Source organism: Physcomitrium patens, chromosome 7, assembly GCF_059467195.1.
Source record: "Physcomitrium patens ecotype Gransden chromosome 7, ASM5946719v1, whole genome shotgun sequence".
NCBI lineage: Eukaryota > Viridiplantae > Streptophyta > Bryopsida > Funariales > Funariaceae > Physcomitrium > Physcomitrium patens.
Genome location: NC_143416.1, coordinates 4,430,877 through 4,502,965, shown reverse-complemented (window position 1 = coordinate 4,502,965; position 72,089 = coordinate 4,430,877). Strand labels below are relative to the sequence as shown.

The window sequence follows — 72,089 nt, the reverse complement described above, 5'->3', positions numbered from 1 at the left end:
TAACAAACAATCGTGATGAAAAAAACAATGTTTTACACAAAGTTCTATTAATTTTTTATTTTTATTAGATGTAATTTTTATAACTTTATGTTTTTCTGAATTTCTGGTTTTCAATTTATCGACATTTAACTATATTTTATTCTGAATCAAATTTTCTTTTTCTCTTTCTTTTTCTTTTTTGGTTTAGAATTTAAATACAATGATTTGGTTTAAATTTTCAATTTTTTTTGATGCATGGAACGTAAATATTTATGTATCTTATGGTAGTACTAACAATTTTGATGAATGAATATAGTTTTATTTTAGTTGATGTCAGTTGCCTTTTTAAAAAACTTTTCTGCACATATAAATATAGAATTACTAACTCGTTGCTTAACCCAGTATTTTTTGATGTCATAGAAACTGCAAAACTTCCTGAAAACTTAAATCATGATTTATTTTATAATAAAAAATGTATCACAATTATTGTTAAATTTTGCATATTTTATACTTATTAAGTGATTAGAAACTGTATAGGTAAAAAAATTGACATTATTTTTAATAAAAAAATTACATAAGATAGGTGAGTTAAAATCAATATAGATAAAGCTTAATTTAAAGTTATTTTTGGTTAATACTTTCTACAAATTTATATCTAATTACAATAAAATGCTTGAAAGGTGAACTTATGGTATTTAGTATGGAATTAGTTCATACCAGGAATTATTTTTAATACTAGAATATACATGTGTTGATATAATTGTTGAAATAACTTAAAAATTACCATATTAAATATGATAAATTTTAAAGATGTATATATATATATATATATATATATATATATATATTGATAATAATAAATTAAGAAAACTTTACACAATATTAATTGCAATATAGTGGGAACCAAGCTGTAGTTATTTATTAAAAATAATGAATATTATAGTAATTATAACATAATACAAGTAAAATTTACTTAAAATTTGAAATATCAAATTAAGTTTCATTTTTGAATTATATGTTTTTATCAAGTTCAGTTTTAAGCTACAGTTCAAATTATTTTTACTTTTATTTTTGTTGGATTGTGAGTGCACAAGCGCTCCAGTTAATTCAATTCTTGTCTTATAATAACACATTCATATTCTTGTAAAAATACTTGATGTGCTCTTATTGCAACATCAACACACAATTATCATGTTCGCAGAAAACTTTAAGACCAAGTTGTATATACATGTAGACGTAGAAAGAGGTGGGGCTTGTGTCTTTTTAGCCTCTTATTTGTTTGTCAGAGGAGGTTCTCGAGTCAGTGAACATACACTGACGACCATTCAAATTCAATAATTGATTGCTCTGGAAGAAACCCGAACATACAAATATTCTACTGTACCTGATCATGTTGGATGTCCGAAAAGTTCTAATGAGGTGGTGGCAAACATTCCTGATTGGATATAAAGTAAATAAGAGACCATATGGTGCATGTCTCACCCTCAATTTCTTCAGATCTCAGAGAAACCTATAACTCAGGCTGGTCCAAACCAAATTAGCAGGACACCCCAAGTTGCACTAAATAAAGGTCAGAAAGGTGCCTTCTGAACTGAGCTTTATCTGCATGCAGTTGAAGATTTGTGCTCTGTATCTGGACAAGATATACACTCAAACGTAGAGCTGGTTCCTAGCTAAATAAATCACGTGTAGAGACTGATGTTCCTGAACCTAGAGCCGTATCTCAGAATATATGTTGTGCAGATTCCAACAGAAAACAGCCGTAGTGATTCTCATGTTGACGTCGTGGCCACTTGTCTGGACCGCTGTAGTACTGCAGTAGCAGTAGGCAAGGCGTGGAAATTGAGGACAATAGTAATCCACTTCTAGGATACACCATACCTGGTCAAAGGCTCAGCTCAGTTCTCAAGCTGACTAAGCAAAGTGTGTGCCGACTGCCAAACATGGAGTACAGGCTGACTCGTGGTAGCCACAGTGCAAATACCAGTACCGCGTATCCAGAAACAGACTGTGCACATGAATGTGCAGAAACAGAAAAAAAAAAAAAAAAAAAAAAAAAAATACTTGGCTTGGTCGAGTCACCTATTGAAATGACAATGAATTCGGATTACCTACAGCTTGGTTCCCACGGCAAAAGTGGCAAAAGAATCTTGGGAGAAAAAAGAAACGCGTCAAGTAAACACACTGATCTCGACAACGGAGAGTAGCAACACGAATGTAACAAAGTTAAGACACGAGAAGAGATGGAAGAAAATTGGTTAGGCTAGAAATTCAGGACATTGTGTACAAGTTTTCCCTGTTAAGGGTACATGAGATTTCTCAAAAATGAATATGAAAATCCGTAGCGTATGGTGCGTGTGAGCCTGGACATGAAAGGTATCACGAGGACATGGACCCCTTGCGTGTCTTCTCAAGAGACTCCCTGCCATGATGTCTGTAACCACACCAAGATGGTGTTAACAAATTACAACCACGGGCCTGCAACGACAGGATGGACACAATATGCCCCTATCTATATTCATTCTCAAAATGGATCACTACGTCCTTATCAATATTCATTCTCTAACACATATTTTAGCTCTATCGATTTCATCATCCTTTCCGGTCCACAAAATGTCTACGCTAATGAAGGACCTGTACACGAAAGTGTTGGTAGATGGGGCGGATCTTAACACTTGCATGGTTTAACGTCTGCGGCTAAAACACTCTCCATGTCCGCTAGGCCAGATCCGTCAATCACAATAAAACCAGCACTAACAGGTTGTCACTCGCTCCATAGAGATGATTTAAAACTCGGACGACATAAAAGAAGTAGAATCGTCTGCAGCAGGTGGCAATGATCAATCCATCACAGAAGCAATTGATCCGGAGTCAATTTCCTTCTTTTCTCGGCCGGCTCCTCGCTTTCTAGATGATACCCAAAAGCGTCGGAAGACGGCAAGATGTTTGCAGAAATGAATTTTCGCAAGGAATTCGAGGACCCAGTGCTGCCCGTTTGTAAGTCCAAACTTGACTCTGCAGCGGCGCTGGTGGTGGACCCAACAATGTCCTTCAACAAATCCTCGACCTGCAACGCTGTCGCGTCACGGTTGGATTTCGTGAGCGTCAGGATGGCAGTGTCCGGACGCCGCTTGATAGCCTCCACGAAGGGGAGATCATGGCCAAACCTACAAGCTGGAAGGGAGCCAAAGACAGCCACCTGGGGAGAAGCCAGCAACCCCATCAAGGATTCCTTGAACTGATCGCTCTGCAGCTCCATCCGTCCCACTTCATCCACCACATGCAGCTTAATTGCCTTGCTAGGAGTCAGCAATGGCAGCACAGTCCGCTCAAATGCCTCCAATGCGAAATAGTATTTGCCCACCTTCGGACCGCATCCCCGACGTAATCTCGACAGAGGCGCCCTCTCGCCGGTGAAAGTCTCCACGTCCAGACCTATCTTCTCTCCCGTCTTGGGATTTCGCGCTTCGAGCGTGTAAAACCCTGCGACTACATCCTTGGGCAGCTTCTTCACTGCGTTGAGGACAAGCGACGTCTTCCCCACCCCAGGTTGTCCCGTAACGAACACATTAATGGCGGACGACGATGGCACTGGCTCGACCCCCGACACATCGACTTCACCCTGCACTCCCTGTAATACTGCCTCGGCACCCACCATGATCACAGATAAACATCCAGCATCCAACCACAGACTCAAACCCACTGTCACTCAAACCCTGAAAAAAAGCCCACACTCCCTTTCAAAAATTCTCTCTCTCACTCTCTCTCTCTCTCCCTCTCTCTCTCACACACACACACCACCTCTGTTCAAATCCTCCACCAAACCAAGATAGAACTCCCCCAGCAACCTTCCAATCATCCAAACCCAGGCTCAATTTCGAAGCAAACACGGCTACGATTATCACCACCGACTAGCTACCTCAACATCCAACCACTGAACCCTACATCGCATTCCGCTCGCATCAACGAAAGACACCCACAAATCCAAATTGCGCGAAACTTGAAAAAAGGGGAAGGTTAAAGGTGACCGAGAGGTTAGAAAAGACGAAGACAAATAGAGCGCGTTCGTGGACATGGCCCCGAAGGCGTCGTTGGTGTGGATCCGAAGCCCCGATTCTGCCGACGACGACGAGTCGTTGAGGAGCTGACCAGAAATGGTGACGGAGTCGTCCGTTCCTTGCCAGTGGGGCAAATTCCTCGTGGAATCCAATCTTCGTTCGTCCTTCGCCATTCTTCGTCACTGGGCCCAACCCGGTGACCGCCCCCGTCGGTCGTGGGTCACGGATCCTCAGGGGCCACGGCTTCTGGTGACCAGTCCATTAGCTCATGGGAACGACATCACTTGCCTTGGGAACCCTCAGGAACAAACTTGTGCATGCGATGTCGGTCGTATGAATACAAGTAAGCGTGGAAGTAATTTTGGGAACCGTATAATAAATCAATTTGATTTTGTATTGTGACAATTGACTATTTATAACGTAAGGGTGAATTTCATGTGAAGGAGTAGCAATGGAAAGATTTCCTAGGGATGTGAACTTCCTCACTAGTTGGTCAATATATATTTTTTAAATTTCATTTTGTATTTTGGCATAGAATGTTAGGGATGTGAATTTACTCACTAGTTGGTCAATATATGTTTTTTTAATTTCATTTTTTTATTTTGGCAAATAGAATTTTAACTAGGACTTATGAAACATATATTTGTATTTGATGGCTCAAGCTTTCACTAGTTTATAATAAAAAAATTGGAATAAAAAAAGATAAAAATGATAATATTTTGGTACTTGATAGTATAATTCAATTCATGGTACTAATGAGAATTTCTAATTGAGTTGATATGTCATTTTGAGTGAAAATAAAATGCAAAAATTTAATTGAACTAGTTACTAGTATTATTTTCAAATGCTATGTAATTGAAAGCACATTGTTTTGCCTCATCTTGTGGATAAGCTTCATGGTTGTGAGTAGTAGAGCATGATGCCATACTTATAAGCAGCAGACTACTTTTGCAATAAAAATCAAAATATGTGATCTTTCACCTCTTTATTATGTATATATATTCACAAATACACATGTATATACTTTTGAAATGTGTCTTTTCATATAGGTGGTACCTTTTCTGTATTTAAAAAATTGCATTGAATTAAAAAGAATTATGATTCTTTATATTTCGAAATTGTGAATATGATTTTTTTCAACAAATGTTTTTATTGTTAATGAAGCAATTTTCAGTTGGGAACATCTATTTTATTTTTTATACTTTTTTGAGTGGTATCAAGTGTCAAAAAATTAATTAAAAAACCATCATAGTGTATTTTTTTTTTAAAAGAGTAAAATTTCAACAGAGCAAATGTAATTTACAAGAAAAAAAACTTCTGAGCTTGCCATTAAAAAATTAAAAAATCAACCCAATAAATAACAAAACAAAACAAAAAACATCCTTGTAGAACATTCAAATTAAAAATAAAGAGAACATCATCCTGCATGGTTTCTGTTTATAATCAACAAAACTGTGTAATTTGAAGAATGACCAATTTTGCAGTTTTATTTTGAAAAATACCACATTTTGTTCAGATTGAACTATGGCATTCAGCATGAGGACGCTGTAACTCTACCATTGTTGTTTACAGTTGATCAAAGATTGCTCAACTGTTAAGAATTGTATTACCCAAAAAATTTACATCCCCAAATTCAATTTTGTTAGAATGTCATTTGTGATGGTAAACTGGGATAGGTTTAAGTTTGTGGTAAAATAAAGTTACATTTAATTTTCAGATCCTCCTATGTTAAGTCTAATACCATAAATATGTGTGTGTACAAATATATATATATATATATATATATACATACATATTTAAATCAAACAAAAGTAAGAATGATTAATAATTTAATAAAGTATAGAATTCATATCATCAAGAAATTATTTATAAAATATTTTAATTGTGTTTCCATCACAAAATAAACTTTTTAGTTTGAATAAATTTTAATTTTAGATGTTGTGCAAACATCGAAATCCATATTTTTTTAGATTCTGATTTGTTAAAAATAAAAAATGATTTTATCATTATTTCAAAATACTAAAAAATAAAATTTCATTGAAATAATTACTTTTTTGAAGTTATTTTAAAGACTATAAAAAATATATAAATATTTTTATTTTAATTCTTATGCTTTTATTATAATAAATTAAGATTGATAAAATATAAACATGTCAGTGCAAATAGAAATGATTTAGAGTAAATAATTTAAAATTGCAAGAGCACGGAGATGAAAGAGCAACTTTGAAGCTCTGGCTATGGCAGCAACTTGTTTGCAAATAGGTCTAGCTCTGTTGATGTACTACATTTAACAATGCTCTTGTCACTTTCTCCTTTAGTAATTGTAGCCGATAAAGAGACTCTAGCTTTTAGGACTACGACTTGACTAAATTCTTGTCTCTACGAATACCTAATGCTATGGCCATATTTTTTGTAAATTTGAGGTTCAAATAGTAATAAGCCAGGACACATTTCTTTCAACAAGAGAGCAGTGCCCTAATGCAAGACAGCCCCTCATAGATCTTGAAAACGTGAAAGCACTATTTTTTAATCGTTATAGAATCAAATTTAGTAGCACTAGCCAGATGCCTGCATAACATGCTCTCCTAAACCTTGTCATTGGAAACAATGCAACCTAATTGATATATGATGCTGATTTACTTCAAGTTATTTTTTCTACCAAAGAAGTGCTTATCATTAATGCTATCCATGATCAAGTTGTATAACTTACAATCCTTAGCTATGTCCTTAATAAAAGTCCATGCCACATTGTTTTAAAAGAGTGGATGTTCACTACTCTACATAAATTAATCCAAACATGTACCCTTGTTGGAGGCAATTTTTTTGAAGTCTCAATTACCTCTACAAAGATTGTAAAATATGCTTTTAGCTCATTCTTTAAATTCAAAGACATAAAGATATTATTCACTTCATGAAATCTATACTTCTCAGCAACCAAAACATGTACTTACAAATATCTAACTTATTCTATTTGGATATAATATTTATAGTACTTCCAATATAAGATTTGCTTAAGAATTATTATCTCCCAACTAAATGAAGTGTTTTTTGTAGAAGAAGCATCATCTTAAACATATAAGATTGTTGGTCTGAGAATTAAGATCCTAATACAAGACATCATGAAGGTTTTAGAAAGAATTAGCCTTCTAAATTCTACTCCGAACTTACTACTAGTCCATTAGATTTTGGATTTTGGACACTCTAATAAATGCATAAAATGCAAGGAATTTAGACACACCTCCAGCAATTATAAACAATTCTTGCACTAATATCAATCCTTGTCAAAAGGCTCAAGATTAAGACCTCAATTATATCACAGATAAGCAATTCATGGCCATAACAAGCAACCTTAACATTTCCAATATATAAAAAGATTTAAAGACTCATGAAAGAACCTCTTTTATAAACCACCATTAAGTAGGACCACATCCATCTCATCCCAATAAATTGTCTCCATTCATGGAGATGACCACCACTAACTGGACAATCCCGTGATACACCAATCAATATTACTACCATATCCAAATCCATTGTATCAACATCATTACTTAGATTGAAATTAGTGATCAAATAAAATATAGTATTTTTACTACTTAGCACAGCTATATCCTTGATATTGTACATGATATTTGGTGCCATACCATTGGAGATACTATTACATCTATAAGAAGACAATATATTATCAACTACCAAAAAAATGGTAACAAAAGCATATATTAGGATATTACAATAGTTAAGTCTTCATTCTTACTCTATTACCTACTTTTTCAATACAAGATAATTCAAAAAAAGCCACAATTGCCATTAAGTAATAAACACTTATCTTTAAAATGTTAGGTGGTCAACTACAACTATGACCTCCTAGGTTCAACCAATATGGACCACAATAAGTAAGACTACTAAATTACATCATTACTAGAGGTATTTATTTATGCCATCTTTTTTATATTATTTATTTATATTCAAGTATATCATTGCTAGGTATTTTTCCTATTGCTCATTACATTGGAAGCACAATCAATAGATTATTACTACTAAATTTTAATAGAGTTGAATATAATAGGTTGACAATTGGTTGATTATTACAAGTTCTTAATACAAAAGGCCAATCCAATTGGTTGGCCAAATAAGCATTGATTCTATTCTTAAATAAAATAATATAGGCTTTTTTTAAAGTTATTGTAAACACATATAATAATAAAAACTATTTTTGTAGATGGAACAATGTAATATAGAAACATAAATGGCAGCAAGTAGACAATAAGATTAGCTACTACATTTGCATGATTTTTGTCTTTATTGTTCTTATAGACATTAAACTCCAAAAGCCAAATAGACTCCTCTAATTCTCATTCAACTCATTTCTTTACAAAATTTTCTCCTTCAATATTAAGGAAGATATTTGTTTCTTTCTTACATCAACATCATATGTAATACAAGCATTTTTAGAAACTAGCTAATTCACCTATAATTTCTTGTTTCCTAAGCTTATATAAAAAAATCACAATCAATTATGTAACTTATTGATTATCAACTTGGCTGCAAAGACAATATCATGAGGAAGAGCATAATGTTCTTACCATTCCACGATCTGTTATCTCAAAATGAATATACAACATCTAGTTATAGCTTCCATGAATGTAATATCACTTGGCTAAGGTATTTAGGGAGTTTGTAAGTAAACCAAAATCTAAAACTTCTTCAAGAAAGCCAATCTTTTAGAAATCATCTTGTTATAAGAATACTACTATGCTATAGACAATTGTCTATATTATACCAATTAGTTACAATTTAAATGTAAGACTAATTTTTTGAATAATGATACATATATAGTAGGAAAAGATCATTTCACAAAAAACACAACTATTTCTATTTTTTGATGCCTAGCTCTACATAAAATATTATACAAAGATATTATAGAAGCAAAAGTATATTTTATAATTTTAGATATCAATAGCTTATATATAGATATTTTTTATGTATATTAATCAAATTCCATATATTAACAAGCTCCAATGTGAAACATACTATTTCACCACTTCTTCAACCCAATTCTATAGATTGTTAAAAATTTCAACATGACTAAATTTGCCAAGGACATGAGTATTAGATTTAATATCAAAAACATAGATCAAAGAAGACATCATAGACAAATCTCTCTCTTAGGCTTGGTGTCTCCAATTTCTTTTTTTTAAGACACATACAAATAACTTGGTTAGAAATAATTCATATGGTACCATAAAAATTCTATACTATATAGGTCTAGGATAGATTGCTTTTACACAAGCAAAAACCTCAACTACCTTAGAGATATATATGGAATTTAGTTGCGAGTCTCTTAACTTTTTGACTACTTAGCTAATTATTTTGTGACTTGCTTTGAGACACTCTGATACAAAAGCAAAAACCTATTTTATCCATGCATGGCAAGATAATATAAATAATATGGATCAAGGAACTATTGGAAGATACAGAGCCACAATCTTGGAATAAATTTGTTAAGTGAGTGCTCTATCTCTTGTGACTTTAAGCAAAAATACCACTTTTATTAAAAAAAATTCAAAAAAATTAATGAGGCAAAAATGTAATTATAAACCAATTAATTTAATTTATATATAAAAAAGCATTTGAATAATATACAATCCCATCTCAATGTGGCAAGGATAACCAAATTTAAATCACCAAGAAAGCCACAATTGTAGAATAGACCTAAATAGGAGATACATGCTGCAAAGAGGTTTTGAAATTCTATAAAAAAATCACAAAAATATGGCCATTAAAAAGCTCTTAAATAGAGGTTATTATTTGACAATTAAAGAAGGGATTTTAATATATGTAAAGAACTCTTACGAAGTACTATATACAAATGATGCAACAATTAAAAGCAACAAAGAAGAATAAATCCACTATTATATGATAATACAATTATATAGTGAAAAATAAAAATATGGATATTATTATAGAAGAACCTAGCAATAAGCTAAAGTAGAAAAATAAGGATAAATAATAGAAAGGTAATAAAAGATTTAATCTTAATGCTACTTTTTTATAAAAGAAAACTTCTATTTACTTTATAGAGGCATAAATAAGCCAAATCAAAGTAAATAAGACAAGAAATTAATATAGAAATATTAAGGAGAGACTTAAAAATAGAATTAAGAGAAACTTACTTCAAATTATCAAAAATTGATACCCAGAGAGGATCAATTGTCAATCTAAATCGAAATCAGACCACGAGGCTTAAGATTACATCCATATAAAGACTTCAAGATTCTTTGGTAGATTAAAGAGTAAGATTTTAGAGAAAACTTGAAGAGAGATTTTTAAGCATTGGTTTCATGTCATTTGAATCAATATTAAGATTTTGAGAGAATTTCAAAGTTAATAATATTTTTGGTAGGATTAGGATTTGAAAAATAAAAATATGTTTACAAATTTGAAGGTTTCTTGAGTTTTGTGGTATGTATATAAGTAAAATTTGAGCAATATGTTGAATACTAGTTACAAATATGTATGCAAATTTTGAGATCAATCAAATTATTAGATTGATTAACTTTCTCTTAAATATATCTATATCAATTGGATTATCTTGCATTTCTCTCAATTGATAAGTGTAATTGATTTCATCTTTCTTGTGTTTGTTTTTAATTAAGATATTAAGAAATATGAAAATTTTGAATTGATATCAATGGTTTGATTATTAATTGTTGAAGTTCTATTTTACTATTGGATTTGATTTAGAGTTTATCTATAGTTTGGTTAAGGCTTAGGAATTGATCTAGGATTTGACTAGGATTTGATTTAGAGTTTGGTTTAAGTTTTGGTCTATGATTTGCTTAGGATTTAGTTAAAGGTTTGATTTAGGATTTGATCTAGGATTTGATTAGGAATAGGATTTGCTTAAGATTTGGTTTAAAACTTATCTAGAATTTATCTAAGGTTTAAGGTTTCATTAGGGTTTGACCTAAGATTTGATTAAGGTTCAATTATGGTTTCAATTAGAATTTAATATAAGATATGGTTAAGATTTAATTAGGATTTTAATTAAAATTATATTAAGATAATTATTTTAAATATTTCTATAAGATTCTTTGTATTTCTTTTATGACTTCTATTAAATTTATTTTGATAGATTAAAGTTTGATTGAATTATTAGGAATTACTTGAATTTTATTTAAGGCTCTATTAGACTTGGAAGAATTGTTGTTACATTGTTATTATCTTCCATAGTTAAGTGCTCGATGCATTTTCAAATAAGAATATATGTAATACAACATTGTTGCTTGAGCAATATACAATTAAGCATCACAATTACTTAAAATATCATACTTATTTCTTCTATCACCATAGAAGAAGTTCAACAAGAAACATGAGATTTATTAAAAAATAAGGCAATATGCAAAGATAAAGTTTTCATAAAATTCTATACAAAATGTGAACTATTAAAAAAAAAAAAAAAAAAAAAAAAAAAAAAAAATCTCACTTGGTGCTTTAATTTTGCATTCTACAAGGAATCACTTTATGATATCTTGAACCAAAGACTCCTCAGCCTAATTCCAAAAAGTAGCTCAACTAGCAACATTTTTAACTATTTACTAATAATTATCATATCATCTATTTATAATTTAGGTGCATAAATATTGGCTAACAGACTTCAATTCATACTATTAGGGTGTGTCTGCTATTGTATTGTATGTGTTCTTCTTTAAGAATGCATTAGACACCTAGTTGTTGAAGGTAAGTAGAAATGCAATAACAATTCTATTAAGTCTAATAGAGTCTTAAATAAACTTGAAGTAAACTTTAATAACTTCAATCAAACCTTAATCAATAAAAATTAAATTTAAAAGAAGTTACAAAAGAAACACAAAGAAGTCATATTTTAATTTCAAAGAAGTATAATAAAGAAATCAAAAAATATATATAAAAATAAAATCTGAAAGAAATAATAATAATCTTAAAAAAAATATAAAAAAATAATCAAAAATATTTAAAAATACTAAAAATAGAAACTCTAAATAAATTTTAAATAAATCATAATCATTTCTAATTTAATCTTAATCTAAATCTTAATAAATCTTCATCAAATCCAAGATCAAATCCTAATTAAAATCTTAATTAAAATCTTAATTAAAATCCTAATGAATCTTAGTTAATTCCTAGATCAAATCCTAATAAAATCCTAATGAAATCCTAAATCATAGACAAATCTTAAATCCTAAACTATAATCCTAAACCAAATCCTAACAAAATCTGAAATCCTAAACAACTTTGAAAAAATCCCAAGTAAATTTCAATCAATTATTATAGCTATTTGAAACCTCAATAAAAAATTTATTCAAACATAGATTTTGACTAAAATTTTACCTAGACTTCAATCAAGAAGTAATTAATAAGAATTCAAAATTTGAAAAGAATTGGACTTATTAATTGTAAAAAAAGTTCTCAAAACCTCTTAGTTGTTGGCCGCCTTCGTTCTCCATTTCGAATGCTAATCTTTCAATATCAATTTTTCCTTATTAAATCATTCAATTGCTTAAAAATTAGATTATGTGGAGATATTCAACTCTTAAATAAGCTCTCTAAATTTTGCTTCAATCCAACTAGCAAATATTGCTAGATATTAGAATCAACTACTAATCCTAAATCTCAAATTTTTATGACTATAACCTATAAAAATCCTCATACGCTTCAATATAACTACTTCATTGATTTCAAATTTTGTACATTCATTAACATTAAGCACAAAAATGACTTGCCTAAATTTCATTTAATTTATTATCATATTTCCATTTCATAAATTTTTATAAATTTTCATATTTTTATCTCTTAAATTTGCATAAATATACATATGCCACAAAACTCAAGAAATCCTCAAATTTATAAGCATATTTTTTATTTCTTAAAATCTAAATCTATTGAAAATATTAGTAATTTTGATTTTTTTTAAACTCTCAATATTAATACAAATGGTATAAAAACAATGCCCAAAAATCTCTCTTTAAGTTTGCTCTCAAATTCCACTCTTCAATTTACAAAAGAACCTCGGAATAGCCATAGGTATATGATTTTGTAGCTCAGGGTCTAATTTCAATTGAAGTTGATAATGAGTCCTTTTTATGTATCAAGTTTTAGTAATTTGATGTAAGTTTTATTTTAATTTATTACTAATTCTCTCTTAAACATGCTTATATCAATTATTTATTTTATTTATTTTGATTTGGCTCATTTATGCCTCTACAAAATAAATAGAAGTTCTTTCTATGAAAAGTAATATTATGACTAAATTATTTACTATCTTTCTATAATTTATCATTATTTTTCTAGTACATCTTTCTATTGGGTTCTTTTATAATAATATCAATTTTTTTATTTTTCATCAAAAAGTTGTATTACCACATAACATCGTCCAACACAAAAAGATTTGTAAAAGACAAATACATCCTACATAATATGTTCTTAGCTCAAGAGTCAATCTATTTGGCTAAAGAAAAATAACTCAAACCTAAATATTCTACTATTTTACTTAAAAAAAAAATATAATAAAGTCAATTAGATCTTCTTGAAAGAAACCATGAAGAAATTAAAAATCTTTTATGAATAGATTAAATTGAATGTTGCTTTCTACAAAAATGATTATTTGGTAATCCTTGTCAATGGCTGTAAGTGCAAAAAGTTTATTCTTTAAAGATTAGTGAAACAATGATTCCTAGTGGCTCCTTACATATATCTATTTACCTTAGATGTATTTTTTTATATAATAAATAATTTTAAATTTAGAATTGAAGGCTTGTAACTTTCAAACAACTTAAGTCTTTGAAATCAATATTTTGTGGATAGTATTCACTTCTATCTCATTGACACATTAAAAAATTTGCAATACTCCTTCAAAGTCCTAGAATCCTTCTATATTACATCAAGCTTATCAATCAAATAGTCCAAATTCAAAGCAATTTGGATCAATAACATATGACAATAATGATAGTAGAAAAAAAAAAAGATCTTATTTTGCTAATATATGGAACACCTACCAAGTACTTAGGTTTTTTTTTTAAAAACAAGATTTGTGGTCCATCAAAAACGTGATATTTATATAACAAATCTACAACAAACTCATCTTTTTGACAAGCTAATGCCTCTCTCTATCCACATATGTATTAGTTATAAATTAGGTGATTTTGAGCAATATGTTAGTTCTTGATCACATTTATTACTTTCAATTTTATAAAGATAGATACTAAATCAAGATGAAAGATGGCTCTTCTTAGCACCCCTCTTAAAATTCCAAGACTTGGACCTTTAGAAGGTGGTATGAAAAGCCTAGGTATCAAAGACATGAAACTCAAAGAAAGAAATCGTCAATATACTCTTGTATCATTGAAAAGAACTATAAAATCACTCAAAGATGATATAATATTGAACTAAAATAGCTATTGCCAAAAACCAGAAGATTAGAAAGTCTTGAAACAAGACCAAGGACTAAAAAAGTATTAACAAGAGTGAAAAAGGCTTCACTCTTGCTTCTATATATAGTCTGAATTAGGAGCTATGAGGCAATGTCTTGTAAGAATTCCAATATGTGTTGACTTTGTAAGACACATATCTTAACTTACAAGGTAAGTTTTTTATATAAATGCTATAAAGTTAGCTTATTCCACAAGCTACTAACATGTGATTAACTTATTGACTAAGTTTTTAACCTATCAATTAACTACAAACACATATAAAGTCAAAACAACATCTACAAAGCTTTTCTAGAAGATATTATAGACTTAATCTACTTTTATTTACTTTTATCTATTTTTATTTAATTATATAATTATTTACTAATATATATATATATATATATATATATATATATATATATGACATTATTCCCTTTCTAGAAAATATTTCCACAAGGAGCAGTTATCATGTATTGATGAAATCCAAGATGTTGTCAATTATATTTATTACATATTTCGATCTTTTTTTTTTCCAAAGATAGTTGATAGGTCCTCTCAGCCATTGATAATATTCCATACTAAGACAGAAAGACTACCCTATTATTTGATCATTATTAAGGACTTCATAACTTCTTTCAAATAAAATATTTAGAAGACCATTAAGAGTTGTTCCTACTTCTAATAAAATCATCAAACATTAGGAGTCTCTTTCAAGGTTATGATATCAAACATGTTATATCTCACCATCTATTTGAGGAAGTATATGTCATTTTTAAGGATCTTCATCTCGATTATGTCATCTTGAAGGTTGTAACAATTGCAATGTCTTATCTCATGAATCAATAAATGAAAGTTCTTGAGTTGAATTTATTGATTGTTGGTTCTCTACCTCCTTAGCATCACAAATACACAAAAGCTACAAAGAAGGATAGAAGATAGAATACTATTTTTTTATTTTTTATTTTTTATTTTTTTTTAATTTCTTTTATAGCAAAGATTTGTTATTCTTCAACTTCATTTTGATGGATGTGGTCGATGAAAAGCTTTAAATTTCTTTCTTGCATTTGCAATATTCTTTGTTGGCTCTCATATGCATTCACTAATATCATATCTATGCTAATAAATAAGATATTCCAACTTATTTTGGCATCGCCTTAAATTTAAGACTTCTTTCAGTTTAAATTCTTGATTATTATGTACTTCTATAAGAGGAGGTGGTATTTGTCCTCTTCCTAAGATATTCACTATCTTATATGAATCAAAAAGAGATATGTGAAATATAAGGTGGATCTTCATAGACTCTGATAGATATAATCAATAAGCAATAGGATTGATTTATTTACTAATATGAAAAGATCCAAGCCTACAATAGTCCAATTTGTCATAAGAATGAATAGTCTTGATATTGTGATAAAGTAACCATATCTTATCACCTTGAATTGTAGTTGTTTCTTGTAATAGTCATCTGCATTAATTTTTTGTCATTCTTGAACTCCTTTTAACTGCACTTTTTTATTACATGTAGCTCTAACAAACGATTTGTCAAATCTTTTGTCATAGGATTATTAACTTTTAAAAATTCAAAAGTATGAAGTTGTGGATAATAACTATAATTGGAAAAAAGGTATTTGTTGAGTAGAAGAATGTACCAAATTATCATATGCAAAATTTGCCAATGGTAAAAGAGTTGCCTAATCATGTTGATGATAGTTAATGGTATACTTTAAATAATATTTCAAAACTTGATTCACTTGTTCCATTTATCGATTAGTTTGAGGATGAAAAGCCAAAAAGAGCCTTATATATATCTTTAAAATCTTGAAAAGGATTCTCCAAAATTTTGATATAAATTAAATTCTCCTATTCAATATAATAACTTTTGACAATCCGTAATAGCGATAGATGTTATTAAGAAAAAACTTAGTTATTTCTTCACGTATGATAAATTTTGTACATGGTACAAAATGTGCCATCTTTATAAAATAATCTACTACCATAAATATAGAATCATATAAACTTATGACTAAAAGTTCTATGATAAAATCCATAGAATTAGAAGATCATGATTGTTTTAGAATAGGTAATGGTTGAAGAAGTCTATAAGATTGATGGAGAAGAATTTTAGATTTTGAATAAATATCATATGATTGTATAAATTCTTTAATTACCTTTTACATTTGAAGCCATCAAAAATTTCTTAATATTAGCTCTAAAATCTTTTTATATCCAAAATATCTAGTTGTCAAAAAATCATTATAAGTTTGAAGAATACTTAATTAAACTCCTTTCAAGAACATGAATCTCAAAAAAAGAAAATCTTCAATACACTCTTGTATCATTAAATGGAACTAGAAAGTCACTAAAAGATGATATAATATTAAACTAAAATGGCTATTGCCAAAAATAAGAAGACTAAAAAGACTTGAAACAAGACTAAGGACTATAAAGGTATTGACAAGAAAGAAGAAGGCTTCACTCTTGCCTATATATATATTCTCTAACTAAGAGTTACATGGCAATATTTTATAGGATCTCTAATATGTGTTGACTTTGCAGCTACATGTTTTAACTTGCAAGGTAAGTTATCTATATACGTGCCATATATTTAATTTTTTCTACAAGCTATTATACAGAGTTAATTTGTTCTACAAGCTACCAATATGTGGTTAACTTGTTGCCTAAGTTTCTAACTTATAAACTCATCTAAAGTCAAAACCACATCTATGAAGCTTTTATGAAATTAATCTATATTTACCTACTACCTAATCATATAAGTAAATATTGGAATAAATGTATATGTCCGTGACAGCCTCATTTTTTGGAATGTTGTCATATCATGTGGTATTTGGCTTGAGAATGCATTGGGCACTGGTCTATGGAAGATAAAAGGAAAATTATAACAACAAGTCTTAAGAACTTTAATAGATTTTTAAACAAATTAAAATTAAAGATTATCAAATATAATCAAACTTCAATTAAATTCAATCAAAATTTCAAAAGAATTATGTAAGAAATACAAAGTATTTCTAAAGATCTTTTAAAAAATCATAAAGCAATAATATAGAAATTTAAAAATATACTAAAATAGAAAATTTAATAAAATATTAAAATAGAAATCTAAATTAAACTCTAGTCAAATCCTAACAAATCCTAATCAAATTCTATTAAAATCCTAAAAAAACCTTAATCAAATCCTAGTCAAACTCTAAACAAATCCTAATCAAACCTTAAACAAATCCTAACCAAATTCTAAATAAATCCTAATCAAATCCTAACCAAATCTTAATCAAATCCTAAACAAACTTTAATCAAATCCTAGTCAAATCCTAACCAAATCTTAAATAATTCCAAGTAATACTTATAGTAGATTTAAACCTCAATACCTAATGAATAAACCATTTATTTTAATTCAAAATTTGAATACCTTTTAAAAATTAAGTTGAGAACAAGCATAAATTTTTTGAAGAAGATCAAACTCACTAAAAAGTAGATCAACCCTAATATTTGCTTGGATGTTGGCCGGCCTCCTTTTCCAATCTAAATGTTAAATTTTTAGTGCTAATATCTCCTTATTGAACCATTCAATTGATTTAAATTTTTCACATATGTAGAAAAATGAGTCTACTACCTACACATATAATTTTCATTCCAATCCAACTAATAGATTGTAAGAAAACTTAGAAATCCTCACTCAACCTAAAATTCTACTTTTCAAAACTCCAACCCTCTTTAATTTCAATAATCCTCGATCTAGTCTTTTGATTAAGCTCAAACTCACAACATATATTGAACACATATAAATCCACAAACTTTTAAAATTTCACCTATGGATCTATTGCCAAACTTACAAAATCCTCCAAAAAGCAACTCCTTTTTTATTTCATAAATCCAGAGTAATCCAAAACAAACCCTAACTTTGCAAAGCTCTTACAAAGTCAATACAAATTCAAATCACTCTAAAATAATATTCAAAAAAACTTTATTAAATCAACTCCTAGTTCTTACTCTCCGATCTCCAAAAGAATCCTAGAATTATTGTTGAAGCTTGGTTTTGTGCTTAACAATCTGATTTCGTCCCTGGTTCATAATCGACCTTCTCTGGCTATCAATATCTAATTTTTCTAGATAATATTTGCTAGAATTTACTCTTAACTTCTTCCTAAAGTTATCTATATTATTTATTTTTCCAATCTACTTTTTTTTGTCTTATTTATGGCCTTACAAAGTAAATAGAAGTCACTTTTCTAAAAAGGTAGCATTACTACTAAAAGTTTTACTATCTTCTTATTTTTTATCAATATTTCTTTATTTTATCATTTAACTTGGCTCTTCTATAATAAGATCCATATTATCATCTTTTACCATATAGTTATATTACGATACGACATCTATTTCCTTTGAACTTGTACATCCTTTGGTATGCGCCAAATAATGCAACTTTATTTGATTCATACTATATTTTCAATATCTTCATCGAATTTATCTTCTTTATTTTTGCTATTCAAATCAAAATTAACTTGTTGTCTTGAAAGATTTATATCTTCGGCAAAGTCTTTTATATTTATTTATATTTGCCTTTGTTTGAATATATTTACTTGCTTCCCTACAATTAGTATTTTTAATCTTATTCCATTTAGCTTTTTTAATAAACAAGTCGTATTATCATAAATAGTTGTTACAAGAAATGGTCCAAATCATTGTTTAAAATACCTTTTCAAAGTACTATATTGATTCTTCAAGCCACTATCTAACAAAGCTAAGACTTTATTATTTTTTGCTCCTAAATAAACTTCTATTGTAAAACAAGGTGAGGAATTTCAAAAGAGACAAAGATCTTTATTAGGAATTATACAAATTTCAACTGCATGGTTCCTATTGTAGTTGGAAAAACTTATTTTTTGACACATCATCTTTTTTGGCAACCATGCTTTTCGTTTTGTGGTTGTGTTATTTCTTTAGATAATGTTGAGCAGTATATTTAACTTCTCTACAATATAAGCATAAGTCCTCTTGATGTTTTCGAGTCTTTTCTTACTTTGTGAGGAATTTTAAAAGTATTATATCAATTTGCATTTATTTTGGCTTCAATAAATAAGTTTCTAAAAACTTGGAAGCTATCATTTTTTTTTTATTTATTCCTCTTTAGCCAATTTTTTATTCTTGACATCTTTCAAATAATCAATTATCACATGCAATAGCTTTAATGATAAATTTTTCCAAAGATTTTGCCTTTGATATTGATAATAATAAATCTTTGATATTATTCTTTAATTCATATCAAAATTGGTTGATAAAGGCTTTGTCATTCCAATCCACATCACAAGTGAGGTTTTGGAATTCAACAGTATATATGGTAGTTGATTGTGATCCTTGCCATAAAGATAAGAACTTAGTATCTACTATTCTTTTTCAATCGCTTTCTTTGAATATAGCAGTAAATTTTTTTAGGAAAGAATTCAAATCATAAAGGAGTTGCAAATCATTTTCTATTAAAATTAAAAACTAAGAGAGAATTCTTTTTAATAAAAGTGCACCTATGAATCTGACTTGAGTAAATTCATGAAAATATTAGAAGGAATGTAACTTTAGATAGAGCTTGACTTGTTGTAAAAATCCTCAATTTTTTAATTTTGTTCTATCAAACTTTTAAAGCATATTAATCCTTGTTCCCGACATACTTGCAGAAGCAAAATTCATCAAATTTGGTTGTGAGGTCAATCTACTTACTTCTTTCAACTATACAACTTCTTGTCACAAACTTTGAACTTTTTCTATAGACGTAGGTATAATACCTCTATGATTCATGTTTGAAATACATAAGATTTCTATTCTTATAGTATTGAGAAATTCATGAAAATGTGCAACAATTATAAATTTATTCTCACTTCTGTTAAGAATACCATCTACAATCTTTCCTTCCATAGATAATTCAAACAAATTCAAAAAGTTAAATTAAATAAGAATAATTTATAATCTCTAATATTAAATAAAAAAAAATTTTAAAAAAAGATAATCCACTCTCTTTAAGAAAAACATCAGTATTAGAAAATAAGATTATTTATTTAAAGATAAATAGTCCGTAACCTTCAAAATACAACAATAGAAATAGAATAATTCACTCACTTCTAAAATAAGATAGAAATAGTAAGTTAGCATTCTTATCAAATTGTCAAAGATATAAATCTCAAAGAAAAAAAATCCTCAATATACTCTTGTGTTACTAAAAAGAACTAAAAAGTAATTCAAAGATGATATAATATTGAACTAGAATGACTATTGCCAAAAACAAGAAGACTAGAAAGTCTTGAAACAAGATTAAGAACTAGAAAGATATTGACAAGAATGAATAGGGCTTCATTCTTGCCTCTATATATACTCTTAACTTGGAGCTACGTAGCAATGTCTTATAGAACCTCCAAAATGTGTTGACTTTGTAAGATACATATCTTAACTTACAAGACAAATTTTTTATATTTGTACTATATAGTTAATTTGTTCCGTAAGCTACTAATACATGGTTAACTTATTGACTAATTTTTTAATCTATAAATTAACTATAAATACATATAAAAGCAAAGCATTGTTTTTAAAGCTGTTAGGAAGCTTCTCTAAAAAGTATTATGGAATTAACTTACTTTTATCTACTTTTATCTACTTTTATCTACTTCTATTTAATCATATAAGTATTTACTAGAATACATATATATATCAGTGATACTAGGTAGCAATAGGAGAGATCCTTACTCAATTATTGGTTGCATTTATAACCAAACAACAAAGATAATATTTGTATTTGAATCTAAAATACATATACATAAATATTACACCTTTGGTACAAAAGACAACTTTAAGTACTATAATTGATCAAGAAAAGACATTGTATGTATTTACAACTTATGAGACAAAAAAAATCAAAGATTTTATAGTATGAGAGATATATTCTTGTGAATTGATGTAGCTAAAACAAGGTACGTTTTATGAAAAGATTTAGTACATGAAGTCTTGCTTGAGAATGCACTGAGTATCTGATTGTAGAAGATAAAAAGAAAATTACAACAAAAAGATTTTAACAACTCTAATAGAATCCTAAATAAATTCTACTTAAACCTTAATAATGCTAATGAAGCTTTAATCAAATCCAAAAGAAATATTAAAGAAATTACAAAAGAAACATAAAAAATCTTTAAAAAATATTAAAAGAATCTTAAATAAATCTTAAATAAATCTTAATCAAATCCTATTTTATTCTTAATTAAAATCCTAATCGATCTTAATTAAATCTTAAATCAAATCTTAGACAAATTCTAAATTCTAAATCAAATCTTAGATAAATTATAAATTATAAACCAAATTCTAAATAAATTCTAAATTTTAAATCAAACCTTAACTAAATCCTAAATCAAATCCTAACTAAAATCTAATCAATTCAAACTAATCCTAAAATAGACTAAAATCCTAATATCTATTAATTAAACCATTGATCTTCCTTAAAAATTTATATATCTTTCAACTTCTTACTTAAAAATAAATATAATTTTTTTTTAAATAATCACACTTAACAAATCAAAGAAAAATACTAAAATCCGCTCAAGTATTGGCCAGCCTTCTACTCCAATCTAAATTTTGAACTTCCAGTGCCAATATCTTCCATTTGAACTATTATATTTTTTTCCAAAATTTACTTAAACTATTGGAAATTAAGTCTAATTTCAATACAAAAAAAAATCATTTCAATCCAATTAACAAATTGCTAAAGATCTTAAAAATACTTACTAATCTTTAAAGTCTAATTTTTGAGATCTCAACCCACAAAAACTTTTATACACTTTGATCTAATTGTTCAATTGACCTTAAATTTATAACATATATCAAGCACAATTATATCCACCAATCTATAAAATTATACATGTAGATCTGCTACGCAACATCAAAAATTACCCAAAATATCAACTTTATTTTATTTCACAAAAATCCAAGTCATCTAAAATAATCTTAATTTTGTAAAGCTCTTACAAAGTCATTACAAATCTAAATCATTCAAATCTAATTCTTATAAAAACCTCATCAAGTTTGCTCTCAAATTCTTTTTTTTGATCTATCAAAGAACTCCAAAGTAGTTGTAGGTGTCTAGTTTTGTTCCTTATGATATAATTTTGGCCTAGGTTGACAATTGATCTTCTATGGTTATCAATTCTTGGCTTCTTAAAATAAAATTTTCTCAAATCTACTTTTAATTCCTTCCTACACATGCCTATATCATTTTATTTTCTAATCTACTTATTTTTGTATTATTTATGGCTCTACAAACTAAGTAGAAGCTTATTTTGTAAAAAAAACAGTAATAGTATTTTTTAGTTTTACTATCTTTCGACCATTATCTTTATTTTAAGATAATTTGCTATAATATTTTAAAATAATATTTTCTATAATATAATATTTTCTTCTCTCTTTCATTCATTAGTCATATTACATCATGACAATACCATTCTATAACTATATCACAAAACAAAACTAACTTATTATTTTATAAGAACAAAGATATAATCTTGGCTTCAAGTGCACTATGTAATGAGGCTTTTCTCACAATCAATACAAATATTATTTTGCACAACTATGATATCTATGGATACCATACAAATTCATAACCATAATTTGACTTCTAATAACCAAAGGCCTTTTTATAAAAGCTTGAAGAATGGACATCTACTATCCAAAATATTCTTTACTTTATTTAGAATAAATATTAGAAGTAATTGATCATGAATTTTTTACCTTTTTTATGTAATCACTACATTAGAAAAATATATATTATTTAAATAAAGATAGATTTGAACACTCTTCTTTTAACATAGAAGTTGGTCCTACATAATAATATATGCTAATCAAATCTTCAACAAGACCAACAAACTAACTCCTCCTTATTGAATGCTAGTAGTTCCTATTATGTATTCAAGTATATACTATAAAACATACTCCAATAGGCTATCTTATGATACATCAAGTACCAAAAATATAAACAAAATCTTTGTAATAGTCAATTTTCTATAGAAGCATAATTATATTTGATATGGCAAACTACACTTTAAGTTGAGATAGAAACATGGTTTTAACTAAAAAAGTTGAAATACTATTGTTTTTTTAAAAAATAAGGAGTAATAAAGACCACATTCTTATTAATACAGACTCAAGTGATATTTTGCTCTAGAAATAATCACTCTTATTAGAGATTGCTTTTGCACCTTAGATTCTTACTAAGCATGCTTACCAACTGCCTCTAAAGTACAAGGATTTTTCCAAGGTCATTTAACATAAGTTAGGAGCATCCACTAGCTTCTTTTTAATCTACCTCCAATATTATCATATTGTAATAGGACTAATAGGTGAAAGAATGAAAAAATATTATATTATAAAAGATCTTATTTCAAAATATAATATAAAATTATCATTAAAATATAAATAATAGTTATAAGGTATTAAAATTAAAATTGTAAATACTACCTTTTTGCAAAGTAGACTTTTACTTATTTTGTAAGGCCATAAATAAAGTAAAATAAGATAGATTAAAAAATTAAAGGATAAAAGCATGTAAATAAGAAACTTAGGAATTGATTTTAGCAAAAATTACCTAAAAAAAAAAAAAAAAAAAAAAATGATATCTAAAAAGAATTGATTGCCAACCAGGATTAAAATTAAACCTCAAGACACAAAACCATGCATCAACGGCAACTCCATGATTCTTTTGCAAATTAAAGAGTGGGATTTGAAAAAAGACTTTATAAAAATTCTTTAAAAATAGATAGTAGACTTATTTTCTTATATATAAGTAAATTTTGAAAGGTATTTAATTGTAGAATTAAGAGATTTTAGCTCAAATAGATTGGCATCAAGAATAGAGAAGGAGGCTAGCCAATACCTAGGCAAATTTTAGGATTTATCTATTTAGTAAGTTTGATCTTCTTAAAAATACTTGTATTTATTGCCAATGAAGTTGTTAAGAGGTGTGCAAAATTTAACTTGAAAACAATAGTTAGATTATTAGTTATAGAGGTTCCAATCTACCATAGGATTTAAAGTTTGTTTAAGATTTATAGTGTTGTGTGGTAATATGACTATATTGTGAAAAATAAAAATAAAAATATTATTATTGAAGAGCCTAGCAATAAGTTGTAGTAGAAAAATAAGAATAAATGATAGAAAGGTAATAAAAGATTTAGTCTTAATACTGCTTTTTTATAGAAAAAATATCTATTTACTTTGTAGAGACATAAATAAGCCAAATCAAAGTAAATGAAGTAAGAAATTGATATAGATATATTTAAGAAAAAGTTAACAATAGGATAAAATGAAACTTACTTCAAATTACTAAAAATTGATACTTAGAGAGGACCAATTGTCAACCTAAGTCGAAATCAGATCCTAAGACTTAAAACTGCATCCATATGATGACTTTGGGATTCTTTGGTAGATCAAAGAGTAAGATTTTAGAAAAAACTTAAAGAGAGATTTTTAAGCATTGGTTTCATGTCATTTAAATCAATATTGAGATTTTGAGAGATTTTCAAAGTTAGTGATATTCTTGGTAGGATTAGGATTTGAAAAATAAAAATATGTTTACAAATTTGAAGATTTCTTGAGTTTTGTGGTGTATATATAAGTGAAATTTGAGCAATATGTTGAATACTAGTTGAAAATGTGTATGCAAATTTTGAGATTAATCAAATAATTAGAATGAAGTATATAAGGATTTTTGTAGATTGAAGTCTCAAAAATTGGAATTTGAGGATTAATGAGTGTTTCTAAGCTTTTCAAGAATTTGTCAATTAGATTGAAGTGATTTTTTTTTATAGATATTAGACGTGATTTCCAACATTTAGGTGAAATTTTAGAGGAATTCAATAATTAAAAAATGACATATTGATGCTAGAAGTTCAGTATTTAAGTTGGGATAGGAGGTCACCAATTACCTAATTGGATTAGCTTGCATTTCTCTCAATTGATAAGTGCGATTGATTTCATCTTTCTTGTGTTTGTTTTTAACTAAGATATTAAGAAGTGTACAAATTTTGAATTGATATCAATGGTTTGATTATTAATTATTGAAGTTCTATTTTGCTTTTAGATTTAATTTAGAGTTTATCCATAGTTTGGTTAAGGCTTAGGATTTGATCTAGGATTTGATTAGGATTAGGATTTTTTTGGGATTTGATTTAGAACTTGACTAGAAATTGATTGGAATTTATCTATGAGTTTTTTAGGATTTAGGGTTTTATTAGGATTTCATTAAGATTTGATCTAGGCTTTGGTTAAGGTTCAAATAATGTTTCAATTAGGATTTGATCTAAGGATTGATTAATATTTAATTAGTATTTCTATTTTTAGTATTTATTTAGAAAATTTTAATATTTCTTTAAGATTATTATTATTTCTTTAAAGGTTTGTTTTTATATTGCTTTAAGATTTCTTGTTATTTTTCTTTGAGATTAGTTTAGGACTTCTTTATGTTTATTTTATAACTTCTTTTAAATTTATTTTGAATTAGTCAAATTTTGATTAGGATTATTAAGATTTATTTAAAGTTTATTTAAAACTATATTAAACTTAGTAGGATTTTTGTTGCATTTCTACTTACCTTCTACAACTAAGTGCTCAGTGCATTCTCAAGTAAGAACACACGTAATATGACAATAATTGGTTTAGGATTTAAGATTTTGTTAGGATTTGTCTAGGATTTGATTAAGATTTGTTTAGGATTTATCTAAGATTTGTCTAGGATTTGATTAGAATTCAACTAAAATTTATTTAGGATTTTTTTATATTTATTTTTTGATTTATTTAAAAATTAAATTAGATTTGATCAAAATTTGATTATTTATAGCTAATTCAATAGCCAATAGCCAATGCATTTTTTTCTTTATTTTATATATATATATTAAGAATAAAATTACTATAGTTTATTTAAATAAATATCTTATCATTATTTCTAACATAGCAACATTTATTAAGCTTCAAATGCAATTAATATATGATTTTATTTGAGTTTTTAGGAATTATTATTGCAATTTTCTTTTATCTTCTACAACTAAGTGTCCAATGCATTCTCAAGCAAGACTTCATATAATATGATAACATTACATAATTTCCACTTACTACCTCAACCTTGCTCCTTCTACCACCAATACATCTATATTCTCTACACATATTACAAAGAATCAAACAAGAGATAAACAAACAAGTTGTCTATATACTTGCAAAAAAGATCATTGTGTAAACAATGTAAGACTTACAAAACAAGGTGTTCACTATCACTGTATTAAATCAAGACAATACTAAATATGCCACAACAACTCTCATAAACAACATCCATAATAAAACAACTTCTTCACCTTCATACAACTTGCATTGAGAAACCTACCATAGTCTCCAACTTATTAACTTTTCAATCTTACCTAAGCCTATAACTTATCCAAATTTTCAATCCACTTGAATCTAAAATCAACTTAGTCTGCAACTTGTTCCTTAAAAGTAGTTGGCAAACTCATTTCACACGTCAATAACCAAGAAGTAGTTTCTTGTAAGTTTGATTTAGATTGATACTAAGAGGCGAAAACCTTGGCAATGGAATTTTTGATATTAATCCACCTTTCCTAACTAGGTATTTTCTAGGGCTAATATCCTAGAAGTTACTAGGATTGATATCTCAATAACTTTGTCTTTTTTATTCTATGTAACTTTACACTTCCTTATGCCAAAGCAAAAATCAAAAATAAATAATTTAAAACATTTAAACTCCTATATTACTTTAAAAATAAATAATTTAATAATAAGATAAAAAAAATGAAGAAAAACTTGAATATATGTTAAGAAATACCAATCTTAATAATAAGAGCTAATTTTTTTACTAAAATTTTAAAGACATTCAAAGATATAAAGATAATTAGGTTAAAGTAAAAAACTTTTCTTAGTTTTCCAATTAATTTTTTTGCTTTTATATAATAAGTTTGAGGTTAATTCTAAATTTTTTTAAAAATTTAACAGAAAGTATCAAAGGTCAATTCTATTATTATTTTTTTATTAATTTCGAATTTCTAAAGCTCTATGATTTAATATAAATGTATATATATATATATATATATATATATATATATATATTGCAACCATGTAATGTCTTCTTTTTAATCTTTGATTTTAAAAATCATGACATCATTATCTACTTTCTTTGTTATTCCATTATATGAGTGTATTATTCTACAATGGCATGTTAAAGAGTTAAGAGGCTGTGGATAACGTCACATATGTTATTGTAGAATAATACACTCAGAACATGTTAAACATGTTATTGTAGAATAGTACACCCATAGGTTTAATCTTAAGTGTTAACATATTATTGTAGAATAATATTGCCCCTGGTTCTCAAGAACGTTCTCCACAGCCTCTTAAATCTCCACATGTGCCCAGTGTTCAGCCAGGGTTTCACTTACGCAAAACGATGACGTCAGACTGGGAGGCTCGAAATCAACGCTGACGTTCCCGCTGGTTTGTGGGCACAATAGAGATTACCTGAATACGAACGGTCAGGATCAGCGGATGGCAAAGTGAAGCACGATCGGTCGACCGGGGAACGGCGACCGTAGCGACTGTTGGTTATTGTCGCAGGAGTGAAGGTTACACCTCATGAGATCTCGCATCGTTGCTGCTGATGCTGCTGTGAGAAGAGACGATCGGGTCATGTTCTCAGAGTCATGGAGAAGCTGGTGGCGGGGGTGATGAAGGTGGTGAATGTGACGATTTAATGGTGAGGATACCGTGAGGCTGAGAGAGAAGAAGAGAACAGCAACAACACAATTGATAGGTATTAGAGTGTAGGAAGCAAGGTTGCGGAAGAGGAAGGAGTCGAGGTTCGTAATGCGCAGGCAGCAGCGAGTGACGCAGCCATCGCTGCTGACGAGGGTAGTTGATAGTGTGTTTAGGTTCGTGCATTTGGGGGAATCAGAGATCCTGTTTGTGCTCTTCTTTGTCATTTCATTCTTGCTTTTGAAGGACCTGGTATGTGTTCGCCTCTTCTTTTAACACTCCATCTTCGCTCTCAAGCCCGTGTCGATTTCTTTTCTTTTCTGGTGGAATGGTTGCTCCTTGGCTCGACCAGGTCGCAAATTTGACTATGGAAGTGGTTAAGTAGGCTCGTGTGCGATTAGCACCTTGTAGTTTCCATTGAACAATACTTTAAGGCTTAAGCAGGACTCTTTCACGTTTAGTGACATTGACATGGATTGTGAAGATGTGGCAAGTCCTGGCTCTGGTGTTAGGTAATGTGATTGATGAGTATAGGTTTTGTGGCATTCATCTATTTGTAGAGTTTTTTCTGCATGCTGTGAAATGGTAGTTTGTGTAGCATAGGTATCCTAATTTGAAGCGTTAAGGCTAGAATTGCTCAATCTACAGAGCTGCCTTGGTGCTTCTTTCCATCATAATTTGTGTTGAAGTTTTGTGCTAACTAAGTGCAATTACAAGTATGTCTATGAGTCAAGCAATATGCCGGTCCATATTGAACGAGTCATTTTATAGTTTAGGAATTTCAGAATCAATGTAATTAATAAAAAGAGTGCTTTCCGAATCTTCTGCCTTCGTGATAATTATGTTTAGAGGATTGGATGTTGTAAAATCCTTTTACTGGAAGTGTCTAACGTACTTCAACCAGTCGGCAGGAGTCTTATCATATTCTGTCTTGTCTTCAAAACCTTTGGTATCTGAAATAGCTGAAGTTGTTTTGAAAAGGTTACATGCTTCAGTTTATGCCTTGCCTCGGCTCCTCTCTTTCATGTGAGTCCTAAGGCTGCTGTAGCCCTTTCAGGGCACTCCTGCACTAGGTTACTAGCTAGATGTTCAAGAAATTTGTGATCGTTTTCAGTTGTAGTCAAGAGCAAGTTATTGATTTCGGAGAATTGAATTATGTTGAGGAAGGGATTCTATTTCTATTCTCCGAAATCGCATCCCTTCATAAATGTAAAAAAACATTGCGGTGAACTTGTTTTGCAATCTTGTTGCAGAACTATTTGTGAAACTTTTCACATATCTTTTTCTATTTTATTTTCAGTAGGTCTCAATTGAGAGGATAAATTCACTTGCTCCGTGGTTCCTCCTCTTGACTGAAGATTATTTGCTTCTGTTGAAACCAGTGAAATAAAATAGCATGGAAAGTGAAATTTTTCTCTGATATCTATCATCTTGTAGTTCTGATTAGCAGTGGTTATGTGTTGTTGGTATAGACATCTCGACCAGATTTCAATCGGATTCTATCCAAGAAAAGGCTAGAAGAGGTCTCTGGTGGTGTATATTAAATCTTCAGCATGTTTCGGAACTCGTTTCAGGCCGGCTTTCTCTCAATCTTATACAGCATCGGGTGAATGCTGATCTCCTCATTATAATGTAGTGTTATTGTTATGTTTCGGTTGTAGATCATTTCTTGTTAGTCAGGTTGTGTTGAGTGGTGGAAGATTTATTATTAACTTGGCAATTGTAGGTTGTTACACTGTTGTGAAATTGGCTTGATTTTTTTATTTTTTATTTTTCAATAATTATTATTCATATTATTTTAAAAAGTTGACATTTCTTACGAATGCGTGTATGTTGTGGCTTGTGATAGGGCTAAGCCTCTGCACATATGGGACAAGGAAGGTATGCTGGTCCTCACGCAGTGTTCACACTGCTCATTTGCACTACATTGTAATATAAAGGAGTGATTTTCACCACTTCTATGCTTCCAAATCTGCCTTTTAAACTATCATGCATGGCATGTTAGTTCTTAACTTGGGTAAGTGAAATTGTGATGTTACTTTTCATGTGCAAGTAGGTTGGTTAGTCTTACTAATCCTTCTGCTTTAGTGAGAGTTTAAGGTAGAATAGTTTGGAATACAAATTCTTATTGTTGTCGTGTCTTTCAGTGCAAAATGGTCACATCAAGAGATGTACCGATGAGGACATACAGTCTAGTGTGCTGGAGATAATGGGCACCAATGTGAGCACCAACTTCATAACAGCACCTGTTGACCGTAAAGACATATTGGCCATAAGGCTACCATTCCTGGTTATGATCATTAAAAATATGAAAAAATATTTCTCATTCGAAGTCCAAGTACTGGATGATAAGAACATTAAACGCAGGTTTCGAGCCTCTAACTATCAGGTTCATTTTCGTGTTCCTTTGTTTCTTATTTAACCCCTAAGTTCATATAATTTCATTTGCAGGTTACAGGATGTGTCACCTGGTAACGCAAGCAGCCTAGGTAGACAAGTTTGAGTAATTGTGGGCAAAGTGTTGATTGTTTCGGGCCAATGGATAGATGATATTGTATGTAGTCATTATGCAGTATTAGGCAGCATATTGCTTACTCAATCAAACGTTTCCGCTTCGTTCAACTGCAGTCGGCAACACGTGTTAAACCTTTTATTTGCACAATGCCAATGCGGTTAGACGAGGGTTGGAATCAAATTCAGTTTAACCTCTCCGACTTTACGCGGAGAGCATATGGAACAAATTACGTTGAGACGTTGCGAGTGCAAGTGCACGCCAACTGCCGCATCCGGCGTATTTACTTCTCAGATCGACTCTACTCCGAGGAAGAGTTGCCTCCCGAGTACAAGCTTTTCTTGCCAATTCAAGTGAGAACATATTCAAAACCTTTGATTGAATTGAAAAGTCATTCGTATTAAACCGTTCTCAGAATATATTGTCTTCCAATTGATCTTCGAGGGGAGAAGACTAACGCGGCTACTTCATGTAATGTTGGGCTCAAGTATCAATCTTCTGAACAAGCATTAATATCTCTCTTTACAAGTCCATATCGACTGATCGAAAGGATTAAATACTTAATCCAGTATGGACTGATCAACTTTCGCTCATTGGAAAAGAATCAAGGAACTGCTTATTCGGATGTCCATTACAGTACATTGCTGTATTCTGATCTGTGCAGAAGAGTTGAGGGTGGAATTGCATCAAGATGGTGATTCAATGCTTTTTGTTGGCTACCATAAGCTTTTAGTTATGTTAATGAAGATAGATGGAGAAGTGCAGGGAGTGCTATGTTACTATCGCAAGGCAGGTGAGAACCTAAGGATGTGACACTGTTCTCCGTGCAATTCTTTAGGTAATTAGTTCTCCTGGTTTGGTCAACAGAAGTATCGTCTTACTGTAGTGCATGTGGGTTCGTTCAAGACCATTTTACTGTTGGCTGAGGTTTGAATCTTGTGCATTGAATCCATTAAATTTGCTGAATAGGGGGGTGCTTGACCTTATCCTTTATCACACTTGGTCCATCGAGGATATTGGGAATTGATTCCATGTCGTTTCACCTTCTTGGAAAATTTAATATGTGATCATTAGGTCAATTTTGTCAATTTTTTTTTAATGATTGTGAGTTACATTATGAACATATGTTTTTGTATTCCAATTTGGCTAATCAAATTGTAATTTTGAAAAAAATATTGAAAAAAATATTGGAACTTCTGACATAGTTATATACTCAACAATCTCAAAAATAAAATAAAAAATAAAATAAAATAAAATAAAAAATGTCAGGATTTATTTACCAATCAATAGAACTATTACATTTAAAATTTTCAAATTGCATTATAATAAATTTTTATGAAATCTACAGTATTTGGTTTTTTCATAATTGATAACTGTATATTGGTATGCAATTAAAAATTAAAAAATTGTCAATATAATGTGATATTTTTTTAAGAGATAATATAATAGTGTAAAATATATGTAATTTTAATTAGGTTAGTGAATTTTTTAAAAATTATTATAACACTAATTACAATCCAATCAGATTTAAAACAATAGTCTCTGAATTGTAATTTTCATAAGTTATTATTTATTTTTTAATACAATTATGCTAATGTGTATATAGAACTTTATTTTTATTGGTGATTTTTTTTGTGGATTTTTTTTGATATTAGATTTTTATAATTTAAACCATAATATAGATATTATGAAAAATATTGGTTATAATTTTGTAAAATAATAAATTATATTATCTTTTCAATTCTAATGCAGAAAAATGATATTAGATATTAGCATGATTAATATAGGGAGTTACTAAATTGACCCACATTTTTACTAAATCAACCCACTTCTCAAAGTCTAAATCTTTGTAAAGATCCTTAGACTTTATTGCTATAGCATAAATTGAATTTTATCAATTTGGATCATTAGCATCTTTGATGGAATTAAATATAAATATAATAAAATCTCCTCATTTAAAAGAATATGTAGAATATGAGAGTAGATTAATTTACTAAAAATATAGGTCAATTTAGTAATTTCTTAAATATAAGGATAGAATATGAAGTTTTTAAAAAGTAAATGACAACTTCAATTAGAATTGGCCATGTATTAGTAATTAACTCCTACTAAAACATGAAATTAGTTTAGATTCATATTATAATACAATCCAAATTATAAACTATACATTAATAGGAAATTTCTTTTATAGTCCCAATTGCATCAAGAATTATTGAATTAATTTTTTTATTAATTTGTTATAATCCAAAGATATAGCTAAATATTTATAATCTTCTTATTCAAATCTTTAATTTGAATTTTTTATTTTTTTGATTGAGGTAAATCATATAATTTCTATAATCTTTTATAATTTACATGCTTAAAATATGATAGATTCTTTCTTTATCATCTATTTGAAATCTCTTAAATAAATAATTCTTTGTTGTTAAAAACCTTCTACTATTATAATAATTTTTTATCAAATTATTTGAATAAAGTAAAATAATAATAATAATAATAATAATAATAATAATAAATATATTATTCATCTTTAACTTGTGAATGTTAAAATAATTTTAAGTTTTAGTATTCTAAAATAATAAACTAAATAATATTAAAAGTATAGAGTTAGATTTTACAACAAGTTTTAGAAATAATATAGTATTAACAAAAAATAATAATATCAAAAATATTTATAAATGTATATAAGTTCATAATGCTAAATTAATTAATTAGATCTTTAAATTTTTTTGGATGTATTAGTAAAAATTTACAGATTACTAGAATATCTTATAATCAATGACAATAAAGTGGATCTTTGCTTTAAAAATATTTAATTCTTAAAATTTCTAATTATTATTATTATTATTATTATTATTATTCATCAAAATGATGTACATAAATATATTTATATATTTATGTTGTAATATTTAGATCTACTCTTAGTAATATAAAAATTATAAGTACATCATTTAGATTTATAAAAAATAAAAAATAGTTATGGAAATAATTAAAAGTACTGTTAACAAACAAAATTGGATTTGTTAGTTTGATTCAAAATAATTTCTCCAAAAATTGCATAAGTATGTAGATAAAAATAATTAGTAAACAAAATATAAAAAATTAGCATGATTATTGTTGAATAATATATATATATATATATATATATATATATATCATGTTTTGTTTGTAGTAAAAAAATTTAATAAATCCATAATTTTAATAAGATAATTAAATTTACACCTCTATATGTATAAATATATATATATATATATATATATATACAAAATATTTGTAACTCTTGTAGCTCTGCATGCATGACATAAAAAGATGTTACTTTAAGACAAATGTATAAAATTTGTTGGAATTTTTTTCATATTTTTATTACATTTTGTTGATCTAAGAATTAGCAAAAAAAACTAATCAACTACTAGATGTATTTACTTAATAAATATAAAAAAACGAGCTGTAAATAATCATTACTATTTTTAAGAAGTTATTAAATTCAATAAAAAAAGATAATATGAATTGGATGTGATGATTATCTTGATGTAAGAAATGCCATCAATATTTTTTTGTTTATTTTTTTTATTTTTGAAACCTTTTATTATGGATTAAATCTACTTGTTATATTAATTTTATTTACAGTTCACTATATCATATTGTAAATAAATCAAATTTAGTTGATAGTTAGATAAATAAGATTCTTCTATTTTATGTATTTGTGATTTCATTATTTCAAAAATTTAGAAAATTCATTTGAATTATATCATAAGTCATTGAAAGCTTTTTTAGAATAAATAAATAAAAATGAAAATAGATTTGTGTTATTATTTAAGTATAAAGTTGTGTGGATTGTAGAATGACTAAATATGAGATAAAAGATTTTTTATATAACTTATAAAAAAATTTGCAAACAAGCAAAAATTAAACTAGATAGGAAGTTTTAGTAGTTGTTTATTTATTTATTAACTATTACTTAATTAAAATAAATTAATTACAGTGTGAAAAAATAGAAAAGAAAATTTATTTATATATTATTTTAAAGAATAAAATTATGCAATATTCTTTTGGTTGAATAAGACAAATAAAAGTTGAGAAAAAATCATTAAAATTAATTATATACAAACAAATATAAATTATATTCTACTTGTACCCAATTGATATTTGTTCTATTAAAAAAAAAAATTATTATACCTTAGTGATTTTTTTATATTTGGATATAACACTCCTAAGTGCAAAGGTTGCTATTAACTATTGTCAAACTTACTCAAATGTGATGGGTTTTTTTTGTTGGATTTTTTTTTCCCTTCCTGCAATGCTTTGGTATACCTCCTCGGTTCATGTTTAGACATAACTAAATCTACGATTGGACCGTGCATACAAGCACCATTCTCAAGGCGACAATTGTGTTTATTTAGGTTTAGCAGGAGCTTTTGACATTTGACAAGCGCTCTGCATCTGTATTTTCACAAATCTAGCTCAAAAAGCAGTTGTAAATGGCATCTTCCTCATTTCGTTTTATTTTATTTTTTCTTAAATTCCCTTTCCTCATGCAAGCAGTGTCACAACTGATCTGCACTCGAATTATGTATGATAGCAGGGTTTGACCTTCGAATCGCACATGATCAATGTGAAGGTTATAGCTTTTTGAGAGCGACAAGAAAATGGATGAATTCAGGTTCCGAAGGAGATATTAAAGATGTAGGATCTCATGTGAATTACTGTATCAGTGGTCTACCAGGTTGTGAATGATGAAGCTTGGACTATTGAAGAGCTTCTCAGTTCACTCCTCATGTGGAATAGGACTTTGCTAACAAGTGCAAGTGCAAGTGGAAGAACCCACTTCGGCAGCACAGATCGTCTATTTCTGTGAACGCAGCAGGAAGCATACCAGCAAAGGATGATTGGAATGAACATCATGACGTCGAACGTGATAATTTCCTGCTGCCACCGGATACAGCATCACCTTGCGAATCGCCTGGAATCCCTCGAGTGGAAACGAACAAAACAGGGACGGCACGAGAACACTTCACATTAGAGACAAGGTGAGAGCCTGCCACCCGTTCGCGCCGAAGAAATCCCTTCCATGTCCATAGCCTGGGCATATATCGCCCAAGAGTTACTGCGATCGAAAATTTCAAGTCCTTGACTTGTAGGGTTTGAATCTACCAGTGGGTTTGGCACAATTGCCACAGAAGACGAAGCCATTGTTCTCCCTTCATCGCCAGCTCGACAGGAGTCAGTCTCGGGACTCCCGAGTACCTGGTTCCGGCCCAAAGGGAACCCTCCAACAATGCATTTCCATGTAAAGATCAAGGTTGCCATAAATAGTTCGCCTAACTCTTATTAGAGGAAACACATGTGCAGTGTTTAGAATGGTACCTTGAATACGTTGCCTTCACAACGACGATGACTTTTTGGAATAGATTCATGCATTGAAAGGTCAACGTGAGTATATTTCTTATTCTTGCTACATTTCATTCTAATTTAGAGAGCCCCAGCAGCAAAAAGTATGAGTAGACGTATTGATTCAAAGATATTATTAGGAGAGTGAGAAAAGGCGCAGGGGGTCGGGCGGGATGTGGTCCTGGGAGATGTGTTGTTTTCATTCTGAGGATGAAGGAGGAGGACCTGGTTCTTAACATTGGACCATGCATCGAAATTACAATAGTCATAAGATGGTCATCGTTGACGCACCAAATCCACACGTCATAAAGTGTGTTGACAGTACCTTAGAAGCAGCAGTTGATAGGTAGAGCGAGTCTGCATGGATTGCCGATTCCCTCGCTCGTGTACTCCTAAGTATTCTGTGGGTTACACACACCATCGGTGTTCGCAGACCGTGGGCTTGTGTAGACGATTCACACTTTGACTCTCGTGCTGCGGTCGTGAGTAGGATTAGCAATAGCTGGTTGGGGGAGAGCACACAAGCACTTTAGAGAGGGGACTTTCCCTAGAGCACATCGAAAAGGATTACATGGAAACCTTCCAGTTGTCGCTCTGCTGGTTCGCCATGGACTGTGGTGAATCAACCAGTTCATCGAGGTGTTGTGGAACCGTTGGAAAAAGCTCATGCTGGCAACCGCAGAGATTGCCATACTTGTGATAACGCTGAAGGCGGGAGGTCTCTTGACCGTCCCTAGAGTGTGATGCAACCTGTGGAAGTCACCTCGCAAAGTAGGGCTGAAGATGTACATCATACTCGAGGGGAATAACTGCCCAACGACTTGTCTAATCCCGTAGACACGAGTCATTCAGTCCTAGGGTGATAGATCAGTGATCTAACCTGTAAGTGCTCACTTGTAAAAGAGAGCGAGTTGAGTGGCCATTTCTTCACACCCTCGCAAAGGCGATGGGCGAGGTTGGACGATAGACACACATGAATGGTACAGTCCACCACGAAGACTAGATTCCTTAGAAAGAATCATCCGTGGCTACAGGCGGATTTATCAATACCGGAATATTGTGGATATTCTACTTGGCTGAAAATTCGGCAAACTCCATCGCCATCAGAAGAACTTACTGGATAAAGAACCCTGGCGTATATCATCGAATTTAGAAATATTGACCAGACGCAGGTCGGTTACACACCGATGGATAACTGTGCGACATGGCTTACATTAAGCATAGTTTGCTGGGTAAATGGAAGACATTACATTCTATTCGTTGTGTGGGAACGTTTTCAAAGTTTTCACGAAAGTCACAATTCTACAGAGGGAAAGACATGTCTGGAGGAGTCGCATTCCAATTCATCGCATGGAATGGTTTCCTTGGACATTTCCATTTGAAAAGGTTCGAAAGTCCACAGAAAGTAAAACTACCGTAGAACTAAATTCAGCCAGTCGGATATAGCCGAAAGAGGCAACAGTGATGTGATTTTCGCAAGTAAGGTATAGATTAACCATCTTGTGATCACAACTTGACAACCAGAAAGAAAAATGCTAAGGCTGGGGCATCAAAAATGTACAATCTCACTGATGCCTGTCACGTATCAGACTGCACCATAAGTCTCTTTCTAAATGCTCAAAGAAAACAACTTAAGCTGTCTACAAACGAAAAGGTACCAGCGCACAGCCCGGCCCCATGCCCAGAGGAATTTGACAAGCAAAGCGACCATGTTCGTGGTCTGTATCAAAAACCCCTGAACAAAGGGTCTGTAGAGGCTGTAACACACAGCAGTACCAGAGAAACGACTACCAAGTATGTACCAAAGATAAATTAGAAGCCTATCATTTCCCGTACAGTCGCAACAAACATCTTAAGGAAGGGACGGCTGTGCGTGGTGAATTGATTCTCACATTCGTCACCAGGTATTGCAGAGTATATTCGAGAAGTATGCCCAGTTGAAGTTCCTGCGTGGTACAAAAAAATTGGAGCACTTCCGCATACTTGAGACTTGACCATTGGGATCTTCTATGTAAGAGTTGATGGCTGTGATTCCCAAATGATATGTGCTTCACCCTCCAGCGTGAAAAACCCGCGAGGAATTCTTCCGAAGATGCAGTATCTCCTTCAAATACTCGATGCCCACTAACAGCTTCCTCGCAAAATCCGGCATCCCCTCTCCACAGAAGATGATGCTCAACTGACAGAGACAAGCTCATGCCACGCCAAAAAAAAAAAAAAAAAAAAAAAAAAAAAAAAATTACAGTCAGCAAGTCCAGCATGTCTACGCAGACAATCTCAAACGGGGAGAAAAGCAACTTCCAATTACATCACTGTGGCGACTAACCGGAGAATGTGCTAATCAACTCCCACATCTCATCTTCACAGGGTGTCCCGCAACAAAATTGCGCTCGATTCGATGATGCCATAGATGCATCCACATGTACGGAGATGGTGTTGGCCGAAATTCATTCAAGACTCACGTGTCCGCACTGTACTTGCAGGAAGAAATGTAAGGCCACGAAAGGTTCATGATACATCCGTAGAAGGGGCGTCCTTCTATCTCCTGACACTTAGAAAATGTCTTACCATGAGGTATCCGAAACGCGAGGGGAAGTGAGAGGGAAAAGCGTTAAAAGCTCAGGCTGTTGTCGAGGCCGCTCAGGGGTGGGTTGAAGGTAGAAAATGGGATCCCGTTCCGTCTTGGCTAGCTCGTCCCTTGGGCGAACGCAAGGATATCCCTCATACGAAGTAGGGGTGGTGGGCGCATGTAAACTTTCGAAAACATCCTTGTTGAGAGGAGTAACAGGACTAGCGATGCAGGAAGGAAACTTGGGTGAAAGATCAGGGGTGGGAGAACCACATCCGTATCCAGCAACACCCTTGCGAAATGCAGCTGCAGCACCCAGTCCCTTCACATCCAACTTCCTCAGATTAGATTGCCGTCTTTCATGTAGTTTGAAGGCAGGCCTTCGAGCACTCAAGTCGCCCACAGGCTTGGGAATAAGGCCACCGTACGTTCCATCCATCTTGTGCGCGTTGCTGTCGGCTACTCCCCGGGAGGCCTGGCGTGAAGGCAAAGTGATTGGAAGCTTCTCCACATCCGAGTCGGATGCTCCCGTCAGCTTCTGAACGAGCTCACGGAAGCTCGATGTATCTACTTGAACAAATGTGGTTATGGATGCAAACTCTTGTCCTCCATCTCTATCCGCCAGGCTCAGGGACCCGAGCCCAGATGTTGGGCTAGGAGGAACCTTTGAGGCACCTCTGTAGGTCGGAGACACTAATGACGCCCCGCCATTGGAGTTGCTCGACGCTCCTCCAGCGCTGAACGCAACCCCCCTCTTCATCTCTCCCGCGCTCTCCGCAACTCGTTCCAAACAACCCGGATGCAACCCACACCACCCTCAACTATGCGTCGACCTTCCAGTTAACACCTACCAAGCACATATCATTTCTCACAAACAAACTGATCCACGACGCATCCGAACATACCCTGTCAGACTCACTCCTTGTGCTGTCGCATAGTGTGTCCGAAAAGAGAAAAAGGAAAAAATCGATAACCAGAGTAGACGTCAAGACATCACTCCCAAAGAAACGGAAACTGAACACACCCGCGCTGAAAAGACCAATCCAACGTACCCAGAGACATCCGCGAGACCCAAACCCACATACCGCAACAACAGAGACTCTCTCAAGAAGAGTACATGAAAGCACGCGAACAAAACACAGGCACCTAACAAAACAATCGCACCCCTCAGATGCGTCCCAGGTTCCAGCACACACGCGACGCTGACCAGCGAGAATGCTACCACCGCTGCAACTACTCCAAATACTGCTGTGTCACGAGCAAGGCTCACGCAGGGAGTACGAAAGCGAGCAAACGAGGAGGTGGGGGGGTAGCACAGTGAGCTGACTCGACGACATGGAAGCGTGATAGAGCTGTGGTGAGAAAGAGAGGGAGAGAAAGAGAGAAGGCAGACTGGGAGAGAGAAAGGGGGCCCTTTCCGAAGGGATGAGCAACCCCTGATTTACCGGCGCACGGAACGGGTGTTGACAATCTTGACCAACCCAACCTTCCTTGTGGGCTACTGTCTCTCCACCCAACGTCCAACTCAACGGAACAATAACAATAACAACAACAACCCCATCATATCCCCATTCCTCTCTTTCAATTTCTTTCCCTTTGTTTGTGTTTGTTTCTTGGGTTTTTCTCTTTTTGTGCGCTTTTTCTGCTCTCTTCTTCTTCTTCCTTCACTGCTGGCCGGACTGCGCTCTGACCTGACGCTGCCCGTGACCCGCGCCTCCCTTCAACCAACGATACTAAGTTTAGGGTCCGGTACGTTGACTCTCTGCCTCGGCTCTCTGTTAATCTCGGTAAGCCTGGCTGGCTTGCTTCCCTGTGGTTACGCAGCCTATCTCGCAGCAGCAACTGCAGAGAGAGAGAGAGAGATTCCTAAACTGAGCTATCGCGTGAACAGTGCAGGTCAGCCCCCCCCCCCTTTTGCGCATTCCAGCGGGAAAAGAAAAAAAAACAAACAAACATACAGACGAGCACGCTACGATTCATCACCGAATCCTCCTCGCTGTTGACTTTATGCCCCGGCGCCCTTCTTCCCTTTCCAAATTCTCCTCCCTCCTCCTCCTTCTCTCTATCTCCGTGTCGCATCATTATTGTGCGACTCTTGGGTGAACGTTATGGCTCCCCCGATCCCTGCCTTGCAAAAGGGCGTAAAAGTGCGCTTGCTCCCGTTTCAGTTGAGCTCCAAACCCTAATTTTTCTCCGTCGCTCTCTCGCTGAGCGTTGCAGGATTCGGTCTTTTGCTCTGTCGTGTTCTATCGGTCTCGGTCTTGGTCTCGGTCTCCAAGTCTAGTGAGACCCACAACACCATCTTCACTTATTTGTCTAAGTAACTACGGCCTATGTGAACAATGTCACGATGTGCATCTAGTCAAATTGAGATTCATTACTTGTGTTTCTGTGTCAGAGCAACCGACCATTCTGGTCGACTCGTTTTCTTTTTCTTTTTGTCTATTTTTTCTTTCTCTTTGTGTGCTTCAGTTTTGATACTAATTATGTATCAAAGAATAGCGACACTGCGCCAAACTGATTCTGAAGTCTTTTATAAGTATACGTGGAAATGATGCTGAAAAAAAGCGGTTTGTGACATAATATCATTTGGAGGATGCAAGTGGGATCCCACATCGTTTGAAGATGATGTGCATGAGGTTTTTCTGAGTTGATTGGTTTTGTGTTGCTTAAAACCAAAAATGAACTATAGCGAGAATGTAACTAATGTTTCAATTCTTTTGAAACTTCTTTTATTTTTTATTTTTTATTACTGGTATGTAATCAGAGTAGATTTGAGTGTTGAATATAATTTCTGTTGTAAAATTATAAACTTTTTAAATATTATTTCAAGGATGACATATAATATGTGTTATTTGGTTGAGATCCAAAAGTTGTATGATGTTGAGAATTTTTCAAACTTTTCAAGAGATGTTTGTACAAATAGCAACAGCTTTTAAAACATTCTTTTTTGGTACATAGTCCAACACACTACAATATTATAGCAATACATATCCAAGAATACTTGTTTTGGTTGACTAAAAAACTAAACAATAATTATTTATTTATTAAATAGAACTAAGATCTTTTTTCTAAGATGAACCGAAGTTTGATAATAATAATAAGATTGCATTTAATATTTAGATCCATCAATGTGCTTAAAAGAAAAAAATTAAGATTTTAAAGTGAAGTGTATTTTTCAATTTAATTAGAATATACAATAATGATTCAACATGATGTGCAACATGAAAATATTATTTGAAATAGATTTATTTGGTATTTTATACAAAATCTATTAGAACAAGAATTTTTTATGAATTTTTTAATTTAAAGTAAGACATACCATATCTTACAAGAGCTTGGTTGTTATTCATAAAATATTGTAACAAAGTCTTTAGGCTTTACTTTTATGTTGGACGTACAAAAATTTTAAATCATGTTTAATTTTTTGTATGAAATAGTCTGTTAAAAAATATTAATAAAAAATATAAAATCTATTTTTAATAAATTAGAGATACATGAGTTTTAAAATAACATACATGATTTAAGTAACATATGTATTTTTTTCTTTACTTATATTTTTAAAAATTATTGAGTAAGATATAATAAATTAAGAATTTTTGAGATTAAATTATTTTAGAAAAAATTACATGATTAATTAAATATTTTTTGAAAAATATAAAATTTCAAGAAATTTAATAATTTGATTTATGATTTTAGGAATAAATTTTTTCAAGTGTACAAAAAATTAAAAAAACCAAAGTCCTTTTAATTATTTATAAATGATTGTTTAAATTTTTATAAATTAATAAAAACTTCTTCTATCATTTAAAATTTTCTAAAATCTCCTATTTTTTATGGATATATATATTTATTATAGTAATTATTTATATAATTAGATAAAAGTAGGTAAAAGTAGATAAAAATAGATTAAATTCATTGTATCTTTAAGAAAAGCTTCATAGACACAATTTTGACTTTACATGTGTTTATAGTTGACTTTTAGGTTAAAAACTTGGTCATCAAATTAGCCACGAGTAGATATATTATGGAACAAACTAACTGTATAAAGCACATACAAAAAACTTGCCTTACAAGTTAAGATATGTGGCTTACAAAATCAATACATGTTGGAGGTCCTATAGAACGTCGCCATATAGCTCATAGGTGGATAATATATATAAACAAAAGAATGAAGCCTTTTTCACTCTTGTCAATTCCTTTCTTGCTCTAGTTTAGATTTAAGAGTCTTTAATTTTGTTGTCTTTTGGTAATAGCCATTCCAATTTTCTTTTAATATATATATATTTTTATTTTTATTTTGTCATACTTCTTTAAAAAAAGTCTTCTTTAGTTATTTGCTTTCATCAACTTCTTGTTCTTAACAAATTCAAAAGTATATACTTACAATATTAAGGCTTTGTCTTTTCTTGATAAAGAGTGGATTACTTTTTTTTTTAATAAGGCATAAGTGTAATACAAGTTATAGATTACCCTCATCTAAAATGATGTTATCTTTAGTATTTCCTTTTCAAGTCTTCATTTCTATTTGTTTTGAGCAATATTGAACATCTTTTCTTTTCTAAGTGTTATCATACCAAAGCTTCTTAAAATTAAGAGTGCAATGAAACAAATGCAAAAGCAATTGAGGGAGTTAATGGTTGCAATGCATCAACTCAATTTACCACGATAAAGAGCAACAAGAATAACAAGCAATAAAAATAAAGAGATGATTGGAGCTGCTTCAACATTTGTATTAAATCATATCCCTTCTTTTATGATAGAATGTCTTTTTTATGTTAGAGAACTAAGGATTTTCCTGCTTAAGAAGTTTGATGGCACAAGATCTAAGTTTTAATGATTTATCAATCAAGTACAACTTGTGATTAAACTTCAACTCCAAAGCTATCCAATTTCAAAATCGTAAGTTAAATTTATTGATATATTTATTTCAAGTTCAATATTATTATGGTTTTTATCTTTTTTTGAATGATTAGATCCAATATTCAATAATTTAGAAGCTTTTTGGCAAAGTTTTGATTCATATATAGAGAACATAATGTAATTTGTATTACAACAAAGAAGATTTATATTTTGGGACAAAGCAATCAATTAGTAATGTTATATGCTTCATAGTTTCAACAACTTATAACTGATACTAAGTCAGATGATGTTACATCTATTAGCCAATTTTTCTATGGATTACAATATGAAGTAAAACAATTGATGTTCAACTTACTTGATCTTCAAACATTAAATCAAATAATTAACTTTGCTAAAAATTATGATAATTAATTTTTTAAATTTTAATCTAAGAGTCATACAAATATACCTCAATTCTATTATAATTCAATGGCAATACCAACGTCTCTTCAACATATACATTTAGAAGTAGAAGATATATAAATTGATGCAGTACATTTTAAACCTCTTATTGAGTAAATAAAGACTTGTTGTCATCAAAAAAGATTATGCTTGTATTATGAAGAACCTAAGTATACTGCTCAACATTATCGAAAGAAGCAACACAACCACAAAATGAGTAATTAAGTTGTCAAAGAAGATAGTATGTCAAAAAATAAGTTTGTTTAGCTATAATAGGAACCATGCAGTTGAAACTTTATACAACACCCAACAGAAGTCCTATTCTTTCTTTAAAATCATTTTTTTATTTTATAATATATATTATTTTAAGATCTAAACATTACAAAGTCTTTTTTTGTTAGATTCAAGAGCCTCAATATGTTTCTTATATGAAGAATTTGCTAAAAGTTATAGCATATTTTTAATAAAGAAAACTAAATCTATTCATGTAAAAGTCATAGATGGTCGTCTATTATCTTTAGAAGATGTTACTCATGAAATCCTTCCTATAGAAATAACAACTAATGGTCATAGTAGCTTTGTAATATTTAATATGATTAGATCTCTTTTTAATTCAATCTTTTTAGGTTTATGATGGCTAAAAAAATATAATCTTGAAATAGATTGAATTTCTTGTAATCTTTATTTTTTTGAAAGTATAACTAAAAGTGTAGTTAATCAAATAGAAATTCATAAGTCTAGTACAAATATACATGTATTTATAGGTGCAAGAGTTTTCTTGCATGTTACAAAAAAAAGATTATCTTGTGTCATTTATGTCATACTTGTTTTGTAATGGTAAAAAGCTTCAAGTAGTATTCCAAGCCAATATCAAGATTTTTAAGTTATATTTGAGAAAAAAAATGTAGATATTCTTTCAAAACATTATTCTTATGATTTCTCAATTGACCTTCAAGAAGGAATTCAATCGTCATTTGGACCAATTTATATTTTATTACAAAATGAATTAGCTAAACTCAAAGAATATATTGAAGAAAATTTGGCCAAGAACTTTAAACACCTTTTTAAATTCCTAAGAAGAGCTCCAATTTTATTTGTAAAGAAAAATGATGGATCATTAATGATGTGTGTCAAATATTAAGGATTCAACAAAATCACCATAAAAAATAAGTACCTGCTACTTTTGATATGTGGACTTCTAAATTAATTAAATAAAGTTAAGATCTATATAAAAATAGATTTATAAAGATCATATAGTTTGGTATGTATCAAAGAAAGAGACAGATAGAAGATTTTATTTTAAATTAAGTATGGACATTTCGAATATAATGTCATGCCTTTTGAACTTACAAATGCACTAGCAACTTTCTAACATCTAATAAATGATGTCTTTCAAGAGTTTTTAGATGACTTTATTATCTATTACCTAGACAATATCTTAATCTATTCAACGTACATAGAAGAACATGAACTTCATGTTCATTGTGTATTACAAAAATTAAGAAATGTAGAATTCTATACCAAGATAGAAAAGTGTATATTTTATACTACTTAAGTCGACTTCTTAGGATACATCATTAAAAATGATGAACTTATGATAGATCCTAAGAAATTTTAAATTATTATAGATTGAAAGATTTCAAAAATCGTAAGAGATGTTCAATGCTTTTTGGAATTTTTTAACTACTATCAGATCTTCATCAAGGACTTCTCTCAAGTTACAATTCTACTTACACATTTGAAATATAAAGACAAACTTGAATAAAATCAAGAAGCAAAAGTATCATTTGAAGCTTTAAAGATAATGTTTACTTTTGTACCAATTTTGTATTGCATTGAATTTTTTAAATCATTCTTTATAGAAAAAAATACATTAGAATTTGCTTTGAGTGCCATATTGTCACATATAGGAATAGATGATAAACTTCATCTAGTAGCTTTTTATTTGAGAAATGTTTTAATATCTAAGATCAACTACAAGATTCACAATAAAGAACTTATTACAAATACAGATTTGTTTGAAGAATGGTGTTATTATTTAGAAGATGCTTCTAATCTAGTCGTTGTTTACACAAACCACAAGAATCTTGAATATTTCATATCAACATTTATTTGAATTGTTGCTAAGTCCGTTAAAGCATTTTTTTTATCAAGATTTGACTTCAAGTTCATTTATTGATTTATAAAACAACAAAATTTGTCAAATGCCCTTTCTAATTATTCTTATGTTATATATATATATATATATATATATATATATCTTATAAAGAATGATTTTCTTGGAACTAGAATATTTTCATCTTTGAGCAATAAAATCAATATTGATTTTTGATTCAACGTTTGTTAAACAAATTTAATCAAGTATGTCCTTTAATTCTCTTGTTTGTGATATTAAGAATCTCTTTTCTAAGTTTCATGATGCTTTCATGTTTATATTTAAGAACAACATACTCTATTGTGAAGGATGCTTATATGTTTCAAAAAAAAAATACATTTACATATTTTTCAAGCATGTCATGACTTTGCAAGAGCTAGACTTTGGAGCTTATATTCAAAGATTTTTTATTATTACAAATGTGGAAGGCAGTAAAAGACTTTGTCTAATCACGTGAATTTTATTAAAGGTCAAAAACTCCTCGTTATCAATCATATAGACTTCTCCAATCATTATTCATATCTAAACAATTATAAACTTTTATTTCTGTAGATTTTATTATGAATATTTTACCCTCAAGTTTGTAAGATTTTATATTTGTGATAATAGATTATTTTATTAAGATGGCATATTTTATACCATGTACAAAATCTATCATATGTGAAAAAAAAACTAAGATTTTCTTCAAAAACATCTATCACTATCATGGATTATTCAAAGATATTATATTAGAAAAGGGAACTTACTTTGTATCAAGATTTTGGAGAACTCTTTTCAAGATTTTAATGGAGATATATAATTTTATTTAACCTTTTATCTCCAAATTGATGGATATACAAAGCATGTTAATCAAGTTTTGAAGTAGTATTTGATGTGTACCATCAACTACTATATAAGATGATTGAACAACTCTTTTACCATTGGTAGAATTTACCTATAATAACATAGTACATTCTTCTACTCACTAAATACCTTTCTTTGTTAATTATGATTATCATCCATGACTTAATGCTTTTGACTTTTCAAAAGTTAATAATCGTAAAACAAAAGATTTAGCAAATCATTTGTTAGAATTACATGCAGCAATAAAGATGTAATTAAAAAAAGGTCATTACCAACAAAAGTTAAATGTAAATGTCCATTATAAGGAACAACCAAAATTCAATGTAGATGATAGGATACGGTTATTTCATTATAATATGCAAACTACTTGCCCTTATGACAAGTTGGATTAGTGTAAGCTAGATTGATATTGTTCATTGATATGGATATAATATCAATAAAAACACATGGAAGCCAGCAAAGAATCTTGCAAATGCAATAAAGAAAGTGGAGACTTTTCATCAACGACATCCATAAAAACCTAGATAAAGAATAAAAAATAAGATAAGATCAAACCTAGATCATTAGAAGATAATATTCTATCTTATATCCTTATTAATATCATCTATATATATATATTATAGTGCTAAAGAGATATGAAATCAACAATCAATGGATTCAACTCAAGAACTATCATTTGTTGACTTATTACATGAAACATTGCAATTGTCTCAATCTTTATGGCAACATAATCAACATGAAGATCCTTAAGAACAATATATTTTTCTTCAAATACATAGAAAAATATAATGTATTTTGTATCATCACCTTGGAAGAAACTTTTAATATTTGGTGATTTTATTAGAAGTAGGAATATTTTCTGATGATATTTCAAATATTTTATTTGAAAAAAGTAATGAAGGCCTTAACAAGGATCAAATAATAGAGTGGTCTTTTTGCCTTGGTATAGAATATTATCAATGGTTGATATGACCTATCAACTATCTTTGAAGAAAAAAAAGATCATAGTATGTGGCAAACTCAATTTGTTGCATCTTAGATTTCCTTAACATATGATGATTGCACTTTGTAGAATTTATTCCTAGAATGAGAGGTGATATCACAAATATACCTATATAATTAGATGTAAATAGATAATAATAAATAAAAATAGATTATATTCATAATATCTTTTAAAATAGCTTCTTAAAAGCTTCATAGATACAATTTTGACTTTATATGTGTTTATAGTTGATTTTTAGGTTAAAAACTTGGTCATCAAATTAGCCATACATCACAGGGGTATGTAGCTTGTAGAACAAGTTAATTATATAGTGTATACACAAAAATATGTCTTATAAGTTAAGATATGTGGCTTGCAAAGTTAATACATGTTGGAGGTCCTATAAAATGTGGCCATGTAGCTCATAGGTGGATAGTATATATAAAAGAAAGAGTGAAGCCTTCTTCATTCTTGTCAACTTCTTTCTTGCTCTAGTTTAGATTTAAGAGTCTTTAGTTTTCTTGTCTTTTGGTAATAGCCATTCTAATTTTTTTTTTAATATATATGTTTCCTTACTTTTATTTTGTCATACTTCTTTTAAAAAATTCTCACTTAGTTATTTGCTTTCATCAACTTCTTGTCTTTGACACTATTACACCATTTTTATTATATAATTGGATGATTAATTAAAATACTTTAATTTTTTAAATAGATTTATTAAAAATTATAAAGATTGGTTAATTTATAATTTAATATATATATTTTTTAAAGACATGAATTATAAAAAAAAATTAATGAGATAATACACTCTGTTGTCAACAAAAGAAAAAAAGTAAACATATAAGAAATTGACATATGATAGAATACAACTCGAATGTTTGTTACTAATCTTAAAGATCCTAGAGACTCTTGAATTAAGAATAGAATACAACGAAGATGTTGACAAGATTGAAGATGGCTTTAATCTTGCATGTATAAATACTAGCTAATAAGAAAGTCTTGTGCAAGCTTTTTGGGGACCATAAGGCTAGTAGTCTAAGTATAAAGTTATAGGATGCTTTCAACACAACTTTTCAATAATAAAAACTTATAGAACAAGTTTTAATAGTTACATGGCATATCTATAAAAGTATAAGTATCTAATCCATATCCAAGAAAAATTCTTGAAATGTTTGAAGGAAGATAATATATTTTTTAATATATTTAAGTTTGTTTCTATTTACTTAAGTAGTATAGAAAACCAATATACTTTTTGCACCTATGACAATTTGACAAGACTCATAGATTTCATTAGATCTAATGATATTATTTTTATTTTTAAAATTATTATATAATACTACTTCTTAAATTATTATATTTTTTCTAAAGATAGTAAATCATTTAATTTTAAATTAATATATAATCTTATAATAGAATTTTTTTAACTAGATATTATGTATTCTGAAAATTTCTTGAAGTTTTGAATTATTTATTTATTTATTTATTTTTATACTAATGTGCTAATCTTTAATTTCATATAGAAAAGACAGTCATTGAAATTTTCTAAAACATTATTAAGAATTTGATACATTAACCGAGAAGAATCATTATCTTGTATCTTTGATATTTTAACTTTTTAATTGGTTGAAAAGTTAAAATATATATATATATATATATATATATATATACTTTTCATAAAATTATAAAAATTTAAATAATATTAAGTTATCAATTAGAAAAAATAACTTTGAATATTACAATAAGCTCTATGGATTTACAAATATTCCAACAGCTTTTAATAAAATCGTTTTTTATTTAGACTATTTAATTCTTACTTATTCTAAAAATAAATTAAATCACACACCTTAAACTCGTTATTTTATATTAAATAGTCTAAATGTAATAGAGTAATATATTAAGACAAAAAATATTTTGTATTATTTAAATCAATCAAAAATTATAATATATATTTTTAAAGTAAAAATTTCAATATAAAATGTAAAATATTTATATTTTATGGATTTGAGAAATATTCAGTTCTTAGGATTTCATGATAACATCTAAATTTTGATCAAGATTTGTCTATTTTAAGTTGATGCTACAGTTCCATAATTAATATTTCAATATGGACCAGAGAAAAAATTTAAAATATAAAAACATTACTCTAAAATTTGAGGAATTTATTTCTAATAAAGTCTCTATTTTATACAATTTAAATTATTGAATCTATTTTTTGTTTAAAAAAGTATGTCAATTTTAATTTTTATAGTATTAGAAAAGATAGGTAAAAATGATAAACTATATTCTATTCATTCATATTAAAATTCACTTAGAATGATTTAAAATTAATGATAATTTAATAATAAAACATTCTTGCTACTATAAATTTGAAAATCATTAAAAATATTACTATTAAATAATAGATTTAATTTTAATAATTAAAAATTATACTAATTATAGGAGTATAAATTATTTTGGTTATGATATGCTTTTAATTGTTGGCAAGTTTGTGAGAATTTTTATTTTTCATGATTTTTATTCAATCTTATAAATTTTAATAAAAATCAATAAGGCTTATTAACTGTATTGTCAAGAAAATTTTATTTTGCATTTAAATATTTATTTTTTAAAAATTAATAAAAAAATATACAGCTTTTTATGCAAAGAGAATAATATCTTTTAGTTTTGAAATAAGAACTTTTGTGATTTTAATAAGTAATGTCTAAATATGACAACAAACATTTTTGTTTTAAACTTTCATACAATAAAATTTATAATGCATGTGATTAATTATGTTTCTAATAAAATTAAATAATTTTTTTACTCTTTCCAATAATTAAATATAATTGTATGAATTTTTAAGTAGTATGTAGTTTTATTTTACCAAAACGGTACTTTTTCTCTATCAAAAATTTCGAGCTTATTTTAAAATATGCTTGATAGCTTCAAATTAAGAAACCTATCAAACAAGCGAAATAATCTTAGAGTATGTATTTTTAGATAAACATTTCTCATTAATAACTATTTGGAATTTTTAAAAATTATCTATTTAAAACAAATTAAGATATTTCAATGAATTATTATACAATTCTATATTTCAAAGGATCATTTTATAATTCTTTAAACTTTAAAATACTACAAATTTATTTTTAAATGATTTATTTTTACAAAATTAATATATATATATATATATATATATATATATATTTTATATACTGATGTCATACGCTTCAAGCTAATATTAATTTAGATGAGAAACCGAATTCATGAAAGTTTTTACGAAAATATCATTTAACACATAAATAATTGAAATTAAGTGATATTATGAATTTTAACTAAAATGATTATTGAAAAAAATATTTAAAAAAATTCAAGTATCAAAGCCTTGTTTTATATAACAACAGTTTTAAAATAAATAATCACAAAAATAGTTATATTTTTAAAATTCTTGTAATAGAGATTTATATTTTGAAATAGATTTGATTCATTACATATAAACTATGATGATAATCAATAATTTTAAATTTTAAAAAATTTAAAAGTTGATGATATTTCAAAATAAAATTTTATATTTAACTTACTAAAGCATCACACAACATTTACATTACAACTAAATGAAAAAAATATATAACATTAAATTATTTTAATTATAATTTAAAAATAATATCATCCATTTATATTAGTGGCACTATATGCTTGTTTTTAATAAGTATTTAAAACAACTGAATTTTTGATTAATTTAGTCATCAAAAAATCAAAACATTTATTAAACAATCATAAGTTAGGTAAGTTGTAAATTAGTTGCTTTTACTAAAATAAATATAAAATTCATAATATATATATATAAACAAATCTTAGAAATTATTCAATGTTCCAAATCAATAGCTATTAAAATCAACTGTTGTTTAAAAAAACAACCAACACAAATTTAAAGTTGAAGAAATTCAGATTTAACAAAATACCAAAATAGATTATAATATATAGTCTCTTAGTAAAAGTTAAAAATTATAAGTACAAGTAGGAGTCATTTAGAAAATTTATAAATAAAACCAAAGTTTGTTAATTACTTTCATTGATTAGACCTATTTAAGTTAAGAACTAAATATTTGTATCATAAGCAAGAAATATAAGTCAGGAAAAAAGACATCCAATATTTATTTTTTTTCTTATGTCTACTAAAAGATTGTTAAATAATATTTTTACAATCAAGTTGAGATAATTGTTTTAAAATTATTTTACAAAAAAATAATACAAAAATATATAGAATAAATAAATTTTATTAATACATATATTAATACATAATTTATAGCTATAAATCAGAGATGAATGTTGTCATTTTTTTTGGAACAAGTTATAATACTAAAATTAAGTCTAATGTACCACAATAAAAAAATAAAAAACCAAAAAATTTATATCATATATATATATATATATATATATATATATATGTATAAATTAGGATTTATTATATACTATTTATAGTTAGTTGTAAGACTTTAATAATAATTAGATAACTAGGTTGTATTTTTATGTGGATATGGAACCTTCCCAATAGTTTAAAAGAGAAATTAATTACTATTATCCAAAGCATAGATTAATCCATATAAATATTCATTTATTTTATGAATTTTTGCCTCAATTAATTTTTTGAATAATGCTCATAAGTTTTACCTCTTTCTTTCTATGTATATACATCTAGAGAGAGAGATATAGAACTAATATGATATCAAAATAATTTTAATACTTGAAACTATCTCTCTATGTATATAGAAAGATAGATAGATAGAAATTATATGATATCAAAATAATTTTAATACTTGAAACTATCTCTCTATGTATATAGAAAGATAGATAGATAGAAATCATATGATATTGAAATAATTTTAATACATGAAACTAAATAGAAATTGACAAGATAGAGATATCATCTTTAATAAGGATTCAAGAAGAATTTTAGATATAAATTAGATTTTTTAAGTAACCTTTGATATGCCATGTAATAGAAGGAAATTATCTGAAACTAAATTTACACTTAAAAACTACAATAAAAAATATCCTACAACTTAGATACTTTGTATACAAACCTTTTGGTTTTTAGAAAGCATCCCATTAGCCTTCTTGTCAATCTATATACAGATATATGTAGATAGATAGTTATATATATATATATATATATAGTGTCATCAATATTATTAATACTCAAGTCTTAAATCAAAGTACTTTGATTTTTTACAGTTAACAACACTTTTTATAGTATCTTTGCTACACTATGAAAAAAAGATTTAAAAAAAAAGGCAAGTAGTATTTTCTTCTTTAATAATTACATGAGAATACTTATTTTATTTCTTTATTCGACTCAATTTTTTTATCAACAAGATTATAATATTTTAGGATATATATATATATATATATATATATATATTTATAATAACATATAATATATTAATATATAAAATGTCTAAAGGATCCACCTATTTGGATATGGTGGACTTTGTTGGATTATTGCTTACAATTTATTTATTACTACATATATCTATATATATATATATATATATATTCAAGTTCATGATAACGAATAAACACTAATGCTATTCGGTGTAAAACTGCAGCACGAATAAAAGTTTGTCATCTCATCAAGATGCTTTGGTGAAAATACATAATTTTTATTGCAAGCTCAGTATTCAATGTTGTTGACGATTTTGATTGTAGATAAAATTCTAGTATGTTATTCTATAGATATGGTGGATTTCATTTTTTTAGTTTTAAGGTAAACTCAAATTAAAATAGATTATTTTTTAATTTTTTTTTATTTAGTTTCTTTAATTTTATATATATATATATACATATACTAATGACTTTTTAAAATTCAACAATTTAAATCTAAAAATATATATATGAATTATGCTGTGATGATTTCTGGGATTAAATTATTTCACATCTATTGAAAATATATGGGGCATTGCTGATGTAAGGTTAAATAGCAGTGGAAAAAAAATCTTGATGTAAATTGATCACCAATTTTTTTTATAAAATTATCCAACTCTTGTTTCAAGAATCCACCACAATACATTGTTTCTATTTACTATTATATTTTAATTTTCAAAATTATGTATCTTTCTTCAACCTGAAAAAAAGAAGTTTAGATTCTATTAGAGATTTAGATGTTTACAAGATAATTTCGTCTCTATGTAAATCAAACTTTTAACTTTTTATGTATAATATATGAATACAATCAAAAGGTTCTGTAAGAATGAAATAATTCACATATTTTGAAACACTTCAAATTGATCAAGAATAATCAATATTTGTGATATGAATTCAATTATTCAGTATACAATCATTTTTTAAAAGTAATTCGATTACATTGGACATGTGATTGACGTTTTTCAAATCTGAAATTCTAAAATCTTTAAAATTATATATTGAATAATTTGTGTTTCTTTTTGCATGTTTGCATCTATCCATAAAGTATGTCTGATAAATTTATTGTGATAAAGAATAATAAAATTTAATTAGAAAATTCTTTGATTTTATTAGATGTGTTTTATATTACCATTTTTTTTTCTTTTTCGGATTAATTCTCAACTAAATCAAGTCATATATATATATATATATATATATATATATATATATTTAGATATTATTTTCATTGTAATTAGATATATATATATATATATATATATATATATATGTCTACTTATAAGCGGACCTTATTAGTTTTATTTGAATGTTCAAATATTTTACTTAATCATACTAGCATAGATTATTGGGCTTTGCAGTATATGTTATTTTATGGGAGGATATGTTCTTTCATTTGAAATAAATATATGTATATATATTTTACTTCACTATTAGTTCAACTTTATTTTTAGTAATATATATATATATAAATATCTTTCAAATTTATGTATGTTTTCTTTAAAACTAATACTTTCAAAGTTCCTCATATTTGATTTATGATCAAAATACTTCAAATCAAGTACAAATAATAAATATCATAAAACTCAACAAGCCCAAACTTTTTTTTTTTTTTTTTTACCCTTATTAGTGTGAAATATACTCAACTTTTAATTTTGGTTGGACAATAAAATCTTACATGGTAAATGCTCCGTAATCAAGTTATAAATAATAGGTTGTTTGTCAAATCCAATATTTATACATGCACGTGTACATATTTACATAGAAAACGTATGTGATCGAAACCATAAAACCAAATGGATACAGAATTGGTTAGAATTTCCATGAAGCACTATTATATGGATTAATTGAAAAGTTTAAAAATAGACAATTAATCAATCACCTTTAAATGTATCACAAATGTGCATGGACAAAAAAAAAAAAAAAAAACAATGAAATGAATTTCATTTTAAAGTGATACAAGAATAAATTGAATTATTACAAGATTGAATATTTAAATATTCCTCCTAAATAAAACCTCAACACAATTCATTCACACAAGAGGCTATGGTCCAAAGCGACTCAAATTCCGCCACCTTTAAAGTTTTTCCATTTGGACGGACAGAACGAACAACGGACTTCAAAATATGGACGAGCTCAGATGATAACGAATAAGAGCGATCGGGTGTTCGAATCTCGTTGCCGACAACCTCAACGACGCGTGGGACTAGTGTAAACACAGAATATACTACGCAATCCGCGGGTCGGGTTGGGCCGGGCCGGGCGGGGGTTGCGTTTTGGCCGAGAGGGAAGCAGCGAAAACGGAAAGCAGAGAGACGTGCATGTGGAGGAGGGGCTTTAGTAAGGAGCGGGAAATTGCAGCGTAGTCGAAATCCTCATCGCCATAGCCACACTGTTAATCCTGGTCATCTTCCCATGTATTGTTCTGAAAGAATAGGGTTCGAGGGAGAAGCCTAATATTGCATTGAACGTCGTGAAGGGTTGAGCTCGCTGAAGGGGAAGCAATTTTTCGGGGGTCTCTAGGGTTTGCTTGTGTTGGAGCTCCCTTTCTCCATCAAGAAATGGCTTGGGCTTTATACCTATCTATCGGAAACTTCTTCCTTCGTTGGAGTTGAGTAATTACTTGGTTTTTGTATTTTTTGTATTTTGTTTTGTTAATTCTTTTAGTTTTTTTTGAGGTAAGGAGGATTTTATTTGCTGCCATGGCATTCGAGGGCAACACTTTGGAGGAGGATGTTGATTATGAGAACGATGACAACGCCGCTGGTCGAATCAACGTGGACGAGCTGGTGGATGAGGAGGAAGATTATGAGGAGGATCTGTATGGCGATGTTAATGTTGGCGCGAGCGGGGGGCAGCCATCTGGTAGAAATTCGCTGCAGAATGGATATGCGGAGATGGATTCTGGGAATGAGGACGAGGATGGACTAGGGGAACGGAAGGGTGAATTAGGAGGTCAAGCGCGGGACATGGGGTTGATGGGCATGAGGCCTGCTTCGGCGGTGCCGGCGCGGCCTCGAGAAGAGAGCTCCGGGTACCAACATGATTTTCTTCCGCAGGCGAAGGAAGAGAATTTTTATGGAGATCCCGAAGTAGGTCCATCGGGCCTGAAGCCTAAGGATGAGTTGGACCCGGGGATGGCGCTGGCTGTACGGCCTGCTTCTACGACGAAGGGTGGGAAGAGCACAAGGGGACTCAATGGGAGCGGTGGTGCTGAGGGAGGCGCTGGTCGGGGTTCGCGGCCCGAGGGTTTGCATCCGGGAGGTTGGCCAGCGGGCAGCGGTCCTGCAGGTCGGGGTCTTTTGCACTCTTGCTACCGCTTTAGGTCCTTTCCATGTCTTACACATTTAGTCTGCTAATTGATTTGCCGGAGCGCTTTTCCAGAGAGCTATCCGCATGTTAGTGTATATATTGGTTTCTAGGTCTGTGTGAGGATATAGGTTTCCTGACAGCGAATTTTTTGTAAGAAGTCTGTTCACATCTTTCTATTCAGCGTGAGATGTCTTGTATCTAGGCTCTTCAGTATCGGCTTGGATTAGTGCAGAAGTAGGTAGAAGGCAGTTCTCAGGTTCCAATTTGTGTACAGTTGTATCATATTTTGCAATAGAGGTTAAGTATTTTACAGCATTGTCTGCACGTTCATTGCATTCATTGATGTGAAAGGGTTCACTTCGTTTGTGCATAATCACCTGTTTCAGTGGTAAGCCGGTTTATCAACCTCTATCTACTTCGGTTCAAGTCATATTAAGTACGCAGGCCGAAGTCTAGTTCTGGGAGCTTCGTAAGCTTGATTTTGAGAACTCCTCGCATGTCTAATGCATGTGATATCTCTCTGAGTGTGGTTTTGGAGTAGTTGGGGATCTAGATTCTTTGTGACAGGCCTACAGAAAGCGAGCTTCGGTCTAGCCCAACATTGTATGAAATGAAGCACTGATGTTAACTTGGTTTGTGATTGAGTCTAGGAATATTTTCCAAACTACTATCCACGCAAGTTCTGTCTAGACGCTCTACACGTGCGAAGTTCGCTCAGTTTGTTAGAGCAAATATCCTATCACCAGCAGAGGAAAAATGCATGTACTGTTAGGTTTCTACATGATGTGCTGCGGGTAGTATTTGAATTATTTAAAATTTAAGTTTCGTTTCTTAGTATTCATACCGTTAATTCGATTCTCCTTTTCGGTTACTTTCAATTATATTTTCTCCACGTTCATTGGTTCGCTCACTAGTTCGAACTTTACAGTACGTCTGCTTCTGTCAAACAAAGTTTATAGTCTTCCTCTGCTCCTGCAAGTTATAGGAGACTGGGAGTTGTTTTATTAGTCCTAGGCATGTTATTGCAGTAGATATATCTCTCCGGTAATAATGAAGTGGATTTTAATTGCATTGCAGGTGGACAAGCTGGAAACGCTCCCACAGTTGCGAATAACAGCGGTACTGATTTCTCAGCCAAGCACACTGGGCAAGGTCCTGATAGCGGTGGGTTGATGCTGTTCGTTGGGGAATTGCAATGGTGGACTACTGATGCGGAACTAGAAGCTGCTCTTTCTGAATATGGTCGGATCAAAAACCTCAAGTTCTTTGAAGAAAAAGCCAGTGGTAAATCCAAAGGCTACTGTCAAGTGGAATTTTTTGACTCACAAGCTGCACGCCTGTGTAAAGAGAAAATGGACGGGCGAGTGTTCAATGGACGAGCATGTGTTGTGGCATTTGCCTCCCCACAGACAATCAAGCAGATGGGAGCAGCTCAAGTTGGGAAAAATCAAGCAAATCCTCAGGGACAAAGTCAGACTGGACAGGGCAAGAAGGCAGCAGAGGGGCGTAATGCAGGAGCTGCTGGACGAGGTGGTGAAGGACGAGGAGGAAGGGGCCAACCAGGTATGGAACGAGGAAGAGGAAATCAGGCACCCGGAAGAGGGCGCGGAAGAGGAATGGCTCCGTTTGGTCCACAAGGACCTGGCATGGGAGGTCCTCCGGGTGGTATGATGCCCCCTCGAGGAATGATGGGTCAAGGCTTCGAACCAGGTTTTGGGCCGCCTGGAGGTGGCTATGGCATGGGACCAGGAGGAGGTGGCTTTGGACCGCGAGGGCCAATGTTTGGACCATCATTCCCTCCTATGGGGCCTGGATTACCTGGTGTACCAGCTCATGTGAATCCAGCCTTCTTTGGCAGGGGCAATGCAAATGGTTCAGGTATGGGACCAGGTATGGAAGGGCCTCCTGGGGGTTGGGGAGAAGTGGGCATGCCAGGTTGGGATGAACATCAAAGACACATGCGGGATGGTGGTTATGCTGGGGAAGATATGGGAGGTGCTGAGTTTGGCTATGGGGGCGAGATGGGAAGGGTTGGTCCAACGAGGGAAAGAGAGAGAGGCGCCGGTGAAGGGGAATGGGGACCTGAAAGGAGGCGGAGGGAGGAGAGAAGTGGTGAGAGAGTGGAGGACTGGGAGAGGAGTGACAGGCATCGGATGGGTGAGAGGGATGGATATCGCGACCAGCGTGGGGATAGAAGCGAGCGTGAAAAGGATAAAGATTGGGACAGGGCAGACAGACCTTCTCGCGGTCCTCGAGATAAAGAGGACGAGCGGGCCCGTTCTCGAGAAGACGATCATGGAAAGCGCCGTCGCATGACCTCTGATGGAGATCGAAAATCTGAGAGATAGTGTATTGCAGCTGTCTAGATAGTGGAGTGAAATGGGAGGTTGGAAGTTTGGAAGTCGTACCGACCTCTAGTGCTGATAACTGAGAATGAACGGTCGCAGAGTGCCAGTACTTGGGGTTGCCAATCTCGCCACCCCCTACGAGAGACCCTTTGGATAGGTCGTGAGTCTTGTTTATTTATTTATTTATGTTTATTTTGTTTATCATCTATTTCTTTATTTTGTATTTCTTTATTTCGATCTTTTGTGAGAAACCTGAGCAACTCTATTCACGATCATCAGTGCTACCGCACTTTTTCAGTATGTTTACATGCATTCCAAGAAGCACCTGCAGGTCAGCCTTGTTCAGAGCTAGCTGTCCTTCCTGTCCCCAACTGCAACTTCCAGAGGACTACCTGGATACTTACCATTGTCCTTTTGGATGAAATGCTCATTTTGCGTACACTCTGCTTTTTTACATGGATGTTGTGCAGTCTCTTCTGAGTCTAAAAATGCAGCGACCATGTGTGCTATCATGGACTTCAGCAGCTTGAGCACATCCACTATCACTTACAGCCGAGTTCATAGGGGCCTACAGTCAGGTCGCTGTTCGTGACCAACTGTCAATGTGTAAGTATCTAGAGCGTTGCGCGTTTTTCTGTCCAGATGGCCGTTGAGGGTGTCAGAAAACTTAAATAGGGGATTATGAAGCTTTTGATCGCAGGATTGGGTGTCGTGGTTGGCAATATCCTTCACCCGCCTCTGAACGTGAAAGAGCTGGCAGTTATCGTAGAATTGGCTGAGCGCTCTGTGCACAAATGGCTGATCCAAAATTGAACTCTATTGCAGAGAAAAGCTTAAATCCTGATTTAGTGCCTGTACGGTGGAATTGAGACTTTGTGGCAGGGGATTTGATAACGATGTAAAAGTGCAGGGTCTTGTTTGGCTTTTTCAAAACTCCGTTTCGTGTCATGCCACAAACAATATGACAGGATATCATGGAAGCTTAAATGACAAATAAATGGATGAGAAAAAGAGTTGCTTTTATTTATTTTAGTAGTTTTACAGGACATCCCTCTCCAATTTTCTTTGAGTATGTTCCATGAATGGATGTCCATTCATTGGCGGGCTTTGGGCATTAACCAATGCCAATGGTAGAGGGCATTCTTGCTGCTCTCCAAGATATAATACCCTCCCTTGACTCTTCCTTCTATCTCAAATTGATTATACTCTCCTCTCCTATTATTTTTCTCTTCAATTTGCCCAATCTTTTTGTCTTATTAATGCTTTTTCTTTAATTTTTTAATTGTTTGTTGCTTCTTAACTTCTTGTTTCATTGTTGTTGTCTCTATTAGTTTTTGAGCTTTTTCTACTCTCTAAGTTCTTACTTTATTGTTTTATTTCTAATTTTCGAACTTTTGCTATTTTTCAAGACCTTACCCTAAACCTTTAGTAGTTTAAGTCCAGTCTTAAGTTTCGCAACTAGTTGCCGTCTCCTTATTTCTCTCAAGTTTCTGGCAAATTTATACATGTCATGATAGCAAAAATGCTAAATTAGACTAAACATCCAAAACCTTCAGAAATGAAATTTAATTCCAATATCTACAAATATTTAATTTTGATGCTAAGTAGTTTTTAATGTTATACTTTGAAATACCATATGTATATGTTATGTTATGTTTGGATTGCATGTTTGTGAGTCTAAATCCTAATATTAAAAAAATACACACACACACCTATATATATATATATATATATATATTTAAAATACCAAATACATATTTAGAAAAAGAATATATACATGTATAATTTTTTTCTTCTTATTTAATACATAATTTAAAAATATTTTTTAAAAAAATTATTTTATATATTTTAAAAAATTTCAGAATTATTTAAAGAATTATTTAAAGAATTATTAAAATAATTTGAATTAAAAATATTTTTTCTGAGTATATTTTAAACATACATACTCGTTGTTTGATAATTTTTATGTGTTTTACTTTTAGGACAACTAAAATTTAAGTATTACTTATATGAAATGACGGTTTTTAATATGTGATATAATAAAATATATTTTTCTTAGATTATTATAATATAATTTAAAAATAAAGATATTTGCAATTGATTATGAATTTTAAAATTATTTTTAAAACTATATACATCAAAATTAATTATATTTTTTTTCTTTATATATTATATAAAAAAATTGAAATTAAAAATAGAATAATAAAATAATAATTATTAATATTATTTTAGAAATTTATAATAAAAATTATTATATTATATATTTTAGATAGAAAATTCTTAAAATAATTATATTTATCTTTTTTTTATTTAAAGATGTTTTTATTTTCATTATTAATTATCATAAAATACATATATATATATATATATATATATATATATATTTTAAATATATTTCATAATTTACTTCAATTCCATAAACAATATATATTCATTTAAAAAAATCTTTAAAATAAAATAATAAAATTTAAGAAAAAAATAATTTTTATAATTTTTATATTAGAATATTTTATGATATTTATATAAAATTAATATTATAATAATATTAATTATATATGATAAATATAAATATTTAATTATTTTATGCTATATATATATATATATATATATATATATTTTATAGATAGATTTTGCTTAATTGATAATTTTGAAAGACGGAAATCTTATAAATTATGCAAGATTCATAATTTATGTAAGATCATGAAATTTCATGGTTCTTGAATGTTTTAAGCAATAAAGAAGTATGTAAGCAATATTGGGTGCATAAGTTATGTATCATAGCGGTGAGACAGTTTTTTTGTTTGTATTCTTGCACCTCTTTTATATCGTAATTGTTGATACATGTAGAAGTACCAAAGTGAATGAAGTGCTATTGTATGCAAGTATTTTTTATTTATTTATTGAGTTAGGACTAAGTTCTAATAAAAAAAATAAAATGGGCAAGAAGGTATGTTTGTAGTGGTAGTAAAAGAAGAGGCAAGAGGTTACTGATTTTGCAGCAATGTTGTTGTGTTATGTGAAATTTAGCTAAGAAATGCAATAGGCGTTTAGCTTTGGAAGGATTTCAACTAACCTTGAAGTTCTTCTTATAATCAAAAAGAATGTATGATATGTTTAGAAATACTTTTCTTAGCAATTATAACTCTTTAAAAATATTCAAGCCAAATAATTTTATTAATCAATCAATCAATTAGTCAATCAATGAATATTAATGCATGACCTTACTTAGGTAATTTTCAGAATTGTTTACATGTTCTTTACTCATCTTTAAGATATATAAGAGTATTTAAGTTTATAGATATGAATTTTATTAATATAATTTAAATTATTATTAATATTATCATTAGATAGTCTTATTTAAATAACTTAAGTTATCTTTATGGCCTCTATTTAGCTCTAAGATAGTTGAATATATTTCAAATTCATGGATATAGGCTCTACTAATGCCCTTTAAATTACTACCAATTTTAATCAAATATCAAAATATTCCCAAAAAAAATCTATAGAACTTTAAACATTCTTTATAAAAATCCTAAATAAATCCATTAATTCTTAACAAAATCTTAATTTAATCCTAAAAATCCTTGCCAAACCTTAACAAAATTCTAACCAAATCTCAACTAAATCTTAATCAATCTTATTTAAATTTTAATTAATACTAAAAAAAGCCTATTTAAATCTTAATAAATTCTAAGCAATTTGAATAAACCTAATAGCAAATCAAAATCCTAATAACTTCTTGATTGATTGTTGATTCCACTTAAGACTTTGCACAAACTTCAAGCTCTTAATTGATAATATGTACAAGATATTTGAGAATAATTTTGCTTAACAAGAGTGAAAAATAATAATTTTTTTTGCATGAAAGTTAGATGGCCTTTTTCCTTCAAATTCAATGTTGAGTTCTTACTTCTAATATCTATCTTTTAAATTATGAATTTGATTCCAAATTTTATATTATTTTTATAGTTTATGTTTTTTTAATAATATACCAATTTTTACTTTAATCAAACTATCATATTATTCAAAATCTTAAAAATCTTTAATTATTCTTTATTTTCTATCTTTTAGATAGGATAATCTACTTTAATTCTAATAATTCTTAATCCAACTATCCAATTGAATTTAAATTTATAAAATATCTATTGCAACTATTTATGTAAAATTAAAAAATTTCACTTTTATTTTTGTAATTAAACTTATAAAGTTCTTTTAAATAAAAATCTCACTTTATTTTATAAAAACTAAAGTCATCCAAATCTAATCCTCATTTTGCATAGCTCTCACAATATTATTTCTTTATCTTTTATTCATTATTTTTATATTAAAATTTTATTATATTTTATTAAAGTTATTTTTAGATTATTCATTTTTATATATTTTTATATTTAATAGCTATATTACAATACAACAATAGGTTAATTATTTTACATTGCAACTGACACAAATCACAACCACTTCTTCATTATCACCAATTTGAATTCTTCATCTTTGGCATCTTTCTTATTTTCTTTTTTTTTTGCCATACCTGCCTTCTTATTTTGTATATTGGCTTTTAAATACAAAGGTCTCTTTTAATGTTATTATTTATAATTCATTCAAAAAGCTTTCATCTTTTGTCTCCACTTTCAATTCATCTTCAAATATTCTTTGAAAAATTTATTAATTAGGTCTTAAAAAATAGACCACAAAAAGTTCTATAACATCCTATGAATAAATATTAAACAATATAAATATGATATATTTTGACTCCAATATTTTTTAGAAATTTTAAACTTGGTGAGGGCATAGAAATTTAAAGTCCAATGTGACAAGGTTTGATGGACCATATTTCATGATAATATTTCATATAAATTACTCATATTTACATTTTCTTTATTATGTAATAAATTTTGAATATTAATTTATTGAATTCTTTGAAAATACAAAGCACCTTTGAATGTCATAGTTCATTAGAGTTGCTTCTAATTGTTGAAGTTCAATATCCTCCAAAATTCTAGGCATAGTTTGAAATATAAAGTACCTTTTAAGTACCTCATGATCGTTTTGATGGTTGTCTAATAGATTGGTCCAGCCTTTAACATGTATTGATTTATAACACTTACATCATATATAAGATCCATCATTGTGTCAACCATTATGTACATAAATGAACTTACTACTGCCTTGTATAGAACACCTTGTATTTAACTTTCAACTTCAACAAACTCTTTATCTATGAACTTCATCAACTTTAAATTGGTCTCCAAAGATGTTCTAATGAGTTTACAATCTTCCATGTTGAATTGTTTGAACACTTCTTTAATATACTTGCTTTGGCTTATTGTAATGATCTTCTTAGTACAATGTTGTATTACGTGAAGTCTTGCTTGAGAATGCACCAAGCTCTTGGCTATAGAAGGTAAAAGAAATTTGCAACAATAGTCCTAATAATTCTAATAGAATCATATATTAAATTAAATTAAAGCTTAACAAACATAATCAAACATTAATCAAGTCCAATTATATTTTTAAATAAATTATGAAAAAATACAAAGAAATCCTAAAGAATTTCAAAAAAAATCATAAAGAAATAATAAAGAAATTCTAAAAAAATCTAAAGAAATTTAAAATAAAAAATCTTTAAATTTTTTTGAAAGAAATCTAAAAGAAATCCCAAAGAAATCTAAAAAAAATCTACAAGAATCTTAAAGAAATCTAAAAAAAATCTACAAGAATCTTAAAGAAATATTTATAAAATTCCAAAGAAATTCTTAAGAAACTTTAAAGAAATTTAAAAGAAATCTACAAGAGCCTTAAAGAAATCCTTAAGAAATCCTAAATCAATTCTAATCAGATCTTAAATTCTAAATCAAACCCTAATCAATTCTTAAATAAATCTTAACCAAAACCTAACCAATTCGAATCAATCCTAGGAAAATTTTAGAACCTCAATATCTATTGACTAAATCATTGATCTTGTTCCAAATTTTACATATCTTTCAATCTCTTAGTTAACAACAAGTACAATAAATTTGAATTCCTTATCTTTAAAGCATTGGTTAAGATAATTAAACCATCAACATAGAAGATGACAATTAATAAGAATTCATTTGATTATATCAAATACATGGAATAATTAGCTTCACTCTTTATAAATTTTTTATTCACAAAGAATGTTTCAATATACTTCAATATTTTATTTAATGATAATTAGAAGTTGGCTTTAGTTATTGCAAGTGGTGCATTATAATATATGATGCTTATTAGATGCTTTGGAAATAATGCAATAAATGATTGCTTCCACAATAAGCTTTACATAGATTTCTTACAAAACCATATGTAGAAAGTTACAAAAAAAACATGGGGTTTTTTTGTAATGTAAAATTCTTGCAATAGGTTGCATATATTTTGTACCAATTACACATAGTAAGCATATATATATATATATATATATATATATATATATATATATATTTTCTCCTTCTACTTATTATTGTACTAAAATTAATATATTTTGAATATTTAAACATCGTTAACAAAGTTATCTATCCAAATTTTTAGACTATATTGTCATATAATGTGAATTCTTGCTTGAAAATGTACTAAATACTTAGTTGTGGAATATGAATAAAAAAATGCAACAACAAGATCCTACCAAGTCTAATAGAATCTTAATTAAAATTTAAATAATTTTTAATAATCCTAATCAAAGTTTAATCAATTTAAAAGAAGTTTAAAAGATATTATAAAAAAAAAATAAAGAAGTAAAAAATTAGTCTCAAAGAAAAATAATAAAGAAATCCCAAAGAAATATAAAAATTTAAAAATTTAAAGAAATATTAAAAATATAAATATTTAAATAAATAATAAAAATATTAATAATATTAATAATATAAATATTAAATAAATCCTAAATAAATTCTAGGAAAATCCTAATCAATCTTGATGTAGTCTTAATCAAATCCTAATAAAATTCTAATAAAATTCTAAAAATCTTAAAAAAATCCTAAAAATTTCTAACTAAATTATTGTTAAATCCTAACTAAGTCCTAAAAAATCCTAAATCAAATCTTAATGAAATTCTACAAAATCCTAACTAAATCCTAAATAATTCTTAGATCAAACCTTAATGAAATCTTGATGAAATCTTAACCAAATCTTTACCAAATCTTAAACCCTAAATCAAATCTTAATGAAATTCCAACTAAATCTTAAATTCTAAACCAAATCCTAAAAAAATCCTAAGTAAAACTTAATCACTTCTTAAAGTTATTTTAAAATCTCAATAAATATTGATCAAACCATTTATCATAGCTAAAATTTCACTTAAATTTTAATCTAAAAGCAATTAATAAGTATACAAAGTTTGGAAAAAATCAAATTTATCAATTGAAAAAAAACTCCTAAAACCTCTCAGATGTTGCCTACCCTCCTTCTCTAACTTTAATATTGATCTTTCAATAGTGTTTTTACTTTGTTGATCCATTCAATTGCTTCAAAAATTACATGGTGAGTAGATTTTAAAGTCTAAATTAATTTCACCAATTTGTGTTTCAATCAAATAAACAGATGTTGTGAAATTGCAAACATCCTCAGTGATCCTAAATTTCAATTATCAAAGACTATAATCCATAAAAACTTTAATAGTTGTCAATCTAACCATTTAATTAATATTTAATTTCTCAAACACATTAAAGACAAATAAAATAATAGATAGAAAAAATTTCGTTTATAAAAATGCTACAACATTCATAAAATCCTCAAATTTATAAATTGTTTTAAATCTCTTAAAATCCAAATCCATTGAATACATTTCTTACTTTAGAAAGCCCTCAAAACATCAATATGCCTTCAAATTACATGAAATAAACTCTCAAAAATCCTTTCACAAGTCTATTTTCAAATTCTTTTTTCCAATCAACTTAAGAATGCCAAAGACACTGTAGGTACATGGTTTTGTGACTTGGGGTCTGATTTTGACCTTTGTTTGCAACTAGTCTTCTCTAGGTATCAATTCTTCATATTTTGAGATGATTTTTGCTAAAACCTATTCATAATTTCTTCCTAAAAATGCTTAAATCAATTATTTATTTCATTTACTTTAATTTGGCTCACTTATGCTCCTACAAAATAAGTAGAAGTTATTATTTTAGAAGGCAATATTAGCATTTTTTTTAATTTTTTTTTTTACAACTTCTTTGTCTATTATTTATATTTTTAATATAATAAATTTATTATAATTAATTTATTATAATAAATTTTATTTAAAATAAATATATTTTTCTTCTTCTTTAATAGTCATAGTAGTTTTAAAAAAAAATTGTACATTTTACTCTATAAGTTCCTCTAATAAATTTTAATTGATAGATTGATTAAAAGAAAATTTTAAGTCATTTGATTACAAAAACATTAAGATTGAAGATTTTTTATGATTATTTAAGTATTTATTAGAATTTAGGAGTACTTATAATTGTAAAGCCTCTCTAAAACATCCATATATATTATATCTAAGCCTTGGTGAGGCTCAAATCCTTGGTTTATAAAAAAATCAACTTTGAAGTAATATTTATTTAATTTAATTTTTTAATCATTTATTTTCTATCTTTAAACCTTTATAATTTATTTATAATAAATTAATTTTATATTTTTTTACGTCATTGAAAAGATAATAAAATTAAAATTTTAGAAATATTATTTTTAATTTTAAATTTTTATTAAATTAAAAATAAAGTAAATAAATTGTGACTAAATTTTAAAATATGTAATTATTTGAATACATTTTTTTATTTTTTTTTATATATTTATCGTTTATTTTTTTCTTTTATTATTTTTATTTGCTTATTTCACTTCAAACTATTAATTACAAATGATTCTTAATTGAAGCTATCTTGTTATTTGAATTGAAAGATGAATTTTATCAAAATTTCTATTAATATTAATCAAGATTTAATATGTAATTTCATGTAAAGAAGTAATATAATTAATGTCATTTGTATGATAAAGCTCATTTTTGGAATAAAATATCTATACAATATTATATTATAGACAAACATATTTAATTAAATAAAAATTATTAGGTGGAAAATAAATATAAATAGATTTGATAATATCTTATATCAAAGCTTCTTAGAAGCGTGATATTGACTACTTTGACTTTACATGTGTTTGTAGTTGATTGATAAATTAGAAACTTGACGACCAAATTTGCCACATGTAGTATGTGTTGAGAGCTTATGATACAAGCTAACTATGTGGTGCTATTGTATTACATGTGTTCTTGCTTGAGAATGCATCAAGCACTTAATTATGGAAGGTAAGTAGAAATGCAAGAATAATCCTATTAAGTCTAATAGAATCTTGATTGAATTTTGACTAATTTAAAGTAAATTTTTAAAAAATTATAAAAGTAATACAAAGAAATTTTGAACTAATTTCAAAGAAAAATAACAAGAAATTTTTAAAAAATATAAAATAAAAATTTAAAGAAATAATAATAATCTTAAAGAAATATTAAAAATAAAAATCTAAATATAATTCTAATTTAAATTTTAAATGAACCTTATTCAAATACTAAATCAAATCTTAATTAAAACCCTAATTGAACCTTAATCAAATCCTAAGTCAAATCCTAGGTCAAATCCTAATAAAATCCTAAAGCCTAGATAAATCCTAGATATACCTTAGTCAACTCCTACTTAAGTTCTAAACCAAACTCCAAGCAAATCCTAATCCTAATCAAATAGTAGACGAAATCCTAAGCCTTAACCAAACTATAGACAAATCCTAAACCAATTCCTATAATAAATTGAAACCTCAACAACTAATGATCAAACTATTGATATCAATTCAAAAATTATATATTTTTTAATATCTTAGTTAGAAATAATTATAAGAAAGATGAAATCAATTTTACTTAACAATTTAGAGAAATGCAAGATAATCCAATAGGATATTAACTGGCCTCATATTCCAACCTGAATTCTAAACTTCCAATACCAATATCTCCTTTTTGAACCAATGAATTGCTTCCAAATTTCACCTAAAATATTGAAAATCAAGTCTAGTATCCATACAAAAAAAATTCACTTCAATCCAATTGAAAAATTATTGAAGATCTTAAAAATACTCATTGACCTTCAAATTCCAATTTATGAAACCTCACCCACAAAAACCTTTACAAATTTTGATCTAACCATTTGATTGATCTAAAAATTTTCATACACATTTGCAACTAGCACACCAACATATTGTCCAAATTTTATCCATATATATATATATGCTACAAAATTCAAGAAACCTTCAAATTTATGAATATATTTTTATTCCTCAAAATCTAAATCAACCAAGAACATCACTAACTTTGAAAATCCTTCAAAAACTCAGTATTGACTTAATTGATATAAAACTAATGGTCAAAAATCTCTTCTTAAGTTTGCTCTCAAATCCCATTCTTTGATCTACCAAAGAGCTTTGGAGTCACTATAGGTGCATGGTTTTGTGCCTTAGGATTTGATTTCAATCCATGTTAACAACCAATCCTCTCTGGGTATCAATTCTTGGCTTCTTGAGGTAAATTTTGCTAAAATCTATTGTCAATTCCTTCTTACACATGCCTATATTATTTAATTTCTCAATCTACTTTGCTTTGCCTTATTTATGGCCCTATAAAGTAAATAGAAGCCTATTTTGTAAAAAGACAATATAAACACTTTTTAGTTTTATTATCTTTTTGACTATTATTTATATTTTGAAGATAATTTTTTCTAATATTTTAAAATAAGATCTTCTATAATATAATTTTTTCTTCTCTCTTTGATTCATTAGCCATGTTATATCACAAAAGCACACATGTAGAAAATGTATCTTATAAGTAATACACATATTAAAGATTGTATAGAACATTACCAAATACTTCTTAATTAGATAGTATGTATAGAGATAAAAATAAATTCTTTTTTATTTTTTTCAATGCCTTTCTAATCATTAGTCTTATTTCAAGAGTCTCTACTTTTCTTCTCTCTTGCAATAACCATTCTAGTTTCAATACTATATTAATTTTGAATAAATACCTCTTCTTTTGAAGTGACATTAAAGAATATTGAAGTTTTATTTGTTATGATTCATATCCTTTACACATTGCAAAGATATCAAAATTATAGATCAAAGTTTGCAAGACCTTATGTGAATTTCTAACATAGTCTTTAGCAAAAAAGTGATTATATTTGATAGAGATTTCTATCAATGCCTTCATGTTGTATTCTTAAACATATGAACTTCTATTGTTGAATTTTTTTTAAAGAAATTAATATTTTGGCCTATAATTTGTTTTTTTATATTAAATAAAAATATATAAATTAGCTCAAATCTTATTTTTCAATCCTTTGTAAAGTATACCTTGCATATTAGTAATGGTGTAAAACTTGCAATCAATCACAACATAAATAATATAAATATAAAAGTTGGTTTTTTTTCTAAAATTATATAATATAAAAATTTAGAGATGTTGATGGATCTTATTTTTTTAGACATAATTGCATGTTTTCATATGACTAGTTATATTAACATCTAAAGTATTTTAACCACTGCAAATGAAAATGTTAAATATATTAACATGATCATTGCTAACTACATACTACTATACCAACACACCTTTCTATTAGTAGATTCTATTGCACATAAAGATCATAAAGCTATGATATATAGAATAGAGTTCTTTAATACCTTTATCTTATTGAATATGCTATTTCATAGATAATAGTAAAAATGGATATTTTGATAATACTATTGTATAATATTAATATATTGTCAAGGACATGAACTAAAAGATGATGCATAAATCAATAAAATCCGTATCAAAGAAAGAGTGATAAAATTGAAATAAGGATGTATATATATTAAAAAAAATTAGAAAGGCTTATTGTAAAAAGACAAGAAAACTTGAGACTCTTGAAACTAGACTAGAAACAAGAAAGAATTGATAAAAGTGAAGAGGGCTTCATTCTTGTCTCTATATATACTATCTAAGTAGAAGCTATGTGGCAATGTTCTATAGGACCTCTAATATGTGTTGACTTTGTAGGACACATGCTTTGACTTATAAGGCAAGTTTTTCTATGTGTCGGCCACATAGTTAGCTTGTTCTTCAAGCTAACAATATGTATGGCACATGGCCAATTTGTTGACTACGTTTTTAATCCAAAAAATCAATTAGATATCTATAAAGTCAAAGCAACGTCTATGAAGCTTCTAGGAAGCTTTCATAGAAGATATTACAGAATTAACTTACTTTTACCTACTTCTACTTACTTCTATCTATTTATATAGATAATTATTGGCTTACATGCATATGGCCATGATATTAACTCCCGCCTTCCTTCTAGGAATGAGTTCTATGAAGAGCAATCATCATATGTTGAAAAAATCTATGATGTGACATATTATATTTACCACATACTCAGATCTTTGTTTTCTTTGAAGATGGTTGATAGGGCCTCTGTTAGGGACATATTCCTTAGAACTTTCTAGAGAGAAGTTTCTAGAACCTTCTAGAAAACAAGCCTCTGGAACCTTCTAGAAGAGAAGCCTCTGGAACCTTTTAGAGAGAAGTTTCTAGAAGCTTCTAGAAAGGAATCCCCTGGAACTTTCTAGAAGCTTCCTAGTTAATAGAAGTAGCTCGAGAAGTTTCTAGAACCTTCTAGAAAGGAAGCCTCTAGAACCTTCTAGAAGCTTCCTAGTTAATAGAAGTAGCTTGAGAAGCTTCCTAAGTAGGAGTATATATAGGGATCGAGGCTGAAGAGTTCTTCAGTCTCGACAACACATCTCTTGGAGTTCTAGCTCACCTTTCTGGTGTTGTTCTTGTACTCATCTGTTTAATCTAGTTTTGCCACTTCTTCTTGAACTTCTTGTTAGATTTCAAGTCTGTATTTTGTGTCCGTGATAGTTTGTCGAGACTACACTAACTTGAGATATCAGAGCTAGTTCTTTCTTAATAGAGTGTGGATTACTCCTCTACTTGAAGGTATAC

The 72,089-nt window shown here is 29.2% G+C and overlaps 5 protein-coding genes across 10 annotated transcripts; 2 read left to right on the top strand and 3 right to left on the bottom strand.

Annotated features, from left to right (window-relative positions):
• Positions 1–28,161: 28,161 nt before the first annotated feature.
• On the top strand, positions 28,162–31,987 carry LOC112284503 (uncharacterized). 4 transcript variants are annotated; one of them, XM_090251765.1, is made up of 6 exons: positions 28,162–28,525; positions 29,746–29,879; positions 30,123–30,154; positions 30,421–30,494; positions 30,902–31,138; positions 31,450–31,987. In XM_090251765.1, exons 2-6 carry the CDS (start codon positions 29,827–29,829, stop codon positions 31,456–31,458), a joined length of 405 nt encoding a protein of 134 aa, XP_090107891.1. In that variant the 5' UTR covers positions 28,162–28,525; positions 29,746–29,826; the 3' UTR covers positions 31,459–31,987. The 4 variants fall into 4 exon arrangements, with proteins under 4 accessions (XP_090107891.1, XP_073391239.1, XP_024380118.1 ...); XM_073535138.2 differs by having other exon boundaries at positions 28,164–28,274; positions 30,421–30,662; XM_024524350.3 differs by having other exon boundaries at positions 28,167–28,449; positions 30,421–30,662.
• A 3,814-nt stretch (positions 31,988–35,801) lies between these two features.
• LOC141045656 (uncharacterized) lies at positions 35,802–36,636 on the bottom strand. Of its 3 annotated transcripts, XM_073535523.2 has the most exons (3): positions 36,499–36,636; positions 36,150–36,180; positions 35,802–36,029 (listed from the first exon to the last, which is right to left on the bottom strand). In XM_073535523.2, exons 1-3 carry the CDS (start codon positions 36,534–36,536, stop codon positions 35,802–35,804), a joined length of 297 nt encoding a protein of 98 aa, XP_073391624.1. In that variant the 5' UTR covers positions 36,537–36,636. The 3 variants fall into 3 exon arrangements, with proteins under 3 accessions (XP_073391624.1, XP_073391623.1, XP_073391622.1); XM_073535522.2 differs by lacking the exon at positions 36,150–36,180 and having other exon boundaries at positions 36,499–36,628; XM_073535521.2 differs by lacking the exon at positions 36,499–36,636 and having other exon boundaries at positions 36,150–36,248.
• Positions 36,637–37,365: 729 nt separating this feature from the next.
• On the bottom strand, positions 37,366–40,263 carry LOC112285082 (VQ motif-containing protein 31). The gene has a single exon (XM_024525616.3). The coding sequence runs from the start codon at positions 39,500–39,502 to the stop codon at positions 38,738–38,740; it is 765 nt and encodes a 254-aa protein (XP_024381384.1). The 5' UTR covers positions 39,503–40,263; the 3' UTR covers positions 37,366–38,737.
• LOC112285083 (uncharacterized) lies at positions 39,724–41,089 on the bottom strand. The gene is made up of 2 exons (XM_024525617.3): positions 40,726–41,089; positions 39,724–40,584 (listed from the first exon to the last, which is right to left on the bottom strand). Exons 1-2 carry the CDS (start codon positions 40,822–40,824, stop codon positions 40,324–40,326), a joined length of 360 nt encoding a protein of 119 aa, XP_024381385.1. The 5' UTR covers positions 40,825–41,089; the 3' UTR covers positions 39,724–40,323.
• A 14,575-nt stretch (positions 41,090–55,664) lies between these two features.
• On the top strand, positions 55,665–59,314 carry LOC112285081 (uncharacterized). The gene is made up of 2 exons (XM_024525615.3): positions 55,665–56,714; positions 57,813–59,314. Exons 1-2 carry the CDS (start codon positions 56,126–56,128, stop codon positions 59,081–59,083), a joined length of 1,860 nt encoding a protein of 619 aa, XP_024381383.1. The 5' UTR covers positions 55,665–56,125; the 3' UTR covers positions 59,084–59,314.
• Positions 59,315–72,089: the final 12,775 nt, after the last annotated feature.

Coding starts and splice junctions, on each gene's coding strand:
- LOC112284503 (XM_073535138.2), top strand. CDS start 29,827: ATGTTTCGGAACTCGTTTCAGGCCGGCTTTCTCTCAATCTTATACAGC. Junction 29,880..30,122: donor TCAATCTTATACAGCATCGG/GTGAATGCTGAT, acceptor GGCTTGTGATAG/GGCTAAGCCTCTGCACATAT. Junction 30,663..30,901: donor TTCGAGCCTCTAACTATCAG/GTTCATTTTCGT, acceptor GTTCAACTGCAG/TCGGCAACACGTGTTAAACC.
- LOC141045656 (XM_073535521.2), bottom strand. CDS start 36,248: ATGAAATGTAGCAAGAATAAGAAATATACTCACGTTGACCTTTCAATG. Junction 36,030..36,149: donor GTGAAGGCAACGTATTCAAG/GTACCATTCTAA, acceptor GGCCGGAACCAG/GTACTCGGGAGTCCCGAGAC.
- LOC112285082 (XM_024525616.3), bottom strand. CDS start 39,502: ATGAAGAGGGGGGTTGCGTTCAGCGCTGGAGGAGCGTCGAGCAACTCC.
- LOC112285083 (XM_024525617.3), bottom strand. CDS start 40,824: ATGATGCGACACGGAGATAGAGAGAAGGAGGAGGAGGGAGGAGAATTT. Junction 40,585..40,725: donor TCAACAGCGAGGAGGATTCG/GTGATGAATCGT, acceptor CTCTCTCTGCAG/TTGCTGCTGCGAGATAGGCT.
- LOC112285081 (XM_024525615.3), top strand. CDS start 56,126: ATGGCATTCGAGGGCAACACTTTGGAGGAGGATGTTGATTATGAGAAC. Junction 56,715..57,812: donor AGCGGGCAGCGGTCCTGCAG/GTCGGGGTCTTT, acceptor ATTGCATTGCAG/GTGGACAAGCTGGAAACGCT.